The 72,089-nt window shown below is 35.9% G+C and overlaps 1 pseudogene; it reads left to right on the top strand.

Moving 5' to 3' along the window:
• The first annotated feature begins 34,976 nt into the window (after positions 1-34,976).
• Positions 34,977-35,070, top strand: LOC122098653 (annotated as a pseudogene).
• Positions 35,071-72,089: the final 37,019 nt, after the last annotated feature.

Here is a 72,089-nt window from a genome sequence, read left to right as displayed (position 1 = left end):
ATAGTTGGAACTCAAAAAATTAAACCCCCCAACAACAAATCCTCAAAGAAACAACTGCCCAATAAATAAGTGGGCAAAAGACATAAAGAGAAACTTCTCTTAAGAAGAAAGAAGGATGGCCAATAGACACATGAAGAAATGTTCAACATCCCTAGCCATAAAAGAAACGCAAATCAAAACAACATTGAGATAACACCTCACTTCAGTTAGAACGGCAAAAATCAAGAACTCTAACAACAACAGATGCTGGAGGGGATGTGGACAGACAGGAACCTTACTTCATTGTTGGTGGGAATATAAACTTGTTCAACCACTTTGGAAAGCAGTATGGAGGTTCCTCAAAAGACTTCACATGGAACTCCCTTATGACCCAGCAATCCCACTTTTGGGCACTTACCCAAATGTTTACAAACAAGACCACACTAAAGCTACCAGCACAACTATGTTTATTGCAGCATTATTTACCATAGCTAAGATATGGAACCAACCCAGATGCCCCTCAGTAGATGAATGGATAAAGAAAATGTGGTATTTACACACAATGAAATTCTATGCCTCCATCAGAAAGAATGACATTGCCCCACTTGTTAGGAAATGAAAAGAATTGGAAAAATTATATTAAGTGAAGTAAGCCAGGCCCAAAGAAACATAGGTCCCATGGTTTCCCTTATTTGCAATATCTAATATATATATGAGTCAAGCGGAAAGGTCAGATAATGAGATGTCAGGAAAATGAAACCTTAGATATGTATTTTAATGTGTTTTTCTTTCATGTATGTGTTTCTAACGCATTTATAAGATTATCTCTTTGTTGCTTTGTATGTCCCTCCCCCACAGTATAACCCCTGCTTTCTCTATATTTGATGTCAGTATAACTTGTGGAGGAGATGGGGAAAAACCAGTTGTTTAAGGATACAGGTGGACCTGTTGCAACAATGAGAAGTACAAGTTGTCATGTCCAAAACGAGCTTTACAATGTCGGTGCGGGGTCCAGGGGGAAGGGGGAGGAAAGAGAAGGATTGGGATTAGGGGGGAGGGGGGAGGCTGGGAAGGGATGTGAAGGGTAAACAAAGGAGGAGGCTGCAATGCCTGGTAAGAAATGTACGCATTATCCTGCCCCTGTAATTGTAACCCCTCTGTACAGTATGTTCACAAATAAAATAAAATTAAATTAAAAAAAAAGAAATTAAAAAAAAAAGAAAATGTGGGAGAGAAGATATAAGATGAATAGCAGAATAGCTAACTATTGAAGAATTCATAAACAATTACCAAAACTATACAGGAGAGCTGGGGTACAGCTCAGTTGTAAAACTAGACTAATGCATACAAAGCCATGGGTTCAATTTCCAATAAGGCCTAATAATAAGTTAATAAATAGTAGTAATACAATAGTTACTTGGAATAAATACTTTCATATTAGGCCTGAGTCCTCAAACAGTAAACAAAATGCTCTCAATTCTTGTACCCAAATGACATGAAACTACAAGAATGAAGAGGAAATAGTTTCCTTTTCTATCCTTTCATGTCCTTTTCTGTTTTCTTCTTTTCTTTTTTCTTTGGCACTACTGGTTCTTGAAGTTGCTAAGTCTCTAACCACTTTAGATTATTTTTCAAGCCAAGCCTCTCTTGAGCAATGATCTCTTACCTATGACTTCCACAAATGTGAGATAACAGGGAAATAACACTATATCTAGCTTACTTCGGTTTTGTCATTTCCCACGAATTTTTTTTTGTCAAAACTGGCCCTGATATCAGTCTTCTAAATCTCTGCTTTCTAATTATCAAGGTATATTTCATCTCAAGCTTGGATCCAGACTATTTTTCAATGTAAACCTTCAATATTGACTTCAGTTTTCTAGATATCATTAAATTCTTTTGAGGTTAGTATGGATCTTTATGAAGTTATAAGAAGAACACAGAAATATCCCTGTAATATTTTTTCCTGTTTCTTTAAGTATTTATAGTATGACATCACAAGTAGGACATTAATATTTCATTAGTACCTTATGCAGACTTCAGTTATTTTAATTACTTTGTGCACATATTCAGTCCAATATAATTTTATCAACTTTATATGAATATACCATATTTACAGATACGTTTCTTTACCAAAAATGTGTCTATCTCATGCTTCCCTTTTATAATGAAACCCACTACTTCTCTTTGTCCCATCCCAAACCTGTTTCATCCTGGCAACCAACGCAATTTTTTTCTCCGACTTCTAGATCATGCAGTAAATACACTTTTAAACTTGCCTTCAAATATATGATAGAATATTCTCAGTTATTGTATGCCTTAATATTGTATTCACTCAAGTTGCCTTTTGGTTCTGTCATTAGAGAATGTAGCACAATTTGTTTCCCGTTTACCTGAAAAAAGTCTGAATTGATTTCCATTTCTTTGACTAGAGGATGTAATGCTGCTATAAACCTCTGTGTTTTGGCCTTTGGGTGAATGTTACATTTTATTTCTATGGGACAAAGCCTGAAGAACTCAATCCCAGGCCTATACTGTGGGTGCTTGCATACAGTCCTATACTGTGGGTGCTTGCATATTTTCATATTCTAGGAACCTATCACAATGTTTTTAGAAGTGGCTTTCCCATTTGACATTCCTGCCTGCATCCAGTTTCTCTGTTTCTTTATAGCATTTAGTATGGTCATTATTGTATTATGTGAAGTAATTCTCATACATGTTTTATGATGTCATTTTAGACTTAATGTGCATTTATTTGATGATTGATGATGATTTTCTTGTGCTTATTTTTCACAAGATGTATTTTGTTGGTTTCTAATTGATTTTTTAACATTACGTTTTAAGAGTTCTATGTAGAGTCTAGATTTGAGGCATTCTTCAGTTATCGTATTCGCAAATACTTTATCCGTGATAATGGATACCCTACATCATCATCATCATCATCATCATCATCATCATCATCATCATCATCATCATCATCATTGCTGTTAGTATCACTACTATTACTTTTGTACATGTATGTATGGTCCTTGAGCTTGAACACAGGGTCCCTGAGATTTGTTGCATTTGTTAACAATTTACCATTTGAGCCATACCTCACTTCTGCTTTTTTGCTGATTAATCAGAGATAAGATTCTCAGGAACTTTATTTTGTGGGCTGCCTTCAAACGGCAATACTCAAATCACAGCCTCCCAAGTAGGTAGGGTGTGATAAATGAGCCTTCTGCTCCCAAATTCTATATTCTATTCACTACTTGTAAATAAGCTTTCATAGACCAAATTATTTTACATTTTTCTTGAGTTATAGTATATCAAGTTTTCATTTCCTATAATTTTAATGTCTAAGTTAAGGATGCTTCCTCTCCAAAATTGTCAAGACATCTTTCTTTGCTTTACATTTACAATCTTTTTGTTTTATATGCCATGTTTTAATCCTGCTTGAAGTTAATATTTGAATAAATTAAGTTTATTTTTTAATTCTCCCCAATACTGTCTAACCTATTACCTCTTATTAAAGAGAATATCATTCCACAAATATTTGGTTTTACACTCTTATGAAATATTACTTGATAATAATTATGTGGATCTAATCGGGTGCTTTACAGACCCGTAGAACTGTGTAATCTTTCCAATACAAACATAAAAATTATGCACTAACAGCTTTAATATTGGACAGAGAAATACATTCCAGTTTATATGCCTTTGTCAATGAGACAGAGTGCTTTACCGGTGTTTCTAAAAATTGTCATAAACTTTTAAATATTAATGCCAATGAAAAACTTAACCTTCCTGAATAAGTTATAAAAAAATTCAAATACATATTTCTGTAATAATATACAACCAATGGGAAGATCACATCATACCTAGACTTGCATACATATAGAGATATTGAAAATATAAACAACAATCAGATATCCCTGCACAACTACTATGTAGAAATTGGAATCCTCATACATTGGTGCTCAGCACTTAAAGTGATATCGTCAGTTTGTTAAACATACTGACAATTTTTAAGGTATTACACATAGAGTTGCATCTATGATCCAGCATTTTCAATCATAATTTTATATACAAAATATATTTCAAATTATGTCAAATGAGACACATGTACAAGAATATACATAGCAAAACCTTTTATAATAACATATATTAAAATATTGAAATTCCCATTTAGGACGTTATACAATTATACATATGCATACAAAACAATATTCTCTATCCATGAAAAAAAATTACATGGACTTACTTACTTGGGAAGCACTAATATTGCATGCGAGAAATGGATAAAATAAATTACATTCTCTAATTATGTGACCTTTTTAACATTGGCATATCTGTATTGGTAGACTATGAAGTAATGGTTGGTCAAGGTTGAAATGATGACAGGAAGTGACTACTAATAAATATTTGAGTATTTTGAAAAGCAGTGACGAAAAACTATTCTAGAACTGAAGGTGATGTTCATAATCAAACTCTTTGATATTCTATGAATCATTGTACTTTATCAAAGAATTACAGGGTGAATTGGCATTAACCTTAGGAAAAATTTTATAATAGTAGTGGGTAAATCTGAGTGATAATTTAGAATTTAAAAATCACAGAATTCGGGGCTGGGAAGGTGGCTCAGTGGTAGAGTGCTTCCCTTGCATGCATGAGGCCCTGGGTTCAATTCCTCAGCACCACATAAAGAGAAAAAGGCGGAAATGGCGCTATGGCTCAAGGGGTAGAGTCCTAGCCTTGAGTTGAAGATCTGAGGGACAGTGACCAGGCCCAGAATTTAGGCCCCATGACCGGCAAAAAAAAAAAAATCACAGAATTCTGTAATCAATAAGTTTAGTATGTTGATGAATCAGATTATCAATAAAATATTATCTGTGACATATCCTCTTAGTGACTATATATGACATTACTAGTCAGTGAATATTCTACAAAATGATGAAAATTGAGGGATGATATAGGATTGAGAGGAATGAGGGATAATGAACCTCAAGGTGCATTGTATTAGACATGAAATGTGGCTTAGTGATAGACTGTTTGTCTTGCATGTGTAAAGCCCTGGGCTTAATTCCTCAGTACTACATAAACAAAACAATCTGGAATTGGAACTATGACACTTCATAGAGAGCTAGCATGAGGAAAAGAGACTCAAGAACATTGCCAAGACCCTGAGTTAAAATCTCAGGACTAGCCAAAAATAAAACTGATGCATTGTACTAAGCCAGGCACTAGAGGCTCACGCCTGTTGTCCTAGATACTCAGGAGGCTGAGGATTGAGGTTTGAAGCCAGCCCTGGCAGAAGAGTCAGTAAGATTCTAATCTCCAATTAAATCTCAGAAAAATCTAAAAGTGCTGTTGTGCCTCAAGTGATAGAGTCCTAGCGTTCATCCAAAGAAGCTCAGGAACAGCTCCCAGACACAAATTTCAAACCTCAGGAAAGAAAGAAGAAAACTCACTAAACACTATACATTAACTGCTTTGTCAAACAGAAATTTACATACAACTACTTAAAGTTAAATAAAACATATGATTAGAATAAAATGCCAATCATTTTGGGAACAAGACATAGATAGAAATGAAAGGTAGAATTGTTTACAGGAGACAAAGTAAATTTTATATCATACAGTTTGAGTTGAGTTGAAATTTGTTCTTCAGTCTTCTTACATCATTTATGAAATTGACAATACTGCCAGTTATGGGTCAATTTCCTTGAAGAACTGATTGTATTCTTCTGTCTTTTCATAAGAAACCATGGAGGTGATTTTTTTTGCCTCTTTTTTTAAATTGTGAAAGTACCTTATAGAGGGGTAACAATTACATGGGCAAGGTAATGAGTTCATATCTTATCAAGCGTTGTTGCCTGCTCCTTTGTTTCCCCTTCTCAGCCCTTCCAGTCTCTCCCCACCCCACCACCAGCCAAAGTTGTACATTTTGTTTTTCGACATAAAGTCTTGTACATCTCATTGCTGGAATGGGTCCAGCAAATGCTTTAGAAACAAATGCATGAAAGAAAAAATAATTAAATACATATCTTAGGGTTCATTTCCCTAACATCAACTTATCTGACCTTTTCTGCTTTACTCAGACATATAATAGTTATAGCAAATAAGGGAAAGCAAGCGACCTATGTTTCTTTGGGCCTGGTTTACTTCACTTAATTTAATTTTTTCCGGTCTTTTCAGTTCCTAACAAATGGGGCAATGTCATTCTTTCTGATGGAGGCATAGAATTCCATTGTGTCTATATACCACATTTTCTTGATCCATTCATTTACTGCGTGATATCTGGGTTGGTTCCATATTTTAGATATGGTAAATAATGCTGCAATAAACATAGTTGTGCTGATAGCTTTGTTTGTGATCATTTGGGTAAAAGTGGGACTGCTTGGTCATAGGGGAGCTGTATGTGGAGTGTTTTGAGGAACCTCCATACTACTTTCCCAACAATCTAGTAAAGTTCCCTTCTATCCACATCTCTTCCAGAATCTGTTGTTACTACAATACTTGAATATGGACATTATCAATGTGATGAGGTGGAATCTCAATTGTGTATTGATTTGCATTTCTTTTATGGCTAGGGAGGTTGAGTATTTCTTCATGTGTTTATTGGCCATCCTTCTTTCCTCTTCAGAGAATTTTCACTTTAAGTCTTTAGCTCACTTATGTATTTAGGATTTGTTGTTGGGGGATTTAATTTCTTGAGTTCCAGGTATATTTCCGATATGAGACTCTTGTCCGTTTTATGCTAGTGAAGATCTTCTCCAAATCCGTGACCTTTCTATTGATCTTGCTAGCTTTATCCTTTGCCATGCAGAAGCTCTGCAATTTCATGCAATCCCATTTGTCCAAACTTTCCTTGATTTGTTTTGTTTCTGGGTCTCTATTAAGGAAATTTCTGCCTGGGCCAACGTGACCTAGGGTACCTCCTATTCCATCCTGTACTGCTTTCAGGGTGTCTGCTTTTACTCTGAGTTCTTTGATCCATTTGGAGTTGATTCTTGTGCAGGGTGATATATAAAGATCTAGATTTAGTTTTCTACAAGCGATTAACCAATTTAGCCAGTACCCTTTACTGAAGAGGCTGTCTTCCTTCCATTCTATTTTTTTAGCTCCCTTATTGAAGATTATGTGGCTATCGGTCTGTAGGTTCATTTCTGGGTTTTAAATTCTATTCCATTGGTCCTGCCGTCTGTTCTTGTGCCAGTACCAAGCTATATTGATTACCATGGCTTTGTAGTAGAGTTTGAATTTTGGTATTGATATTCTTCCAGCACTGTTCTTTCTTTTAAGGATCATTTTTGATATTTGGGTTCTTTTATTGTTCCATATGAATTTTAGGATTGCCTCTTGTATTTCCTTGAAGAATCACGTCGGAATACTGATATGTATTACACTGAATTTGTAGATAGCCTTGGGAAGTATTGACATTTTCATGATGTTGATCCTTCCAATCCAGGAGCATGGGAGGTTTTTCTGCATCCTAAGTTCTCTTTTGATTTCCTTTTTCAAGCTTTTAATGTTTTCATCATACAGGTCCCTCAATTCTTGGGTTAAGTTAATTCATAGGTATTTTTTGTGGGGTTATTACGAATGGTGTTGCCTTCCAGAATTCACCCATGTTATTCTCATTGTTGTCATACAGAAAAGCCATTAATTATTGAGGGTTAATTTTATACCCTGCTACCTTGCCAAATTTTGAATCAGCTTCAGTAACTTGGGAGTGGAGTCTGTGGGATTCTTTAAATAGAAAATCATTTCATCTGCAAAGAGGGAGAGTTTTATTTCATCTTTCCCCATTTGGATCCCTTTGATGTTTATATGTTGTCTTATTGCTGTGGCTAGGCATTCTAATACTAAATTGAAGAGAAGTGGAGAAAGTGGACATCCTTGTCTCAATCCTGAGTTAAGAGGAAATGGCTTTAGTTTTTCAACATTAATTATAATACTGGCTGTAGGTTTGTCATATACAGGAATGTTCCCTGGATTCCTAATTTTTCTAGAACCTTCATCATAAAGGGTTTTTTGGATCTTGTCAAATGATTTTTCTGCATATATTGAGATAAACATGGGGTTTTAATCCTTGCTCTTTGTTGATGCGCTGAGTCATATTAATTGATTTGAGTATATTGAACCAGATTTCAATCCCTGAAATGAATATTGTTTGATTGCATTGTATGATTTTTTGGATCAATGTTGAAATCGATTGGCCAAAATTTTGTTGAGAAGTTTTGCATCAATGTTCATCAAAGAAATGGGTCTATAGATTTCTTTTTTGGATGAGTCCTTACCTGGTTATGTGATGAGGGTTATGATGGATTCATAGAAGAGTTGTGTAGTGACCATTCTCTTTCAATTTCATTGAAGAGTTGAAGGACTATTGGTGTGAGCTCTGCTTTGAAGGCCTTGTAGAATTCTGCTGTAAAACCACCTGGTCCTGGGCTTTTCTTAGATGGGAGGTGTCTTATTCCACTTTCTATTTCAATGCTTGGTATGAGTCTGTTAAGTTGGTTTAACTCATCTTGGTTTAGTTTGGGCATGTCAGTATTTGCTAGGAAAAGGTCCATTTCTGTCAAGTTCTCAAACTTATTAGCATAAAGTTTTGAGAAGTATTCCCTTATAATATTCTGAATCTTGGTTGTTTCTATGGTGATGTTTCCATTCTCATCTCTGAGTTTATTTACTTGGGTGTGTTCTCTTCTTTTTCTGATAAGATTTGCTAAGAGCCTGTCAATATTGTTAATTTTTTCGAAGAACAAACTCTTTGTTTTGTTGATTCTATTATTTTTCAAAACTCTAATTCGTTTAATTCTGATGTAACTTTAATTCTTTCCATGTACTGGATTGATGTTTATCTTTTTACTCTGTTTCAAGGAGGTTCAGATATCTCATTAAATTGTTGGTTTCAGATCTCTCCAATTTGTTGGTGTAGGAACTCAGAGCTATAAACTTGCCTCTAAGTACTGTCTTTGCTGTTTCCCTGAGGAGCTGGTAATTGTCTGTTCATTTTTGTTGAAAATCATGAATATTTGAATTTCCTTTCTAATCTCTTCCATGACCCACTGATGTTTCAACAGTGTGTTGTTTAGCCTTCATGTGTTACAGGACTTTCTTTGGTGGCTTTTGGAGTTGAGTTCTAATTTTATTCCATTGTGGTCTGAGAGAATCAAAGGTAAAACTACAATGTTTCTGAATTTGTACAACTTTGCTTTGTGACCTAAAATGTGGTCTATTTTGGAAAATGTCCCATCTGCTTCTTAGGAAAACGCGTATTCTGATGGTGCTGGGTGAAATATTTGGTAGATGTCTGTTAAATCTAGTTGATCCATGCAGTTGTTTAGATCTGCAGTTTCTCTATTGAGTTTTTGCCGAGTTGATCTATCTAGTGCGCATTGTGGTATGTTAAAATCCCAAACAATTAAAGTTTTTGGATCTATGTGAGCTTTGAGGGAAAGTGGTGTTTCTTGGATAAATCTGAGTGCTGTGTTGTTTGGTGAATAGATGTTTAGATATGTAATATCCTCCTGAAAAGAGATCCCTTAATTAGTATGTAGCAACCTGCTTTATCTCTTCTCAATAATTTTAATTTGAAGTCTATTTTATCTGATATTAGGATTGCATCTCCAGCCTGTTTAAGGGGGCCGTTTGATTGGTAGATTTTGTTCCAGCCTTTCACATTGAAAATGTGTTTGTTTTTATGAGCAAGATGTGACTCCTGAAGGCAGCAGATAGAAGGATCTTGCTTTTTAATCCAACTATATAGTCTATGTCGCTCGATTGGATAGTTAATTAGGACTGAGAGGTATTTGGAAGTTCTTCCCATGTTATCCTTCTTTTGGGGGGCTGTGGCAACTGGTTCTTCCTGAGGTTCTTGGATTCTCAGTTTGGGTGCTGTGTCTTGGCTTTAATTGAGGTCTTGTTGATTTTCTATTTGTAGGACATCATTAGGTATCTTTTGTAGGGCTGGTTTGGTGGAGAAATATTGTTTGTTTTTCTTTGCTATGGGAGGTTTTTACTTGACCTTTGGTTATGAAGGGGTTTTTAGCTGGGAACAGTATTCTTGGTTGGTAATTATTTGTCTTTAGGGAATGGCATACATCATTCCAGGCACTTGCTTTAATTGTATCTGCTGAGAAATCTGAGATGATTCTAATTAGTTTTCCTTTATAAGTGATTGATCTTTTCTCCTTGACAGCTTTAAGCTTCTTTTCCTTGGTCTGAATTGATACTGTGCAGATTATAATGTGACAGTGGCATGTCCTGTTGTGGTCTGGTCTGTTTGGGGTTCTAAAACCTCCTGATATCTGAATAGGCCTATCTTTTTGCATGTTTGGGAAGTTCTCTGCTAGGATCCTGAAACAAATTTCCTAGACCATTAACTTCTGTTTCTAGGTGCTGCTCTACACACATTTTCTCAGATTAGGCCTTCTGATGGTGTCTTCCACATGTTGAATAGATATATCATATTTCTTGGATTTGTCTTAGGTAATTGTATGTTCTTTCTCTATAACACCTAGGCTGTCTTCAATACCCGAGATTCCATCTACTGCATGGTCTATCGTACTGTCAAGACCTTCTTCTTTGTGTTTTATTTCTTTTCCTTCTAATTGGTCGGCTTTGATGGCTTCAAATTTTTTGTTGGAGCTTTGTTTTAGGTCTTGGATTAACTTTTTACTTTCTTAATTTGGTGTTCAGTGCTTATTCTCAAATCACTTAGTTGATTGGTGATGGGTTCCTTGGACTCCCATTCCTTCTGGTGGTCTCCATTAATCATTCCTTTTGTGGTCTCCTAGAATTCTTTCAGCTGTCTGTTTATGGATTCAATGAATGCCTGTATTGATCTTTCTCTATTCTCATCCCACTCTCACAATTCCTGTATTACTCTTTGATTAGCATCCTCGTGTTCATGTAATTCCTGTAGTTCTCTTTGACTGTTCTCAGCCTGCACACACAATTTCTGTATTTCTCTTTGACTCTCCTCAACCTGCTCATGCAATTCCTGTATCAATCTTTGAGTAGCTTCTTCATGCTCACCAGATTCCAGTATTAATTTTTGGTTTGCCTGTCTCTCCCTATCACACTCACACTGAGTTCTTTGCAGGTTTTCAATCTTTTCATTCACCATGTTTACCAGTAGTGTTTGCAGAGATTTTTAGGAACTCTACTCTGGATTATTTATTAACTATTTTGTCAACTGATTATCATGAGTGGGAGTTCAGGTACCTGGACTTACCATTTTTCATGTTTTTTTTCCGGCCTCTTCTGCATATTTGGTATGAAAGTAACACCAATTTTGTGCTAGAACACCATTTTAAGGCAAGCATCAACCAAAGTACTGTAGTAGCACAGTCAAAAGGCTGCAGATACAATCTAGTTCATCAGATAAAATCTATTCAATATCAAACAACTATCGATTAATGGGCTAAGAACAGCAAAGCAGAATTTGGCAGAAATTATTAGGTTTAAGGAGAAATGTGGGGAAAAATAGGATTAGAGGGATGTGGACAGGTAAAAGGAGAGTGAATTTAACCAAGTCCTAATCTCATAGAGGACAATGGATTGGACAGAATGATAGGACAGAGATTAAAAAAAAAAGAAAAAATGAAAAAAAATTAAAAAAGTGAAACACTTAACAAGTATGTGTTTAAATACGATATTGAGAGAAGAAAAGGATAGGATGTGAGAAAGGCAGGGATAGAAAGGAGACATGAAAACCTAAAAAATATAAATTCTCAAAATTAGTTTCCTTAAAATTATATAGGTATAAATAGGTAATATTGCTATTAAAGAATTTAAGACAAAGAGGTTGTGAATTAAGTAATAAATTTCTCGATTAAGAGTGTACACAATGGTGGATAAAGTCTAATTATCAAAGATGGTTAAATATCTGGGGATTATCAAACAGTAATTAAGTCTTGCAAAAAAAAAGAGAAAGAAAGAAAGGAATAAAAAAAGGACAAAAAAGTCAGCAGTGATAACAAAAAAAGCACACCCACATACACACCTAAAATTAAAATTATGAGAGGAAAAAGATAAATAGAAAATAATTTATAAAAAATGTTATATATTCTTTAATTTTTTCGGGGGTGTGTAGAATGGGAAGATCCTGTATCTCCCTTGTGTCTGTAACCAGTCTCTTGAAGTCTCTGGTCAGCTTGTGGTGTTTGGTTTTCCTGTGGCTTGATTGGTTTTTTAAGTCAGTTTGTTTGAGCAGGCAGAAAAATTCTCTGCAGTCCCCAGGATTTTGTGAACCACCTCCCAGGCTAGTTCAGTGGGAGGGCGATCTGCTTTGAGTATCACAAGAGTGAGATGGCTGTTTCCTTTAGTTTTGAGATGCTGTAATGAGGCTAGGTTCTGGGAGAGGGTTGAGGCTTTTCAGCAAACAGTAGCTTTTAACTGAGGAGATAGCTCCTGAGATTCTCACAGAGCCCAGCCTGGAGCCATTCTCACGGTTTATGTTTACTGAATTTCACTTGATTGTCTAGGCTGCATTAGCGCAGACCCTGGCTCTGTTTACCTAGTGAGGAAAGTCAATCCTCCAGGGCTGGGCTTCCATGCCTAGGCTGGTTGACTTTCCCTTGGGTGGAGGTGAGCCTGGCAGGTCAGGTCAGGTTCCTGTGACCTCCTAAATGATTCTTGTTTTCTTCCAATGCCTGAGTTGGAGATAGCTGTTCAAATAGGCCTTTGGCAGGATCAAAGATGGATATCTCTGATGGTGGTGGTGGGGAGGGGATGCCTTCCCTCCTGTGCTCCCTGGGAAAGAGTGAGGATGTCAGGGTTCTACTACCACCAGAGTATTGGTCCTTGGAACGTCTCTGGTCTGTGATCTACAAGATGAAGATATCTGCTCCTTGTAATTTCTTATTGGTGTTGAGCAGAATCTGCTTGCCCACTGTGTCTGGCTCCTTTGTCCCATAACTCTCTGTGTTGTAGTTATGGTGGCTATAACCACTGGCCCTGCTGCCATAGCCGCCACAACCGTGGCTGCCAGCACATGCTTAGATCTGTCTCCTTGACTGGATTTTCCCTCTCTGGTGAAACTCTCTGTACTGTGATGGCACACTTGGTGTGATTCTGTAGTCTAGGACTATTTACTTGAACACTAAACTTGCTTTCTATGCCAGAGCTTGTTTAGTCTCCAGCTTCTCATCTGCCATCTTCCTCTGAACACATTTTTTGCTTCTTATTGATGTATATCTGATATTTTAAAGTAGATTTGTCCAAATATAATATTAATTTAATCAATCTTTATATTAGGACAATGTTGATCAGATTTATTTCCAGTAAATCTTATCCCTTATAATAAATGAGAGCATGCGTGTCAGTCTCCTATTAATATGACAAAATACTTTATAAAATTAACTTAAAAGGAGGAAAGATTAATATTGGCTTCTGATTTTATACATTTCAATTTACATTTCTTATCCTCATTGTTTTGGGTTGGTGGTGGTACAATACCTGATATCTGGAACATGTGATGTAGTATGTGTATTTATGGAAGCCATGAAGTAAAGAAGAGGAGGTAAAGGATTGGGAAAGGGAGAAAGAGTAGGAGGGGAAGAAGGAGAGGGAGAAAGAAAAGTAGAAGGAGACAGAGAAGTAAAAGAAGGAAGAGGAAGAAATGACTTTGATCTTAACACCATCTTTGATCACAAGTTCTTAGTGACCTAATCACTACGACTATGCCCACTTGAAAGGGTTCATCTCTTTATGGCAACATAGTGAAATCTAATTATTAATCCCAATCCTTTATGATTTCAGATTTAATTTCTAGAGTGGGGGGGTAGATCTTTCTATACAATTGCAATAACATCTATTCCTAAATATTAGAGATACTATTTGGCATAGAGGTGGTTTGGTTATACCATTGCTGGAGAGATGAATGAAATATTTTGAGTGCAAATACATTTTATTTAACAGATAAGGAAGCATCAAGAGGTTTCACTTTGTGACCTTCCAAAATGACTATTTCATATAACTCATAATTCTTTTTGAATTTTTCATAATGTTATGGCATTTCCATTCAAGTATTTGTCATCTATAGTAAGGTTCTTTCTTTCTAGTTGAAGGAAAAATTAATACTATCACAATCTTTTGATTATTCTATAGTGAGTAGGTATAATATTAATTTCCTACCATTGAAAAATAAGTTATCTTCAAGTCTATAGGAATAATTGGATAAGTGATGGAATATCTTGTTTTAGTTATCTTATAATGAGATTGATTCAATTTCTAAAAATCACTGTTGACATAAAATACATAAAATTCAGTGTTTCTCTGAAATGACTTGGTAATCAAACCTCAGAAATACATGACCATTAACTAAGATTTTTATATACTCAAAAAATGTATGGGGCTGGGAAGGTGGCTCAGTGGTAGAGCGCTTGCCTTGTATGCATAAGGCCCTCGGTTTGATTCCTCAGCACCACATAAGCAAAAATAAAAAAGCTGGAAGTGGCACTGTGGCTCAAATGTTAGAGCACTAGCCTTGAGCTGAAGAGCTGAGGAACAGCACCCAGACACAGCGTTCAGGCCCCATGACCAGACACCTTCCCCCCAAAAAATGTATGAATCTACATTTTTATGTCAAAAAAGTTTATGTTTAATAGAAGAGCAAATCATGTGACCACAGTAGATAATATTTACTTTAATGAAAAATTGCCTGACAGAGCATTCAGCCTGACAGAGCCTATTGCTTTTAGCTTACATGAGAAATTTGATTAACAATCCCTTTTTTGCTTTTGAATAATAGATTATTTCAATTTGTCCAAAGATTCTGTCATTTAAACCTTTGAGTTTATAATTTTTCATAAAAATGAAAACTACTTTTCACATTGCAGGTTCAAGTTTAATAACTAAATAAATATTTAAGTGTTAATTTGTTAAATTGAGCCTCTAGAATTCAAATAATATGACATTTATTTTATTCTTAGATATATTAATCCTGTGCTAAATATGAGTGTCTCAAGCATGTAATCCTCACTACTCAGTAAGCAGGGGTGCAAAGCCAGCCTTGGCAAGAAAGTTTGTGAGACACATCTCAATTAAACACACACACAGCACAAGACACACACACACACACACACACACACACACACACACACACACACACACACACACACACCGCACACAAAGCCAGAAGTGGAATTGTGGCTCAAACGATAGAGCAATATACTTGAGGGAAAAAAAAAAAATAACGAAAGGATAGGTCTTGAATTAAAATCACAAGAAAAACATACACACACACATACAATATTAAGTCTAAATGTTTATTTTGGTTTGAAGAAATAAACAATATCATGAAAAGTAATATTTGTTACATATTTTGCAACGTTGTGAAGTTTTTAGTACAATTTGTCTTAAGATACAACATAGGTTATTAAAATTAATACTAATTTAGTTAATATTTATAACTACTCATAACACCTTGGAGTACAACATTGGCATTTTTTCCATAGCCATAATAGATATTCTGAGTAAAAGAAAGAGAGGAAGAGTGGAAGAAAAAAGAAAGAAACAAAGAAAGATAGAAAGAAAGGAAGGAGAGAAAAAAAGAGAGAGGAAGGGATGGAGGGAAGGAAGGAAGGAAGGAAGGAAGGAAGGAAGGAAGGAAGGAAGGAAGGAAGGAATGAAGGAAGGAAGGAAGAAGGGAAGGAAGGAAGGAAGGGAAGGAGGGAGGGAAAACGGAAGGGACAAAACCATTTAATTTATAAAATATGTTTAGCCCAACAAAAACTTCATGTAATGAATCCTTTAGTAAAGTCAAGTTTGCAATTTTGACTTCTTTGCATGTTCTCCATGCATGAATGAAACCAACAAATGAACTATCATAAATACCCTGCTGAATCAGTTTGCATCTGTAGTAATATGTATGCAAATCTTATTCTCATTTTCTATACATCATCCAATAAATATTTGCAAACATTTTACACTTAGGTATAAATATTCTAAAAATTGATTAAACCAAAGGATGTCAATATATTCTATAATGTGAATACAAGGATTTATCCTGCTATTAATATTACAGTCTTAATGTTATATTAATTATCAAAATTTTATTATGTATTTTATCAGAGAAATTAGCATGTTCTGATATTGGTGTCTGTGTGAGTCCTAATAGCAGGAAGTAATTAAAATCAAAGGAGATCTGTATTTTTTGGCTCAAATGAATATTTCTGAAAGCAATTATTTCATCGGAGATTGTTCAAATACATCAGAAGGTCCTTAAAAAGGCTGTGACACATTTACATGATTACTTATGATGTGATTCAAGAGCCACTAAACAATCATATTTCACTTTGCTATCACTATAATTATTCCCATTGTAAGAAGAATCATTCACATAAGTCACATGATATAAGTTTGTCCTTAAGTTATTATCTTCTATGAAATAATATCCAAATGATACTCTACATTGAGTTAAAGCAAAAGTTGCAAAGTGTATTGGACTATGTAACTCCTTCCAGAAACACATGTTGAAATTCTATTCCCCCTTCTGGTTATATTAGCATCAACTTTCCAGAGATGACACTACAATAATGATCCTGATGAAAGAAGCCCAATATAATTATTCTGCCATGTGAAAGTCCAGCAATTAGATTATAATGAACCAGAAAGTGGACCCCCATAAGATAAGAATTTGTTTGAACAACCATTTTTATAATCAATATTCAAGCTTCTAGCATATAGGTAATTATACTCCTGTTGTTTTTAAGCCACTTACTTTGAAGTATTCTCTTATAAAAGCCCAATGGCTGACAGGAGGCAAAGTAATTTTTAGTTAATATCACAAATGCTGATAAAAAAAATTCATAAAATTTTATTATTTGAATTTTATTCTCCAAGTCTACAGGTTAAAAATATTTTTAAATGGGAATTGAATTGATGTTCAACTCTATTCAACTGTCATAATTAATTTTTGAATATTTTTATTATCTTTAAGTAGTTGTACATTCACTGAAACAGTTTGTGGATACAGTGCATCTTGATCACTGTCACCTCTTTCAACATTCTAATCCACCCCTCCCAACCAACCCCAATCCTTATGTATCTCAATATTAGGATATGGAATTACTTGCCATTTAACAAACCAATATATGTGTACAATGCATCTGGAATTGTGTTACCACTTCAACATCTCCCATTTCACACTACCCTTTCCTTTGTATATTTCAATTCTGGGAAGTATACAATGGATTCTTGCCTGTATTCTATCCTTTTAAACTTCAATTTCCTACCCCTCCCATAATGCCCCCTACTGTCCTCTCTTGCAGTACATATTTACTGGTAATTATTTTGTTGAACTGTGACTTAGTCTTTTAAGAGAATTTTGGAATTTTCACTCTCCATGGACTATGACACTTCAGATAATTCATTTGCATTTCATCCAGTGTGTTTACTTTTACATTTATAGGCAGCTTCTATCTACCACAAATGAGGAAAATCATACATCTAAGTTTCTCTTAGTGGGCTTTATTTCACTTAATATTATTAATAATTGTTTCATTTTCCTTAAAGATGGTGAAATATTATTCTTTCGGATGGATGAAGAGAATTCCATTATGCATGCATATATATGTGTTTATCTACATGTATATATGTATGTATATATATAAACACATATATACACACATATCCACTTGTAAATGGGGATCAATAACAATATTAGATATATATAATATATATATATACATATATAATTCTTGATCTCTTTTTACAATGAGAGGCATCGGGGCTGCTCCCTTATGTTGGCTAGAGAAAATAATGCAACAATCACCATGATTTTGATGGTAGCTTCAGTTTGGCCTTGGTTCTGCTCCATTGTATAAATGCCCATAAGTGGAATTGCTGAATCATAGGTAGCTCTCTATTCAGTTCTCTGAGCAATTTCCATAGTGTTTTCCATAGGGGTTGAACAAGATTACATACCCAACAACAGGTTAATAGAGTTTCCTTTGGGCCACATCTATCAATAACTGTGATTGTTCATTTTTTCATAATGACATTGGAACAGGGGTTAGATGAATCTCAGTGTTGTTTGGATTTGCCTTTCTTTTATGGAGAGAGATGTGTCTATTTGTCATTCTTACTTCTTCCTCTAAGAAGTTATCTTTAAGCATTTATCCCATATATTAATTGAGTTCTTGTTTATTTGAGGGTTTATTTTTGTTGGGTTTAACTTTTTGATCTCTAAATATGGGTTAATTATGAAACCAATTGTCTGATGCTTAGCTAGTAAAAATCTTCTTCCATTCTGTTCTCTTTCTATATAGCCTGCTAACTTTTTCCTTTGCCATGAAGAACCTCTTCAGTATGATGCAATTCTATTCACACAGAAAGAATGATATTACACCATTCATAAGGAAATGGAAACATTTGGACCAAACTTATATTAAGTGAAGGAAGACAGACTCAAAGAATTATAAGTTGCCTGATTTTCCTCATTTGCTGTATTACAATGTGTCTCTAACTCTAAAAGTAAAAACACTTGGATGGTAAAAGAGAAAACATTACACTTACACATGATAAATTATAAGGGATTCTAAACATTTATACAGTGAGGTAAAAGGAGGATGTCCTTTGGAGAAGATCACCAAGGCTAAATAGCTATATGAATGTCATCATATAAAATAATGTTCATCAAAATAATCTCCAAGAAATGACAATGAGAGTTTTTTTTATTATTTTGCTTTTTCCTTTTGTGTTCTGATGCTGTATTTTTATATTTCTGCACCTTTTGTCTCATATGTAAGTTTGGAAAGCGCAAGGGTGAACACAGAAATGGTGAGACACAGGGTTAAAAAAATACAGCAGTGCTACTCAATAGACACTACATTGTAAATGAACTATACAACTTATGGGGGAGGGAGGTTGAAAGGGAAAAACTGAGAGGATATGAGGGAAGAAGTGAGACTTTTCAAAAAGAAATGTGTTCATTATTTGACTTATGTAATGATAACACTTCTGTACATGACCTTTACAAATTAAAAATGGACCTCATAAACAGGTCAGAGGAGGTATACTAATATTAGATAAAATATGCTTTAAATTGAAAGTGGTATGAAAGTAAAAAGAGACAAAGATCGATATTAAATATTCATAAAGAAAACTCTCCATCAGAGGTATATAACAATTTTAATTATCAATACCATGAATCCTAGAGCTCCCAAATTCATCAGATAAATACTACTTACCCTAAAAACATGCATACATCCAAATACATTGTTTGTTGCTTCAACACATCATTCTTACCTCTGGACAGGCCACCCAGGTAAAAACTTAGCAAAAAACTTCAGAGCTAAATAACTGCATTGACAAGCTATACCTAACAGATATCTACAGACTATTTCACCTAACAGCTTCACAATACATATTCCTCTCAGCAGCCCATGGAACATTTTCCAAAATAGATCATATCTTAGATCACAAGGAAAAATCTTGGAAAATTCAAAAATAAAAATGAAATTACTCTTCGTATCTTCTCAAACCATATGGGACCAAATTAGATCTTGGCATCAAGAGGCATCACAGAAAATTTTGAAACTCACAGACTGAATAACACATTGCTAAATCATTATTGAGTCACTGAAGAGATATGGAGGGAAGTTGCAACGTTTATGGAATTCAGTGGAAGTGAACATACAAAATACTACCACCTCTGGGACACAACAACATAGGCAATAATCAGCGGAAAATTAATGTCTTTGAGGATGTATATCAACAAATTAGAACAATCTTGAATCAGCACTAAGGATGTGGCACTAGGTCCTTGAAAAACAGGAACAAACCAAACCAAAAACTGGTAAACAGAAATAATACAAATTAGATTAAAAAATAAATGAATTACAGTCTTAAAAAAAGTAAATTATAATTGACATTTATCTACTAGTTGCTCACATATTTGCCCAATGAATGTCAACCTAGCTATTTTCAGAGATAGACTCAACCAGCTAAAACCAGTGAACAAAACAAATATCTAGGATTCTAAGAAACCACATTTTTTTTGCCTTTTTAAAATAAATGTACTCTGTTGTTCTTGTTAAGGTGATTTATAGATGGGTTACAATTACATGAGTCAGGTAAAGAGTACATTTCCTTTTGTGAAATGTCTTCAGTTCGCTCATGTTTTCCCTGTCCTACCTTCCTGTTGCCACCCATGTGTTAAATAGTTCACTTTCATCAATGTTCAATGAACTCCATTGCTACAATTTTCAGCTCTTTTCCCTAAAGCTCTGTGCCCACCCCTCACCTTCCTGAAGATATACAATGAATATACCAGACATAAGGTAAAGTAGAGAGAATCATCACAAAGTATAAACAAACATAAAACAAAGAGTTTTCTGTTCCCATATCTCATAGTTTGTTTGCATATGTATATCTTGTGATACAAATATAATTGTTTTTTATCATAAAGTTAATTCAGGGATTAAGGTGTGATAACATAATTTTGCTTTCTATTTAATAATGCTTTTTATATTAATATGAAAGTTGTAAGTAACACAATTCAAGTCCTAGTTAAATTTAAAGGCTTAGATTTAAAGTTAAATTTTCAAAATGCCTAATATTCCATTTTGGCAACCAAAATGAAAAACAGGTATGTTTTATCCTCAAGAATATCATTATTTCATATATAAAAAATAAAGTATATGTAATATTAATTCAGTGGAAATAAGGAATCAAATACTTATGCAATGCATCAATTCCATAGATTATGAAATTTATTGATAAAATTAATAAAAATTGTTTTAATTAGATTACTTAAGACATGAAACAAGTGATAATTTTCTTTTCTAGGTGAAGTTGATATAGAAATTAGAGTTTTGTGTGCTTGATACCTGTCAATTTACACACATGATTGGCTCATCTCTATGTTATTTGAAGATAACTGAGAACAAGACTAGAATAAAAAAATCACGCAAATGCTTAGTTGTATTTTGTGACTAAATATCTCTTTATTTTATTTGAAAAATCTGGTAAATTTATTTAAGTCACATCAACAACAATGAGAAATAAACAGCCTCTAGCTCCTTAAAAGACAATAAGAAAAAAAGGAAACAACAGGAAAAAAAATGAACCTCATTTTGCACGTGGTCTTTGTATATTTTATTGCTTTATAATTGTGGATTATGTGACTATCCCATGAATTTGGGCTCAAATCATAAGAGCTATTGGAAGAAAATTTCAAAATGTAGAGCAGCTAACACAGATGTGCAGTTGTTTGTAGGTTTCACTACAGTCGCAGCTGGACAACAATTGTACAAAGGAAATAATTCACTGTTTTGCAGGCAAGAATGTGATGAAAAGCATACTTTTATCTTATTAGATGAAATAAGAAGACCACACTTTAAAAGCTGACTAAATGATCAGCCTTTTGAATAACAGTGCCATTTTTGGGGGGTCCAGTTGTGGGGCCCGAGCTCTGGGCCTGGGCGCTGTCCCTCAGCTCTTCAGCTCAAGGCTAGTGTTCTACCAGTTGAGCCATATCGCCAATTCCGGCTTTTTTTCTTTTTTCTTTTGTGGTGCTGAGGAATCGAACCCAGGGCCTCATGCTTGCAAGGCAGGCACTCTACAACTGAGACCCCTTCCCAGCCCCAACAGTGCCATTTTTAAGGCACTCTAGATAATTCAAGTCCTGCATCCCTCCACAAACTTTAATGCCATTCACAAATCATTGCTGAAGGGAATTTCCAGTTTTATTTGATATTTCAAATTGCTTAGGAGTAACAGAAACAATAATTCAAGTTGTTGAGAAAATTTACTTTAGAATAAGCAAACAAATCAGATTCAGTTCCATAGCATAACCTTTATGAAAAATGAATTAAGGAATATAGCATGTCCTTTGTAATTTAATATTTGACTTTAGGGCAAAATGTCAGAAACAGACTCTGCAAGAAGGAAACAGGAGTCTTTGTTAAGATATATTAAAGATTACCTACAGACAGGTAATTTTACCTACATTTTCTATTATATGATACCTTATTTTTGTCTGCTAATCAGACAGATTCAAAAATATTTTTAATTATGATATGAAAAATGCATCATCATGAATAAATGAAATCAGGGAGTAGATGGCTCAAGAGCTGGTTGGTTCTGTGAAGTCTTTTCATTATTTTGAATTATCTGGTGTTTTTGTATTGTGGAATTATGAATATATTTTATGTCTGGGCGGGAAGATTGATTATTAGATCATTGTCTGATACCCAATGTCAGGAACCTAACCTGAGTGAAAGTGGTTAATGTGTGTGTGTGTGTTTGTGTGTGTGTGTGTGCCTGCCAGTCTGTATTTAGAAGGAAGTGTCTTGTTTCTCTCAGGGTATATACTTAATTATATTAGTTTTAGTACATTAATGACAGCAGATAAAAGTAAATAACATTATTGAGACACATGTTTATATTCTTTTGATTGCATTAACAAACTAAAAATTTATGTTCGGGGTCTGAGTTTTGTAGAAGGTCAGCTGAAAGTATAAACATTTGGTATCTTGAGAAAGATATCAATGACGACCATTTCAGTATAGAACAATTTTGAACAACACTTGCAAGGATATGTATTCCCATATGAAAATGAAACATTTATTGATTTTTCCATAGCTACACTATTTTGAAATTTGTAGGAAAAGAAGTTATATTATGGAAACATAAAAGTAATGTAATTATTTATTGCATACAATTTTACATTTTAGTTTCGTCAAGTCAAAATACCATTTAATTCTACTGTATAGGAAGGAAAACTCTAAATATTATAGTTTGTGTGATAATTCATATTGGGAAACTTTGTTTGTATCAATGTTTATTTCTTTTGTTTCTGCTTTCCTATTCATAATTCTGTTTCTCATAGTAGTTTTCTAAGGACTTTTTCTTTCTTCCATTTTTGGGCTTGAACATAACTCATGCTCAGTTTGCTAACAGTAGTCAGTCTACCATTTGAACCATGCCACACCCCAGTAATTTTTGTAGTTAATTGGAGATATAACCTCATGAACTTTCCTACCAGACAGAAAACCATTATCCCCCAAATCTCATCCTTCTTAATCACTAGCATTATAGAGATGAGTTATGGACCCCAACAGTCAATGGCTTTTCATGTCTTATAGAATACACATGTTTGATAATAATTGTAATAATAAACTACCACAGCTTGAGTGCATTAACACTGTAAATGCGTTTCCTCAGAGTTGGTGGAACTAAAACTCCAAGATCAGAGCTTGTTTCTTCTGAGTCCTCTTTCCTTTGCATATTCAAGACCTTCTGCTTCTCTTGGAGGAGACTTCAACTTAAATGCTACCATTGAGATTCTGTTTCCATATGCAGTCACTTTCTAAGACAATAGGTTTTTTATCTTTAGTATGATTTCAGTGGGACAATATCCAACACATAGCATATTACTTAATGGATGAAAGAAAATCTCTATTAGGAAATAATTTGTTTTTGGCATGGAAGTTCTGGTTATACTTTTTAAAAATAGCAAAAAAGTAAAGGCTTTATTAGAGCTTGTTAAAAGAGCATGAAATCTTTACCTTAGATATACCAAATTCTTACCCTGGCACACACTTAAATTTCTAGGGGAACTGGAAGATTGAACCCAAAACCCTTTACTTTTGAAACAGCATCTCTACTACTACCATATCTGAAGATTATAATTGGATTTCTTATTTTGAGGCAGTATCACTATGCCTGGGCATGCTTGGACTGTGGTCCTCCTAACACAAACATAAAACATTGCACCCAGCAAATGGTTAGAGTATCTGAAATTTCTTTTTGTGTTTGGGCTTGCCTGAGATGGAATTCTCTAATCTCTGGTTTCCAAGTAGGTAATATTATAGGTTTGAGCAACTTTATCCAGTAAAAGTATACAATTTCAAAATATCTTGATATTGCCTATATTTGTGCTTAATATATATAGCTAACCATAATTTTCTCCCTCTTTTGTTTAGTACTCTGATTTGAAAACATTGACTTTCTTGACATACATGGCTTAGTTTTGGTTGGAATCCCATCACAATAAAAAATATCCCCCAAAAGTTTATGTCAAAAATCATGGAAAAGAAGACTTCAAGTTGGAAAAAAACACTGATCCTTAAGTTATAAATGCAGTATATTTATAGTGTTCCTCAATGCTTGCTTAAGTATGAGGAGGAAGGCAGAAATGTGAAAGATGTCAGGTCTCTGTAGAAATTCTGTAGTTGTCCCTTCCTGTTATCTTCCTTCATTAAAGCTTGCTCTATTAAAACGCTCTGGGTGTATATTGGTTGGACTGATTGGTAATTTCTCCAGGAAATGAAGCTGATTTTAGTTGTCTGATGGTGTGGTAAATAAATGAATGATCAGAATGAACACAAATCTTGCCACAGAATGAGCTGACCAGCTTTAATTGCTGAACAGCAAAACAAAGCAAAGTTTCAATTCTGATGATCCACATTGGAACATATATATAGATACTTATACATATACTTATAAATATACATATACATACATACTTGAACAATTAAATATCCAGTAGAGTGTAGAAAAAGTTGGTGTGACAAGTATTAAAGTATATCAAACTGTTTGCAGGAAATGTACATTAAAATAGAAATAGTTTAGCATAGATTTTGCATAGATTTTGTAAAGAATGAAAATTCTTCATTATATACTTTACAAATATCCTTAGTATGTTTTAAGTTTTTTTTTTTTTATTGTGAAAATACCGTACAGAGGGGTTACAATTACATAGGCAAGGAAATGAGTACATTTCTTTTTTTTTGGGGGGGTGGGGGGGTCCAGTCGTTGGGCCTGAACTCTGGGCCTGGGTGCTGTCCCTCAGCTCTTCAGCTCAAGGCTAGCGCTCTACCACTTGAGCCACAGCTCCATTTCTGGCTTTTTCCTTTTTGTTTATGTGGTGCTGAGGAATCGAACCCAGGGCCTCATGCATGCAAGGCAAGCGCTTTACCTCTGAGCCACCTTCCCAGCCCCATAATGAGTACATTTCTTATCAAGCATTGTTACCTACTCCTTTGTTTCCCCTTACCATCCCTGTCCATCTTCCACTCACGAACCTCCCCCAAAACCCAAGCCAAAATTGTTAAGTTCGTTTTTCTACATAACATCTTGTTCCTCTCATTGATGCAGTAGGTCCACTTATATCCCTATTTAAACAATTTGGTTTTTCCCTTCCCCTCCACAAATTATACCAACATCAAATACAGTGAAAACAGGGGTAATTTTTATATTGCAGTAACAACACCTATATAATGCTGAAAATTGGAATTACACAAAATATGCAACATGGCTAGGCACTGGTAGTTCAAGGATGTAATCTGAGCTAGTTAAGAGGCTGAGATCTGAATATCATAGTTCAAAGCCAATCTGAGTAAAAGTTCATTAGATTCTTATCTCCAATTAATCACCAGGGCAAATAGAATTCCAGTTCAGATTTTATGTCGAGCACTGGCCTAGAACACGAAAACACCATCCATGCCCTGAGTTTAAGCCCTGGGATCAACAGAAACTAGAACATAAAATAAAACATTAAGTTAGATATGTTATAATGAAGCACAATTTAATATACTCTACATTGTTAGAAAGACTAGACTTGTGTTAGCTTTATAACCTACCATAATAAGTGATATTGTCTATTTATTAAACAAAATTTTACTCAGATTTACAAGTTTGAAGGTTTCAGTGTATGTTTAGTTGGTTTTATTGCTTTGGGGCATGTGACAAGACAATATCAAGGCGGGGAGTATGTCAAAGAGAAAAATTTTGACTTAGAATGATTAAAAGATGAAAGAAGAAAGTAGATGAGAGTCTTTGTTCTCATAGATTTCACACTGAAGAACTTAATCTCCAGAAGAACTGTTCAGGTACTCTCCAGCGTCTGGGAAGAAATAGAAAGTCATTTTTCTTTAACACATAGGTCTTTCTGGGGCATTCTAAATTCAAATGGCAACATCTTCACCAATGGTAATGACATGTCCAGGGATGGAAGCAACTAGATATTTCTATAAATTCTAATTAGATCTCAGGGGACTAAATATTTTATGGAATTCCTATTAAAACATTTTCTTGCAGACGGAGTGGGTCTTTATACTACAAATGTGTGTATCTGTGTATATGTGTGTGTTTGAAAAAAAACTAATATAACAATGTAGCAGATAAAAGTATTTCATATGGCCTGCCATTTTTCTTCTCAAACCATGAAAGTCTGCCACAATTCCCAATCAAATCCTATCCAAGATTCAAACATTAAAGCTGTCCCAAAAGTTTTACCTGCCAACCTTAATACATCCACCCTGTTTAAGGTGGCCATGGTATAGGAAAACGTTTAGTCTTCCAATTACGTTGTCACCAAAGAAACAACATACAATATTTCTTTTAAAAATACCTAGATTGTAGAATACTTTAGCCAGAAAATTGAAGGAATAAACTTTATGGGATTTAATTTAAATATTACTCACTTAGATGAATGTCCTATATCCACAACTCAGAGCTCTATTAAACTACATAATTGCAAAACTCGTCTATTACCACCTGTTGAATTTCTTTTTAAAGTGTTTTTTAAATGACAAGGATGAAGAAATTTAAATGGGTTAATATTACCCAGTATTACTTTAATTTTTGATTAATAGTTAAAACAAACTGACAGACTATTAGTCCATCAAGATTTACAGAGTAAGTTTTGGCTTATATTTTCATTTGTTCCTCTTTTTTGGGGTGTGATATAATTTGTTTTTTCAAAAAGGCAATTTGGTCTTCACCATTACCCACAAAATTTATGCTGTCATAGAATCAGAGAGTTTTTGTGATTAATTTAAGACAATAGTAGGCTCATTTTATGCCAACACAAAATATAAAATCCAATGACATTTTCACTGAACAAACACTCATAAAAAATCATGAAATAATAAAGTAAAACTCCATGCCAATTTTTTTTGTCAGTCATGGGGCTTGAACACTGGCCCTGGGCACTGTCGCTCAGCTCTTCAGCTCAAGGCTAGCACTGTACCACTTGAGCCACAGTGCCTTTTCTGGTTTTTAGAACGTTTATTGGAGATAAGAGTCTCACAGACTTTTCTGTCCATATAACTTTCAACCACTATCCTCAGATCTCAGAGTCCTGAGTAGATAGGATTACAGGCATGAGGCACCAAAGCCCAGATCCAAGTCAATTTTAAAAAAGCAAGCTTATTGAAAATTCTGGCTTTTTCCAATAAACAATCTTATTTTTCAGCATTAATTTATAACTATGAGTTATTTTTAGATGGAACTGGGATTTTTAATAGATTCAAATGTAATTTTTACTATTACTAAATATCTCACAAAATCCACTATCATTAATTTTGCACAAAGTCAATTATTGCATACTATCTTACACAGTATTATTACATTCTATATTGCATATAGGGTGAAGTGAAAATAGTTTGGACATTTTCATTTAAATTATTAAGTGCTATTTTAACATTATAAATTCACAACTGTGTTTTTAAACTAAGGGAGAAAAGATTTTAGTCTTAAAATCTAATATGAATGTGCAGTGTGTCCCAATTAAACCAAAAATTCTGAGTTCATACAGGCAAAATTATTTTCTTTTCACCAAAGACTTTGAAGTAATATCATTGGAAATAGTGAGGCAAAAGGAGGAAGAATTCAACTCACATCCAACAATGTCTCTGTTATTTTGCTACTCCTCCACTAAGACATGCCCATTGCCAGTTGTCATAAAAATTCAAGTGTCTCTCTTAGAATTCTATTTGAAAAAGTTCTAAATCACTGATTCTATTTGTACTTTCTCTTATATGAAACAAAATAAACACAAATAAACACAAAACAATTGAAATAAAATGCACATATACGTTGCAGTCACCACAGCTGGAAAAAAACCAAGAAAGTGGAACTCCCCCAGGAACTAAAACATGTTATGTACAGTTTTTTTTAAGTACAAAAACCTCAAATACATGTTAATTTGAGTAGAGCTATAAGGATAACTGTTTCTCAGAAATAAGGTTCGGTTAATTTGTAATTAAATTCATCTGGTTGAACCTAATACAGCAAATCCCTTGAATGGATCAAATTGTTGAAAACAAATGTAACTGTATATGAAGTAAGATCTGCACATATTTAAAAGAAAAAATGCTACAGTATTAAATCACAAAAATCATGACATACTTAAAATATTCATAAATGCAATAATAAGTCCAATAGTATCCATATTGAAAACTAAATACCACTGATTTAACAAGGACAAAATATTCAAGTAATAGAATCTGAGCAGTTTACATGAGTTTACCTAATTTAAAACTACTCTAAATTACACTGTTTGTAGAAGACTGAACATGGGTTATCTAAAAGAAAACATCAGCACATTATATAAATGAAATTAAAAATCTCATGAAAATAGAGAATAGTAGCTTCTGGAAAATACAATTTTAACAAATGGTGTTCAAAATATTTCTACTTCTGTCAAAATTGCATACCTATTTAGTGAGATTGAGAAAAGACTCAAGATACTCTAGCTGATTTGAAAGTTTGGCAAAGTAGCAGGATACAACTATAACATTATTATGGATGTTGGCTCTGGCATGGAATTCATTTACTCTTTGATCTGACAAATGAATATATGAAAGAACAGAACTTCTCCAACTAAATATCAAGACCTAACTAAACATATAATCAGAAAAGTCATCATGCAGGCCATATTGCAAGCTGGATAAAAAAAAATCAGTCATACTGATTCTGTATTTATTGTAAATGTTGATTTTTTCACGAATTATTTCCTTTAGCTTGCATTTTTAAAACATTGTGTTAAGTGTATACTGTTAACTAATTTTGGATTCTTTCTTCAATTTAGTTCTGAGTATAATGTCTCACTTCAGTTCCTAACCCATGAAATGATGTTGATTACAAAACAAATGCTCATAATAACTGTTTATAATACACAGAATCTCATTAACTTGACACCAGTAAGCATAGGTTAACATTTTGATATCATGGTCTCATGACTAATGAGGCCAATCTGCATGAGTATACTTGTACCTAGTTTCCTCAGCCTAAATTTAGCCACTTTTAAAAAGTGTAACCCTTATCAGAGATTAAACCTGAGTGTAAAGCCTAAGGAAAATGATAAGGTAAGAATTTAGCTTTTCTGCATTCACTGTATTTGATGTCGGTATAATTTGTGGAGGGGAAGGGGAAAAACAAATCGTTTAAATATGGATACAGGTGGACCCATTGCAACAATGAGATGTACAAGTCATTATGTCGAAAACAAACTTTACAACTTTGGTTTAGGGGGGCAGGTGGGAGCAGGGAGGATTGGGCTGGGGGGCCGAGGGGAGAATGGGAAGGGATGGGAAGGGGAAACAAAGGAGGAGGCTACAATGCTTGATAAGAAATGTACTCATTATCTTGCCCATGTAATTGTAAACCCTCTGTACAGTATTTTCACAATAAAAATAATTTAAAAAATAATTTAGCTATTCTGAATATAAAAAGTAAACAAAATGAAGCATAAAGTAAATCACTGGTTTAAAGTCCAACTATTTCTCCAAAACATTCTAAACATTTCCTTACAATGTGTATTCTTCTCAAGAAGGGAATGGGTAATGTGAGAAGAGGACTAATCAAGAATTGTCTTCAAATATACATAATTTGGATTTACCACTTTATTTCACTATAAGCATTTTTGATTTTTAAAAACCTGTTTGAATAATTGATTTCCAGATCAGATATAATATATCCTAGTTGCATACACCAAACTACATTCTGAAAATGGCTTATAGCAATTAAGTAAGAAAACATATTAAATAAATAGCAAAAGTATATACCAATAGAGATAATATTTTGAAGAATACATTGAAAATATTCTAATATAATAATTACGTTGACTGAACAATTTCAAATTTACAGTAATTAACTAGAATACTTTAATTCTTTTTTTTTTTTTAATTTTTATTTTATTTTATTTGAGAAAATACTGTACAGAGGGGTTACAATTACATGGGCAGGATAATGCATACATTTCTTACCAAGCATTGCAGCCTCCTCCTTTGTTTACCCTTCACCTCCCTTCCCAGCCTCCATCCTCCCTCCCACCCAATCATACCCCTCCACCCCCCCCCCCCCACCGACATTGTAAAGCTGGTTTTGACATGACATTTTGTACTTCTCATTGTTGCAACAGGTCCACCTGAATCCTTAAACGACTTGTTTGTCCCCATCTCCTCCACAGGTTATACTGACATCAAATATAGTGAAAGCGGGGGTTACACTGTGGGGGAGGGACATACAAAGCAACAAAGAAATAATCTTATAAATGCGTTAGAAACACATGCATGAAAGAAACAAAAACATTAAAATACATATTTGAGGTTTCGTTTTCCTAACATCACATTATCTGACTTTTTCCGCTTGACTCATACCTATACTAGATATTGCAAATAAGGGAAACCATGGGACCTGTGTTTCTTTGGGCCTGGCTTACTTCACTTAATATAATTTTTTCCAAGCCTTTCCATTTCCTAACAAATGGGGAAATGTCATTCTTTCTGATGGAGGCATAGAATTCCATTGTGTATATATACCACATCTTCTTGATCCAGAATACTTTAATTCTAATTGAACAAGATTGTCTTTCTAAAGGAGCAAAATATATTTCTCCTTTTACTTCGTCAAGTAATTAACTGAAAAAAGATATTAACATATGAATCTATAACAACTGGAATGAATTTTTGTCTTTTTATTAGAAATTTTAATTTTACAAAGTATTTTTAATTGTGTTATGCACATATGTCCACTTAGTGTAGCTTGTTAAATTTTATTCCTTTTATTAATTTCATTACCCTATTTTTATACTTAAATTTATTATGTGATGATACTAAGCTATAAAGTATTTGAACATATTTACTCCAAACTATTTCTCTTCATCTCCTCGTTCACTATATTCCGAACTGAATAAGTTACATCTTTTTTTGTGTGAAAATACTGTACAAAAGGGTTACAATTACATGGCCGAGATAATGAGTACATATCTTTTTGGGGGGAGCCTGTACGGTCGGGGGACCTGAACTCTGGGCCTGGGTGCTGTTCCTCAGCTCTTCAGCTCAAGGCTAACGCTCTAGCACTTGAGCCCCAGCCCCATTTCCAGCTTTTTTTCTTTTTGCATATGTGGTGCTGAGGAATTGAACCCAGGGCCTCATGTATGCACGGCAAGTGCTCTACCTCTGAGCCACCATCCCAGCACCAATGAGTACATTTTTTTAATGTGATATATTTTTTGTTGTTGTTGTGAAAATACTGTACAGAGGGGTGACAATTACATGGGCAAGATAATGAGTACATTTCTTATCAAGCTTTGTAGCCTCCTCATTTATTTCCCCTTTACATTTCTTCCCATCCTTCCTTCGCCTCCTCCCACAATACTCCCTGGTCCCCCTCCCCCTGCAACAAAGTTGTAAAGGTTCGTTTTCGACATAATGACTTGTACATCTCATTGTTGCAATGGGTCTAACTTGTATCCATATTTAAACAATTTGTTTTTCCCCTTCCCCTCCACAAATTATACTGACATCAAATACAGTGAAAGCAGGGGTTATACTGTGGGAGAGGGACATACATAGCAACAAAGAAATAATCTTATCAATGTGTTAGAAACAATCGCATGAAAGAAAAGAAAACATTTCAATACATATCTTAGGGTTCATTTCCCTAACATCAAATTATCTGAACTTTTCTTCTTGACTCAGACATATACTAGATATTGCATATAAGGGAAACCATGGGACCTATGTTTCTTTGGGCCTGGCTTAGTTCACTTAATATAATTTTTTCCAAGCCTTTTCATTTCCTAACAAATTGGGCAATGTTATTCTTTCTGATAGAGGCATAGAATTCCATTGGGTATACATACCACATTTTCTTGATCCATTCATTTACTGAGGGGCATCTGGGTTGGTTCCATATCTTAGCTATGGTAAATAATGTTGCAATAAACATAGTTGTGCTGGTAGCTTTAGTGTGGTATTGTTTCTAAACATTTGGGTAAATGCCCAAAAGTGGGATTGCTGGATCATAGGGGAGCTCTATGTGGAGTCTTTTGAGGAACCTCCATACTGCTTTCCAAAGTGGTTGAACAAGTTTATACTCCCACCAACAATGCAGTAAGGTTCCCTTCTGCCCACATCCACTCCAGCATCTGTTGTTTAATTAGAGTTCTTGAATTTAGCCATTCTAACTGGAGTGAGCTGGTATCCCAATGGTGTTTTGATTTGCATTACTTTTATGCTAGGGAGGTTGAGAATTTCTTCATGTGTCTATTGGCCATCCTTCTTTCCCCTTCAGAGAAGTTTCTCCTTAAGTCTCTAGCCCACTTATTTACTGGGCAGTTGTTTCTTTGAAGATTTGTTGTTGGGGGATTTAATTTTTTGAATTCCAGGTATAATTTAGATATGAAACCTTTGTCCATTTTATGACTAGCGAAGATCTTCTCCCAATCTGTGGACTTTCTATTGATCTTGCTAGCTATGTCCTTTGCAATACAGAAGCTCTTTAATTTCATGCAATCCTATTTGTCCAACCCTTCTTTGATGTGTTGTGTTTCTGGGTCTCTATTAAGAAAATTTCGGCCTGTGCCAAAGAGACCTATGGTTTCTTCTATTCCATCATGTACCGTTTTCAGAGTGTGTGCTTTCACTCCGAGGTCTTTGATCCATTTGGAGTTGATTCCGGTGCAGGGTGATATATAAGGTTCTCGATTTAGTGTTCTACAAGGAGTTAACCAACTTTGCCATTTACTGAAGAGGCTCTCTTTCTTCCATTCTATTTTTTTAGCTCCCTTATCAAAGATTAGATGACTATTGGTCTGTAGGTTCATTTCTGGGTTTTCTATTCTATTCCATTGGTCCTAAGGTCTATTCTTTGCAGGTACCAAGCTCTTTTGATCACTATGGCTTTGTAGTTGAGTTTGAAATTCGGTATTGATATTCCCCCAGCACTGTTCTTTCTGTTGAGCATCGTTTTTGCTATTTGGTGTCTTTTATTGTTCCTTATGGATTTTTGGATAGCCACTTCAATTTCTTTGAAGAATGAGGTTGGAATATTGATAGGTATCACATTGAATTTGTAGATAGCCTTGGGAATTATTCCCATTTTCACGATATTGATCTACCTAATACAGGAGCATGGGAGATTTTGCCACTTTCTAAGTTCTGTTTTGATTTCCTTTTTCAAGCTTTTAAAGTTTTCAGCATAAAGGTCCTTCACTTCTTTGGTTATGTTAATTCCTAGGTACTTTATTATTTGTGGGGTTATTACGAATGGTGTTGCTTTCCTAATTTCAGCCACACTTTTCTCATTGTTGGCATACAGAAAAGCCATGGAGTTTTGAGGGTTACTTTTGTACCGTGCTAGTTTGCCAAAGTTTTGAATCAACTTGAGTAATTTGGGAGTGCAATCTCTGGGATTCTTTAAATACAAGACCATGTCATCTGCAAAGAGGGAGAGTTTTACTCCTTCTTTCCCTAGTTGGATTCCCTGTATGTTTGCTTCTTTGTTATCACTGTAGCTAGGCATTCTAATCCTAGATTGAAGAGAAGTGGAGACAGTGGACATTCCGTGTCTTGGTCCTGACTTAAAACGAAATGGCTTTAGTTTTTCACCATTGAGTATAATACTGGCTGTAAGTTTGTTATATACAGCCTTTATTGTATTGAGGAATATTCCATGGATTCCTAATTTTTCCAGAACCTTCATCATAAAGGGCTGTTGGATCTTGTCAAATGCTTTTTCTGAATCTATTGAGACAACCATGTGGTTCTTATCCTTGCTCTTGCTGATGTGATGAATTATATTAATTGATTTGTTTATATTGAACCAGTTTTGCATCCCTGAAATGAATCCTGTTTGATTCGATGAATTGTTGAACTCAATTTGCCAAAATTTTGTTGAGAAGTTTTGCATCAATGTTCATCAAAGAAATGGGTGTATAGTTCTTTTTCTTTGATGAGCCCCTGACTGGTTTTGGGATGAGGGTTATGATGGTTTCATAGAATGTGTTCGGTAGTGAACTTTCTCTTTCAATTTCATTGAAAAGTTGGAGGAGTATTGGTGTGAGCTCTGCTTTGAAGGGCTTGTTGAATTCTGCTGTAAAACCCTCTGGTCGTGGGCTTTTCTTAGATGGGAGGTCTCTTATTGCTGTATTTCAATGCTTGATATGGGCCTGTTAAGATGGTTTAACTCATCTTGGTTTAGTTTGGGCCTGTCAATATTTCTGCCACCTTTTCAAACTTATTAGCATATAGTTTTGAGAAGTATTCCCTTATAATATTTTGAATCTTGGTTGTTTCTGTGGTGATATTTCCATTCGCATCTCTGAGTTTATTTATTTGGGTGTGTTCTCTTCTTTTTCTGATAAGATTTGCTAAGGGTCTGTCAATTTTGTTAATTTTTTCGAAGAAGCAACTCTGTTTTGTTGATTTTTTTGTATTTTTTTTGTGGAGTCTAATTCATTTAATTCTGATTTAATTTTAACTATTTCTTTTTGTCTACTGGATTGGGGTTTATCTTGCAGCTCTTTTTAAAGGATGCTCAGTTGTCTCATTAAATTGTTGGTTTCAGGTCTCTCCAATATGTTGATGTAGGAACTCAAAGCTATAAACTTGCCCTTGCGTACTGCCTTTGCTGTGTCCCAGAGGAGCTGGTAATTTGTGTGTTCATGTTTGTGGAATATCATGAACATTTGAATTTCCTTTCTAATCTTTTCTTTGACCCACTTGTGATTCAGCAGTGTCTTTTTCAGCCTCCATATGTTACCAGACTTTCTTAGGTGGCTTTTGGTGTTGAGTTCTAATTTTATTCCCTTGTGGTCTGAGAGAATGCAAGGTATAAGTTCAATTTTTCAGAATTTGGACAAGTTTGCTTTGTGGCCTAAAATGTGGTCTATTTTGGAATATGTTCCATGTGCTGCTGAGAAAAAGTATATTCTGATGGTGCTGGGTGAAATATGCAGCAGGTGTCTGTTAAATCCTATTGATCTATGCAGTTGTTTAAATCTGCAGTTTCTCTGTTGAGAAGAACAGCATGGCCCCTGCGCAAGGATGACATGCAAATTCGTGAAGCGTTCCAAATTTTTACAACAAATGCTAGAGGGATTGTGGCCAGAAGGGAACCCTACTGCATTCTTGGTGGGAGTGTAAACTTGTTCAACCACTTGGAAAGCAGTATGGAAGTTTCTCAAAAGATTCCAAATACAGCTCCCCTATGACCCAGAAATCCCACTTTTGGGCATTCACCCAAATGATTACAAACAAAACCATACTAAAACTACCAGCACAACTATGTTTATTGCAGCATTATTTACCATAGGTAAGATATATAACCAACCCTGATGCTCCTAAGTAGATGAATATATCAAGAAAACGTTGTCTGTGTGTGTGTGTGTGTGTGTGTGTGTGTGTGAATTCTATCGTCCATCAGAATGAATGACATCACCCAATTTGTTATGAAATGGAAAAACTTAGAAAAAATTATATGAACTGAAGTAAGCCACGTCCAAAGAAACATAGGTCCATGGTATCCCTTATTTGCAATAAGTAAATCTATGTCTGTGATAAGCAGAAATGGTCAAAAGCTATATGCATATGAGTAGATAAGGTGATGTTAAGCTAAATGAACCTCAAGATAGGAACACAAGTGTTTTTTTTCTTGCTGTTGTTTTTAATGCATTTATAATGTATGATGTTATTTTTTTTTGTTTTTTTATATGGTCCTCCCACACAGCATAACCCCTGTTTTCACAGTATTTGATGTTGTTGCGCCTGCATCTTGTATATACCCTTCTCTAATTTGGGGAGGGAAAGGGAAAAAAACAAAATGCTTAAATAGAGATTCACGTTGACACATTGTAACAATGACATGCACAAGGCACTATGTTGAAAAACGAACTTTACAATTTAGACGGGGTTAGGGTAGAGGGGTGGGGGACGTGAGGAGTGTACTTGTGGAAGTAGAAGGGAAGGGATGGTGGGGGAAAAACAAAGAGGAGCTAACAATTTTTGATAAGAAATGTACTCATTACCTAGCTCATGTAACTGTAAACCCTCTGTAAAGTATTTTACAATAAAAAACGTTTAAAACTGTTCTGAGATAGAATAGTTTATTTCTATTATTTTACCCATATAATAATGTTAACAAAGAAATTAATACAAATCACTGACCTGAAGATATTTTGAATAAGTATGTGTGTGTGTGTGCACACGTGCACGGGAGTGCATGTGCATGCCTGTTTGTTGGAGTGCTCAGTTTGAACTCAGGGCTTCAAGGTCTCGCTAGGCCTTTCTTCTCTAGATTGGTGAGCTAGTATAAGAGCTACATCTCCATTCCTAGCCCTTTTCTAGTTCATTTATATTTTAAAAAATAATTTTATGAATTATTTTTTGCCCTGATTGGTTTCCAACACTTATCCAAAGATCTCAAGCTCCTCAGTAGATATGCCGAGTGGGCAGGATTACAGGTGTGACCAACCAGAACAAGGCTTTAAGAATAATTTTTAAAGTAGAAGAAACTACTTCACGGAGTCCGCTTTTATCATTTCCTACTTTTAAAGCATTTTGGAGTGATTATATGTGAATTTATTTCGTTTTCGGATTCTTACAAGACAGGAAGTGATGATATTTAAAAGTTTAAGTACTTTTTTAAAAGGATACTAGAACTGTGGGACAGAAAAAATTGGGCTCTCTTTGGACCTCAATTTATAATCTCAGTCTGTGCATGATAACACAATGTCACCAATACAGTCTGTGTTGAAGACAAAATGTGGTAGAAAGCAATTACCATGTGTTGGGTCTTCGTCCGTCTTTGGATGGACGGGGTCCTAGGAAAGGTAAGTGCAAAGTGCTGCTGCTTGCCCCTTTCCCAGCCTCCCTTATCCCAGGAGACAATCAGACGCAGCGGGGGAGTCAAACCAAGCAGGAACTCCTTTATTAACAGGGAGCATCCCCTTTTTAAAGCAAAACACTGTGTGGGAGGGGAGGAAATGGAACCAACCAATCACTGAAAGGCCATACCTTATCATGCACCTAAGCTTCCATGAGTTGTTTACACACTGAACCTAAACAAATCCAGCTCTGCCCACTCAACTTCCTCTCAGGGCCATCTTTGCTACCTGTGTTCCACACAGATTTCCCCACACCATGGGCAATAATTGTTATGCTATTAGTTATTGGACAATATGAATATTGAATTGAGAGTATAAGAGAATGGAGAGATTTTACCTACCATTTTTGTATTGCTGAAAGGTTTGTGGAAACGTTGACTCATTTCCTCCCTCCTGTGTGTTTTTAGGCCATCCACTTAGTTCCTTTAATTACAATTTTCTCAACACTAAAATGGGAATAACATTAGCATTATAGTAAACATTTTCTTAAAAACTAAGAGACATAAAACTGGTGAAATAATTAACATAAACTTCTATGAATGAGGTTTCAGCTTAGCCAGCAGAATTTTTGTTGTTGTTGTTGGTTGTGGGGCTTGAAGTCTGGGCTTGGGCACTGTCCCTCAGCTCTTCACTTCAAGGCTAGCACTCTACCACTTGAGCCACAGCACCATTTCCAGTTTTCTAGTGTTTTTTTTTTTTTTTTTTTTTTTGGAGATAAGAGTCTCACAGGCTTTCATGCCCAGGCTGGCTTTGAACTGCAATCCTCAAATTTCAGCCTCCTCAGTAGCTAGGATTATAGGTATGAGCCACAAGCGCCGGCTAACAGTTGTTTTGTAATACTAAACAGAATGTGATATATATTACAGAAATCATTACATGTAATGAGAAACCAGAAATAATGTTATCCATTGACTATGTTTGCTTCCAAAGAAGCCAGGTGGATAACTTCTCATGCTGTAAATCAAACTGGTTATCTTATGTCTTGATAGTGTAAAAATATCAAGGACAGAATAATGAAGGAATGTTGTAGACTGAGGTGAAGTCCATATGAAAATGTGCAAAACTGATAAAACATAAAAGTAACTGAGCAGTATATTGTGTTTTACATCATTTAAGTTAAATTGCAAAGATAGGGAAGACCTAGAAGAATGAATTCTCTTTTTGATATTCTATCGGTCCTTAGCAGGATGAACTCTTTCCTCATTCTAGTAGAGGCATCATCAGATAAGGGAAACTGTATATTTTGGTTGCTTCCTTCAATTTATTCTTCAGTTTGAAATCTGAATTACATGAGACCAGGAAAATTAGACACGCAGGCTTTGGAAAGAGCAATCAGCATAAAATAAATAATATATATATAGCCTTATAAAAGGTCTAACTAAATTGAGTTATATAGTCTCAAGCATAAACACAAAATGATTTAAGCAATGTCATGTTATTAAATATTGAAAAATATTAGGAGTTGCTCATTTTGTCTTTCTACTACCTTGAATTAATTATTGATTTTCTATATAGAGATTACTGATGAGATTAACAAGGAATTTGATTAAAAATGGACAAAAGTTCTAAATAGACATGTTTTCCAAATAGCCCTGAAAATCACCAGTGGGTTTAAAAAGTTGTGTTTAATAACACTTCTATACTAGCTTAATGCTTTCTGAACAGAAGTCATTAGACAAATGCAATTCAAAATTAGTATGATACTACTTCATAACTATTATAATTCTTATCAAAAAAAATCAAAGGAACTTGGTGTGGTGGTAAAGGCTTGTAATTCCAAGCATTTGGGAGGTTGGAGTAAGAGGATTTGAGTCTAAGGCCAATCTGGGGTATTCCACATAGTAAAAATATGTTCTTTTAAAAACCTCAAAATGTAATAAAGTTGGTGAGAGTGTGGAGAAAAGGAACTTTTCTACACTCTTTGTCAAAATACAGGGTAGTATTCTCGTTGTAGAAAGTAGTATACATTTTTCTAAAGAAATGCAAAGTTGAAATACCATCTGCCCCACCAATAACATGATTATTTCTTTCTGGGTAACTCATAAATATATCTGTAGTTCATTGTTATTCATATTATTCACAACAGGCAAGATATAAATCGAAGGTAAGTGTTCAACTACAGATTAATAAAGCAACTTTGGTGCATGCACAAATATAGTTTTCTGTTTCATCCTTAAATTAGCAAGAGACTTCTCCCATTATCCACAACTTACAATGACCTGAAGAAAAATGTTGTTTTCTGATCTTTATAAAACCACACACACACACACACACACACAACCTAAACAACAGAGAAATTTTTCAAAAAGTAAAGCAAACTGCAATTGCTGGGACATTTAGGTCACAATATAGATGATAGTAGATATATAGGATGACCAAGTATAGAGTTGTAATGTACAACATGAGCATACAGGGGACAAGACTGGACTTACATAGGAATGAAGCTAAATAAATAGGAATTGTTCTTTATTTTAGGTTGCTCTTTTAGTTTTTCTTCCTTCAGTAATGGATCAGATGAACATAATTCTTTAAATATACCTGCCTGTTTTCAGAAACAATAACAAAAATATAGCAATGATGTATGCTCAACATAAAAAAATGTCAAATTAAAATACATGAGATTATCCTTGATATGAACTAATTATTTAAAAATAAGGGAACCCATGGGACTTATGTCTCTTTAAGTCTGGCTTACTTCACTTAATGTGATTTTTCCAAGATCTTCCATTATCTTACAAATGCTGTGGTATCATTATTTCTGATGGAAGCATAGTATTCCATGTGTATGTATGGGTGCATGTGTGTGTGTTACATTTTCATGAGCCATTCATCTACTGAGGGGCAACTGGGTTGATTCCATCTATGTGTGTGTGTGTTACATTTTCTTGAGCCATTCATCTACTGAGGGGCAAATTGATTGATTCCATCTTAGCTATGGTAAATAACACAGTGATAAACATAATTGTGCTGGTAACTTTAGTGTGGCCTTATTTGTGGTCACTTGAGTAAATGCCCAGAAGTGTGATTACTGGGTAATAGGGGAGCATTATTGTGTACATCAAGGATAATCTTAGTAGATGAACAGAATAGCTCAATTGCTATGTACATATGACCATATAAGGTGATTCCAAGTGAAATGAACTCAAAGACAGGAATTTTACTATAACATAGGAAGTAATAAACTACCATAGAGATTTTTCAGCCTCATGTCAGTCACTGAAAAGGGAAAACAAAATGCACAATCAGTAAACCAATTGAGAAAAAATAGAAAACTAAACAATTAAGGTGGAGAGATGACTTGGACCAAGAATAACAGATGACACAACTAGGAAACAAATAAAGCAGGTAGGTTTAAAAAGAATTACCCACAATTCTATTAAATATTTTTATATCAAAATTTGTTAGAACTATACTTCAAATCACAGTTTAATAGTGTATAATTTTAATAATAGGATACTTATTATTGAATTCTTAATATTGAATGTTTAATATATAATTTTAGTAGCTATAGAAAAGAAGAAAGTGAAACTAATTTTAATGATATATTTCATGAATTGTAAAATTGAGAAGCATTAGAATTTAAACAAATGATATATCATTATTGTTTCATGTCTGTGAATTAATGTATTAAAGCAACGTGTATTTTACACTTAACACTCATCTTAACATCAAATAATACATTATTGCACATGATTCTTGGTATGAGCTGGAAGGATTCATCACTATGGTAAAATTTGCACCACACTACATGAGGGTATGACTCATCTCATCAAGCTTAAATTCTAGAAATTTGATTTCTACATGCATGTTACCTGTCTAGGTGGCATCTATAAAATTATATACTATTATATACATGAGGAGTATTTCAGATGATACATAAAAGTCATATTCTTTAATTAAATTTTTATTATTTTGTACCAAATAAATACTTATAGAGAGACTGAATTTCTGAGTAGATGATAGTGTATGTGTGCCAGATTATACATATTGAGGCTTATTTTATATTCTTGACAGTTGCATTTAATTTTGCATAAGGGGTTAAGTGTATTATATTGGATATATGAAACTAAACTGAATATTTATTCCATTAATCCTATGAAACTTGTCTAATCCCAATATAAATTACCCATGTGTTTGAAGCAATGAAAACAACAACAGATATAAGCAAGATAAATCAGTCTGTAGTAGACAAGTACTTTCACCTTTATTTTAATAGTTAGTCCTCTTATACACTACAGAATATTCTTAGGAAAATGTATTCCAGGCTGTCCACAACTGCAGAATATTACGGTTTGATCTTTCATAAGAGAAGGAAGGAAGGGGAAGCTTCTTTCCAAAATTTTGCTCCCAAGGATGTGATCTGTTTTATGGAGGTGAGTTAGAAATGAACATTTTTCACAGTCAACCTTGAGAAGCCATCTTGATAGACCATTTCTGTAAGTGGTTACAGAGGATTATTCCTGGATTTCCAAGGATGCCAGATTGCCTCATTTTGAGACAATTAAAAGAGGAATATTGTCAGCAGATCATTGGGGACCAGAGAAGCTAATACATCGAAGAGTAATCCTAGACCTCTAAAAATCAAACAAACAAACAAAAAACTCCGGTAAGCACTGCCAGTCAAGGCTGCTATCACAGCCTGCATGAAATCAGGCGAAAAACAGAAGTTGAGAGTAATTTAGGTGATAAATAAGATATTTTTGATGAGGCAGACTGAAATGAGACTCCAGAGAGAGGGTCATAAAGACTGATCACAGAGATTAAAATTGGTCACACAAAGATTGGAAAATAGTATTCCTTGTAGAACAAATAAATCATAGAAGTCCTGTGCATGTAAGAACAAGATAGCAGACCACATTCCAGAAATGCACTTTTTCTTAGACAGCAGCTTAATGAATTGTCAATGGAAATCTTTGAATTCTTAAATATTTGACCACATGTGGAAGAAGGCCAATTGCTGAAGAGAAAGAAAATATCACTCTGTTAGGAGGTCCAATATCACATTAGGAAGTAATAAAGGACAGATTTGTAATAAAAGGAGAAAGCAATTATTCCAAATGAGGTTTTCATTTGTTTTGATGTAAATGTTCTTGATTTAGGGGCTAGCAATTACTATATAATTGATCCAGTCCCTGAAATGAGTTGATATTGACTGCAGTATTCCCACATGAAAGAAAGTTTACAAATGTCTGATGAAATGAGTCAAGAATGAAGTGTTCTAATAGCGATATCTGAGGTTTAGACACAAGCGAAGAGGTGGATTTTTTTTTTTATAAAATTCCCCCATTTTTAGACTGGTGCCAGTGGCTCACAGCTGTAATCCGAGCTACTCAGGAAGCCGAGATCTGAGGACTGCTGTTCAAAGCCAGCCTGGGCAGGAAAGTCCCGGAGACTCATCTCCAATTAACCACCGGAAAACCAGAAGTGGTACTGTAGTTCAAGAAGTAGAGCACTCACCTTGAGTTGAAGAGCTCAGAGACAGTGGCTAAGCATAGACTTCAAGCCCCTTGACCAACAACAACAACAACAACAAAAATCTTATTTTGGACTGCCTACAGCTTTGCCTAGCATTCAACAAAGAAGCCCGTTCATCACCCACTACTTTCAAGTCCTATCCTAGCTGCTGCGAATACAATGATTTGGTATCTTATGTCAAAAGGTTCATAGTTGGGGAAACAAATACCAGCAGTGGTAACTTTTTTTCCAGTCCTTGAACTCTGGGCCTGGACCCTGAACATTGTTATACTGGTAGCTTTCATGTGAGCTTGTTTATTATTTATTGGATTACTTTCCGTGACAGGAATTATGAGGACATAAGGGAAATCTATGTTTAGTCTTTTGAGAAAAGTCCATACAGCATTCCTGAGTGGTTGAACAAGTTTAATTTCCCTCCAACAGTGTAATAGATTTCCCATTTGGCTACATCCCTGACAGCATTCGCTATTGTCAGTTTTCTTGATAATGGCCATTCTATCTGGGAAGATGTAGATTCTGTCTTGCACTTGTAGATTTGTAGGCACCTTCTACCTACCATAAATGAATAAATTTATGAAACCATATTGCTCTGAGTGTGCATTCCTTTCTCTTTTCTCTTAGTATAATTTTCCTAAACCTTATGAGATGTTGTGATGTTAATACATGTGGTTACAGTGACAGTTCGGGCTGTCCAGTGGTATCTTGAATTGTCTCTGATTATGGATGTGGCTGTCTCCAATGTATACTTCTGTTCCTGCTTTTTCCCATATGGACCTTATTTTCCACACTGCAGCTGTGCTTTTGAATATATTGGCCAACACAGTCACAGCAGTCACCTGCCTGGCTGGGTAACTTTTCATAGATTTCTGTTTTCTTGTGAAGACAGTATAAAATCTTCTTTTGAATTGTATATCTATATATAATTATAGCTGACTTGGTGTGACCCTTTAGAAGTGGAGTACCTGCTAGGACTCTAAATCTCTATTAGGGAAAGTAACGGTAATTTCCTGTTTTTATTCTGCCATTGTTTTTCCTATTCGTCAGATTTATTTTATATATTGTTGATTGTTTCACATAATTTAGGATTTGTGATGTTTGTATCAGGTTATTTTTGTTTTTTGTTTGCGTTACTTTGAAATAATGATTTCAGGCTTGTATGAAGAGACAGTAATAATATGAAATTTATTTTATTACATTGAAAGAAAGATAGCAGACATTTTAACCTATTTGTTTGCTACAAGTAAATTAATATTAAACAAAGCTAATTAAAGTAATTACTTATTTACTCTTCAGAGGATGAAGATAGAATTCTTGGATATCTTGGAGGAAAAACTTTAGACTCATTACAACTGACGCCTTACATTGAAATTACTGGCTAAACTTTCTTCTTCAGAAAGGCAAAAGCTCCATTTCTTTCATGTTAGTATTATAAAATCATAATAACTGCAGGTTGAATTGTTTTCCTCTGCTAATTTCAATTGCATTCTTCATCCATTAGGTATCTAGGGTTTTGAATGACCAATTCCTTAAAATACCTATATTGCTTATATTGTGATGTAAATCTCAGTAATATTAATATGAATTTAACTTTGAGTCTCATCTTGAGCTACATGCAGTATCAAGCAAGAAACCTGACTATTTTACTCTTTTCTGTTTAATCAATAAATCCATTCTCTTTAGAAATATGTTCTGATCTTTTATATTGATGCAGTAAACATCATGTATTTCTAGTACATTTAATGAAATAAATATAAAGTTTAGAACAGGAAGAAACCACACATCATTTTAAAGTCAATCCTTGGGGACTAATTTATATATAAAAATAAAAAAAGTGCAATGCACATGTTTATACATAGATAATCTAATGGTTAAGTCAATTAGACACAAGAACTACCACATCAAGTCTCACTATATTTAAAGCCACCAAAATATTAGTGTTTATGACTATCACTCATTTTTAGAAAATGACAAGTCACAACAAAGTTTATATTATATTTCAAATTTAAAAAATGAAAATGACACCCAGATTTGCTGTCAAGATCCTCTTTCCTGTAAGACAATTTATTCAGCAGAGAAAAAAAAGTAAGGGTTTGTCACATAGAATGATAGATGTAGAAGCAGATTGTCTTTTCTTAAGATGATAAGTATATGCAAATCATGTGATTTATTCAAAGATACTAAAAAAATTCAAGAGAGGATTAGTGATCAGAAGTGATAGGTAAAAGAGTATGTTGGAAGATGGCAGAGGAGAAGCTGGAGGATAAACAAGCTCTAGCATAGAAAGGAGTTTTAGTGTTCTAGTGAACAGTCCCAAGCCAGAAAATCACACCAAGTGTGCCATCACAGGATAGAGAGTTAGGCCAGAGAGGGAAAATCCAGGCAAGGAGACAGATCTGAATACTTGCCAGCAGCCTCGGCTGCAGCAGTGGCAGCGGTGGCCATAGCCGACATACCTGCAACAGAGAGTCCCGGAGGAAGGCACCAGATGCGGTGGACAAGCAGATTCTACTCAACACCAGCAAGAACTGACAAGGAGCAGAAATTTTCATCCTGTAGGTCGCTGATCAGAGATGACCCAGGAACTGACTCTGGCTTGAGTAGAAGCCTGACATCCTCACTCTTTCTCAGGGAGCATAGGAGGGAAGGTCACCCCTTCCCCCCACTAGGGGGATCTCCATCTTTGATACTGACAAACGCCTGGCAGAGCAGCTAGCCCCAACTCAGGCCTTGGAAGAAAACACGAGTCATTTAGCAGGTCACATGACCCTAATCTGACCTGCCAGGTTCAGCTCCACCCAGGGAAATGTCACCCAGCCCAGGCCAAGCAAGCTCCGCCAGCCCCAGCAGTGGATTTCTTCACTGAGTAAACAGAGCCAGAGGCTGCCCCTCCCTATAGCTTTTTTGACAATCAATTGAAATTCAGTAAACATAAACCCTGAGAATGGCTCCAGGCTTGGCTCCAGAAGCTAGCTCCTCAGGGAAAAGCGGCTGTTTGCTGAAATGCCTCAACTCTACCCAGAACCTAGCCTCGCCACAGCTAGAGGAAACAGCCATCTTCCTCTTTTGTAATACTCAAAGCAGATTTCCCTCCCATTGAACTAGCTTGGGAGGGGGAACATAAAATCCTGGGTAAAGCAGAGCATTTTTCTGCCTGCTCAAACAAACTGACTTAAGAAACCAACCAAGCTATAGGAAAATCAAACACCACAAACAGACCAGAGACTCCAACAAGAGACTGGTTACATACACAAGGGAGATACAGGATCTTCCCATCCCCCCCCAAAAAAATCAAAGCATACTTTTTTTGTACCTTTTATAAAAAAATTTTTTCTAAATTTTTTTTAATTTTTAATTTTTAACTTTAATCTTTTTTGTTTTATATTAAATTGATTTTCTTCCTCTTATAATTTTTATTTTAGGGGTATATGGGTGTGTCCTTTTTTTCTTTTTTTAAACTTTTTTTGTTTAGCTCTACTGACTTTTTGATCCTTTTTCCTTTCCTTCTCATTCTTTTCACTTTATCTTCTATTTCATTCTTCTTTGCGTGATATAATTGCTGTTCTGCTCATCAGATATACCCGTAGCCAATTATTACACCTTAGCCCCAATTGTGTAAAAACTCAATCCAGAAATTTATTATTCAGTTTAAAACCTCTTAGACTTAAATTCCTTAATAGCAGTACTACCTCTTTATAAATATATAATATTTTTATTTTTAAGTTTTTCACATCTCCTTTCTATCCCTTCCATTTCTTATTCTATCCACGTTCTTTTGTGAATATTACGTTTTCAAATTTGCATAATTTTTAAGTGTTGCATTTTTAATTATTGTTTTTCTATTTTTTCTTCTTTTTTTCTTTCTCTTTCTTTTTTTCTCTCTCTCTACTTTCATCCTATCCAACCTATTTCCTACTTTGAGATTAGGACTTAGTTTAGTTAACTCTCCCTCTGCCTTTTCACATCCCTCTATTCCTATTTTTACCCACATCTCTCCCTAAACCTAATAATTTCTGTTTGCCAAATTCTTCTTTGCGGTTAGTAGCACATTAATACATAGTTGTTTGATGTTGAATAGCTATATCTGTTGAACTAGATTGTATCTGCAGACTTTTGACTGTGCAACTACAGATTTGGTTGATGCTTGCCTTAAAATAGTGTTTTAGCACAAAACTGGTGTTACTTTCATCCAAAATGGGCAGGGCAAGCCAGAAAAACACAAGAAAAATGGCACGTCCATATATCTCAACTTCACTCATGATAATCAGGGACAGAACAGATAATGAATAATCCATTGGAGAGTTCCCAAAAAGCTCTACAACCACTACTGGTAAAAAGGGTAAATGAAAAGATTGAAAACATGCAAAGGACTCTGTATGATAGTGATAGGGAGAGAGGAGGCCAAACAAAGGTCAAAAAAGAAATACCATGAGTGTGAGGAAGCTACGCAAAGATTGATACAAGAATGACATGAGCAGGCTGATAAAATTCAAAGAGAAATAAAGGAATGGCCTGAGCAGGCTGAGATCAGTCAAAGAGTAAGTCAGGAATGGCATGAGCAGGCTGAGAACACTCAAAGAGTACTACACGAATTGCGTGAACATGAGGAAGCTAATCAAAGAGTAATGCAGGAATTGAGAGAACGGGATAAAATGCAGGAAGATCACTAAAGACATTCATGGAATCCTTAAACAGAGAGCTGAAAGAACTCAGGGAGACCACAAAGGGAATGCTGAATGGATCCAAACAGAAGGAATGGAATGGGAGTCCAAGGAAACCATAACCAATCAACCTAAGTGATTTGAGAATAAACACTGAACACCAAATTAAGAAAGTAAAGAAGTTTAGATCTTGTATGAAAAAGATTAAAACAAAGCTCCAACAAAGAATTGGAAGCCATCAAACCTGACCAACTAGAAAGAAAAGAAATAAAAACAAAGTAGAAACTCTTGATAGTAGGTTAGACCATGTAGAAGATTAAATTTCAGGGATTGAAGACAGCCTAGATACTATAGAGAAAGAACATACAACTATCCAAGACATATACAAGAAATAAGACAGATCTATTCAACACTTGGAAGACACCATCAGAATGCCAAATCTGAGGATAATGGGTGTAGAGGAACACGTAGAGATAGAAGTTAATGGTCTAGAAAATTTGTTTAACAGGACACTAGCAGACAACTTCCCAAACAGCAAAAAGAAGGCCTATTCAGATTCAAGAAGCTTTTAGATCTCCAAATAGACCAGACCAAAATAGGACATCCTACCGTCACATTACAATCCACACAGTATCAATTCAGACCAAGGAAAACATCCTTAAAGCTGTCAAGGAGAAAAGATCAATCACCGATAAAGGGAAACCAATTAGAATCACCTCAGATTTCTCAGCAGAGACAATCAAAGCAAGAAGAGCCTGGAATGATGTATGCTATGCCCTAAAAACAAGCAACTATCAACCAAGAATTCTGTACCCAGCTAAACACTCTTTCATAACCAAAGGTCAAATAAAAACCTTCCATAGCAAAGAAAAACAAACAATATTTCTCCACCAAACCAGCCCTACAAAAGATTAATAAAGATGTCCTATACATAGAAAACCAACAAGAAATGGAAAAACTTGGAAAAAATTATATTAAGTGAAGTAAGCCGGGCCCAAAGAAACATAGGTCCCATGCTTTCCCTTATTTGCAATATCTAGTATATGTATGAGTCAAGCGGAAAAGGTCAGATAATGTGAAGAAAATGAACCCTTAGATATGTATTTTAATGTTGTTTCTTTCATGCATTTGTTTCTAATGCATTCATAAGATTATCTCTTTGCAGCTTTGTATGTCCCTTCTGCAAAGTATAACTCCTGCTTTCACTATATTTGATGTCAGTATAACTTGTAGAGGAGATGGGGAAAAACAAGTCATTTAAGGATACAGGTGGACCTGTTGCAACAATGAGAAATACAAGTGGTCATGTCGAAAATGAGCTTTACAATGTTGGTGCAGGGGGGGGGCAAGGCGGGGAGGATTGTGGGGGGGGTGGGGGGGGAGGCTGGGAAGGGATGTGAAGGGTAAACAAAGGAGGAGGCTGCAATGCTTGATAAGAAATGTACGCATTAATCTGCCCATGTAATTGTAACTCCTCTCTACAGTGTGTTCACAAAAAATAAAAAGAAAAAAGAAAACCAACAAGACCAAAATAAAGGCCAAGAAACCCCACCCAAATTGAGAATCCAAGGAAAAACCCAGGTGTTGCAGCCCCCAAGATGGATAAAATGGCTGGAACTCCCAAAAAACTCTCAGTCCTATCTCTCAATATTAACGGACTTAACTCTCTAATTAAGCAACATAGACTGTCTACTTGGATGAAAAAGCAAGATTTTTCTATCTGCTGCCTTCAGGAGTCACATCATGCCCATAAAAAAAAAACAAACACATTTTCAATGTGTAAAGCTGGAATAAAATCTACAAAGCAAAGGGCCCCCATAAGCAGGCTGGAGTTGCAATCCTAATATCAGATAAAATAGACTTCAAATTAAAAGAGAAGAGATAAAGAAGGACCCTACATACTAATTAAAGGATCTCTCCTTCAGGAGGATTTTACAATTCTAAATATCTATTCACTAACGAAAGGAGCACCCAAATTTATCCAAGAAACACTACTTTCCCTCAAATCGCACTTAGATCCAAAGACATTAATTGTTAGGGACTTTAACACACCACTTTCCCCACTAGATAGATGAACTCAGCAAAAACTCAACAGAGAAACCGTAGATGTAAACAACTGCATAATTCAACTAGATTTAACAGACATCTACTTCTTATTTCTCCCAGCAGCATCAGAACAAACGTTTATCTCAGCACTACATGGAACATTTTCCAAAATAGACCACATTTTAGGTCACAAAACCAACTTGTCCAAATTCAGAAACATTGAATTTATACCTTGCATTCTCTCAGACTCAACACCAAAAGCCACCAAAGAAAATCCGGTAACACATGGAGGCTGAACAACACACTGCTGAATCAAGAGTGGGTCATAGAAGAGATTAGAAAAGAAATTCAAATGTTCATTATATTCAACAAAAATTAGCACACAAATCACCAGCTCCTCTGGGACACAGCAAAGGCAGTACTCAGGGGCAAGTTTATAGCTCTGAGTTCTTACATCAACAAATTGGACAGATCTGAAACCAACAATTTAATGAGACATCTGAGCCTCTTTGAAAAAGAACAGCAAGATAAACTCCAATCCAGTAGACGGAAAGAAATAATTAAAATTAAATCAGAATTAAATGAATTAGAATCCCCCCCCCAAAAAAAAAAACATGGAAAGAATCAACAAAACGAAGAGATGTTTCTATGAAAAAATTACCAAAATTGACAGACCCTTAGCAAACCTTATCAGAAAAAGAAGAGAACACACCTAAATAAATAAACTAAGAGATGAGAATGGAAATATCACTATAGAAACAACCAAGATGCAGAACATTATAAGGGAATACTTCTCAAAACGTTACACTAATAAGTTTGAGAACTTGGCAGAAATGAACCTTTTCCTAGCAAATATTGGCATGCCGAATAAACCAAGATGAGTTAAACCATCTTAACAGGCCCATATCAAGCATTGAAATCGAAATAGCAATAAGAGACCTTCCAACTAAGAAAAGCCTAGACCAGATGGTTTTACAGCAGAATTCAACAAGCCCTTCAAAGCAAAGCTCACACCAATACTCCTCCAACTCTTCAATGAAATTGAAAGAGAAAGTTCATTACCTACCTCATTCAATGAAGCCATCAAAACCCTCATCACAAAAGCAGGCAGGGACTCATCAAAGAAAGAGAACTATAGACCCATTTCTTTGATGAACATTGATGCAAAACTTCTCAACAAAATTTTGGCCAATTGACTTCAACAATTCATCCAATAAATCATACACGAAGATCAGACAGGATGCATTTCAGGGATGCAAAGCTGGTTCAATATATGCAAATCAATTAATATAATTCATCACATCAACAGGAGCAAGGATAAGAACCACATGGTGACCTCAATAGATGCAGAAAAAGTATTTGACAAGATCCAACAGCCCTTTATGATGAAGGTTCTGGAAAAATTAGGAATCCATGGAACATTCCTCAATACAATAAAGGCTGTATATGACAAACTTACAGCCAGCATTATACTTAATGGTGAAAAACTAAAGACATTTCCTCTTATTTCAGGAATGAGAAAAGGATGTCTTCTCTTCAACCTAGTATTAATTGCCTAGCTACAGCAGTAAGACAATATGCAAACGTAAAGGGGATTTAATAGGGAAAGAAGAAGTAAAACTCTCCCTCTTTGCAGATGACAGGATCTTGTATTTAAAGAATCCCATAGACTCCACTCCCAAAATACTCAAGCTGATTCAAAACTTTGGCCAAGTATCAGGGTATAAAATTAACCCTCAATAATCAGTTGCTTTTCTATATGCCAAAAATGAGAAAAGTGTGGCTGAAATTAGGAAAGCAACTCCATTCATAATAGGCCCACAAAAAAAAATACCTGCGAATTAACTTAACAAAAGAGGTGAAGGACCTCTCTGATGAAAACTTTAAAAACTTGAAAAAGGAAATCAAAACAGAACTTAGAAAGTGGCAAAAAAAAAAAAAAAAAAAAAAAAAAAAAAACTCCCAAGCTCCTGAATTGGAAATATCAACATCGTGAAATGGCAAAACTGCCAAAGGCTATCTACAAATTCCATGAGATTGCTATCAACATTCCAACCTCATTCTTCAAGGAAATAGAAGAGGCAATCCAAAAATTGATATAGAACAATAAAAGATCCTGAATAGCAAAAACGATTCTTAACAGAAAGAACAGTCTTGGAGGAATATCAATACCAAATTTCAAGCTCTTCTATAATGACATAGTAATCATAACAGTTTGGTACTGACACAATAACAGACCTCAGGACCAATGGATAAAATTGAAAACCCAGAAATGAACATAGAGACCTACATCCAACTAATCTTCCATAATGGAGCTAAAAAACAGAACAGAAGAAAGACAGGTTCTTTAGTAAATGCTGCTGACAAAATTGATTAACTACTTGTAGAAAACTAAAGCTAGATCCTTATATATCACCCTGCACCAGAATCATCTGCAAATGGATCAAAGAATTTAGAGTCAAAGCAGACATTCTGAAAACATTACAGGACGGAATAGGAGAATACCCAGGTCTCCATGGCACAGGCCAAAATTTTCTTAATAGAGACCCAGAAACACAACAAATCAAAGAAAGGTTGGATAAATGGGATTACATGAAATTGCAGAGCTTCTGCATGGCAAAAGACATAGCTAGCAATATCAATAGAAATCCCATGGATTGGGTGAAGATCTTCATTAGTCATACAATGGACAAGGGTCTCATGTCTGAAATATACTTGGATCTCAAAAAATTAAACCCCCCAACAACGAATCTTCAAAGAAACAACTGCCTAATATATAAGTGGGCTGAAGAATTAAAGAGAAACTTCTCTGAAGAGGAAAGAAGGATCGCCTATAGACACATGATGAAATGCTCAACCTCTCTAGCCATAAAAAAAATGCAAATAAAAACATCATTGAGATTCTCACCTCACCCCAGTTAGAATGTCTATAATCAAGAACTCTACTAACAACAGATGCCAGAGGGGATGTGGACAGAAGGGAACCTTACTGCATTGTTGGTGGGAATGTAAACTTGTTCAACCACTTTGGAAATAGTATGGAGGATTCTCAAAAGATTCCACATCGATCTCCCCTATTATCCAGCAATCCCACCTGTGGGCATTTACCCAAATGTTCACAAGCAAGACCACGCTAAAGCTACTATGTTTAATGCAGCATTATTTACTATAGCTAAGATATGGAACCAACCCAGATGCCCCTCAGTAGATGAAAGGATCTAGAAAATGTTATATATATACACAATGGAACTCTATGCCTCCATCAGAAAGAATGACATTGCCCCATTTGTTAGGAAATGGAAAGGCTTGGAAAAATTTATATTAAGTAAAGTAAGCCAGGCCCAAAGAAAGACAGGTCCCATGGTTTCCCTTATTTGCAGTATCTATATATGTCTGAGTCAAGCAGAAAATGTCAGATAAGTTGATGTTCGGGAAATGAACAGTAAGATATGTATTCAAATGTTTTTTTTTCTTTCATGCGATTGTTTGTAACACATTGATAAGATTATTTCTATGTTGCTATGTATGTCCCTCCCCCATGGCATAACCCTTGCTTTCACTGTATTTGATGTTGGTATAATTTGAGGATGGTAAGGGAAAAAAATTGTTTAAATAGGGATACGGGTGGACCCATTGCAATAATGAGACGTACAAGTCTTTATGTCGAATATGACCTTTGGAACTTTGGTGGGGGGGTAGGAGGATTGGGGGGACAGGAGGGATGTGTTGAGAAGGGGAACCAAAGGAGGAGGCTACAAGCTTGAAAAGAAATGTACTCATTATCTTTCCCATGTAATTGTAACCCCTCTGTACAGTCTTTTTACAATAAAAAAAAGAAGTGATAGGTAAGCAAAGTAACTGGAAAACTGTATATGTAAATTGAGATTTCACTATAGGATGAGAAGTTTACAATAAATGAGCCTATAAAAGATGATTTTATATCTCTAATACACAATCAGTATTCTACATTTTCCCACATACTCTTGTTCTCTTACTTCAGTTCCTGATCAGTATTCTTCTACTTTCATGATGTCAATTCCTATTAATACAATACGGCAGGTTTTTTTTTTTTGTTTGTTTCTAGATCAAATACATTTTAATATTTTGGAATGGTAGTATGAATTCATGTATTTTGCCTTGAATGTCAAGTTTGACGATACTTTATTCAGGGTACTGTTAATTGGCTTGAAGCATCCAGGAATATATTATGAATACTTAGACACACAGTATACTAAGCGTAAGGGTCTTGATTTCAGAGAAAAATGCAGGCCCAAGCAAGATCCTGAAGAAAAGAAAAACCAATATAGCAAACATCAATCAACTATCATTACAAAGGAATTGAACTGATCTCTGATGTGTCTGGGTGACAGCTCTGTGTGTGTGTGTGTGTGTGTGTGTGTGTGTGAGAGAGAGAGAGAGAGAGAGAGAGAGAGAGAGAGAGAGAGAGAGAGAGAGAGAGAGAGAGAGAGAGAGAGAGAGACTCTGTGTGAGTAGAGAGAGAGAATTTTAGTGTGGCTTCCATATTTACAGCCCATAGAGCATTACTTGTTAGGGTCAAAGTGCCCATACCAGAGCTCTGATACAACTGTCATCAATTTTTACTGTGAAAAACACTCGCTTAATCTCTACTTAAAAAGAGAAAAATTAACTACCATCTTATATGATTGTTTTAACAATTAATTGGTATAGTGAAGGCCAAAGGGAGGAACTGCAGATTAATAAAATATCTTTCCTCTCTCCTGAATATTACCCAGCAATAGCTGTGATTTCAGGAGTCGCCTGCTATGTATTCACAGCTGCATAGTTAATATGCTAAATAATATGAAACATATGATAGAGAAATAGATCAGCCAGTAAGCACAAAGGACTAGTGATGAGACCAAACTTTAGAGCAGGTGTGCCACATAATTTAGGAATGTAATTCCTTCATATGAACTTCAGATTTTGTGGATTTCCCTGTGTGATTAAAAGGTTAGAAAGTACTGTAGAAATGAGAATTCCTGTTCAGTCAAGTAAAAAGTGCTCATCATCCCATCCTCACTTTATAAATTTCTATTTCATAAAGACTCTCTTTTACAGTGCTTTCATTTAATATACTTCAGCACCTCACCCTCCCCTGTGGGAAAAAGGAAAAATGATAATTTTGTTTGAGTATTATCTTACATAATTTAGTGTGTACAGGCATGATTGTATGATTACAGAATTTATTATTAAGTGTAAATAGGAATCATGTCACAGCTAAAAATATAATTAAAATCACATAACAAGACTAGAAGTCACAGCATTTTGTTCATAAAAACATAGATTAGTTGCAGAATTTCTATTTTGAGATAAATTTTATATTGAAGTATAATGCACTTTACCTAAACGTTGAAACATTTTATTAAAAAATATATTTCTTAGAGATATTTTGCTGCATTATTTCAAGAAAAATATGGTCTCAAAGTAATCATTTTTCTTATTATTTTCCTGTTTCATGTGATTAAGTTCCAAATTAGAAATCCAGATATATGATTTGATTTAATTTAACCAAAAATGATGTCGAGTATAAGGACCTTCTACTCTCTACATTCTTCACATTAAGATCATCAAATATGGTGATTTGGAAATAATTAGTTTCTGTGTAAACTATGTTAATAGTATTTACAAAGTGATTGAAATGTTTTAAAAGTAGTATTTATTTCAGTTTAATTGCTCCGAAGAGTCAATGAATGATATAATCAAAGGCTAAAAATGATGAGATTTAAAATTTAGAATTCAGGAAATGTCTTTGAACACACTGTTTACTGGATTATTCACAACAACCTCATGAGATAACATATTAATGAAGCAAAAATCACAGAGTTTACACATTTACGAATAGAAAACCATGTCATTCTGAATATGAAGAGTACATAACAAACATAGAAAATTTAGCATTTAAATACCTGAATAAACTAATACATTTAATTGCAGGGATAGTACTTCTTCTGAAAGGAGATAAAATTTTATTTATTTTGAAAACTAAACCTAAGTATTCATTTGAATAAAAGAAAATGTTTAAAACATCACTCATTCAAGAAACAAGATGTACAGTTAGTTGTTTTTCATACCAATTATGTCCTCTAAACTTACTAGAAAAACTAGATTAGTAAACCTAAATTATTGCTTTGTAGAGACATAGAAATTTAGTTTCGTAAAGTCATGACTATTTTTTCTCAAACAATTACTAAATAACTGATTTATATTTTTTATCATGGAATCTTATTTCTTATTTTTATTGATTAAGTTAAATAATTGACCAATAACAATATAAATTATGCATGAACAAAGTTGATCTAACACAAGTATTTTATTCACAAGACATATCATGGCTCTCTTAAAGAACTCTAGAAGGCAGTGTGTTATTTACTTATTAATTTTTAGTTTTTTTGTTAATGGTTATTAATTGACAAAGTGGCAGTTTCATTATGCTCTTTCCAAAATATATTTAAAGCATTTGATTATACTCCTTCTTTCCTTCTCATTATTCCTTCCTCCAAAGATCTTCTGTTGTTCACATAAAATGACATTTTTACATATGCACATATAATCTAATTCGGAAGATGTAAGGTGAACTGCAACTTAATTCAAGATGTACAATGGATTAACAGGATGAATAAAAACTTCAATATTTTTTGTTAACTTTTGAATTGAGCTATCATTATTATTATGATTAGGGTTAGGATCCCAGGCAGAATTAGTATTAGGGTTAGAGAAAAAAAGAAAATTTAGGTTCAACACAAGATGACCCATTGCAACAATAATACTCACAACATACTATATTGAAAATGAACTTTACATCATGAGGAGGGAGGAGGGAGGGAGATGGGAGAGGGAAGGGATAGTGGGAGAACAACAAAGAAGAGCGTAACAATGTTCAACTAGAAATGTACTCATTACCTTACACATGTAATTGTAATTCCTCTGTAAGACTCTTTACAATAAAATAAAATTTTAAAAATCATGGAACATAAAACCTGACAGGAAATAGAAAATCACTAAAAACTTTAGGTTCAAAATGCAAGTATAATTTACACCTACATGCCTAGCAAGAGTTAGGATAAATGTGAACTAGAGGGTGGTATTAAAATTATGATTCATCTATCTGTAGGTTTATTATTAGGAAAGGTGTTCCAGTTAGAGCTGGGGTTAGGATCAGAAAAAGATACAAGATATTGTGTAAAACTGCAACATATTTTAACAAACACATTGGATCTGAGGAATTTATATGAAGCCCAAAGTATAATCAAAACCTATTAGCAACAATGTATGAATTAGCAAATATTTATGGTTTAGAATATGCACAATGAATTAAATCCTGAATCAAAAGTCTTTGCTGGGGTTGCTACTTAAAACCAAATCAGAAATAGAGTGTCACTGAAATTAAGTCTAGACTGGAGGCCTGTAGCAAGCATCAGAGCATCTGCTTAGTGTGAGTTTAACCCCCAGGACCATGAAGAAGAATAGAAGAAAGTGAAAGTGTAGGAGAAAGAGGAAAGGAAATGAGGAGGAAGGGGTAAGAGAGGAGGAAGGACATAGCAGGAGGGAGACGAACAGGGAACAAGGAGAAAAAAGAGGGAAGGAGGGAAGGAAGAGGAAAACAGGATCCTGGGGAAGAGGAGCAGGAGAGGAGACAGGAGGAGGAAGATAAATGCAATATAACAGAAAGAATTGTAAGCGATCTGCATTTGCATGGCAGGATTATTTTCTAATCAGAGAGAGAGAGCTAGCACAGTGACAATATGGGTGATACCTGTTGCTCTGTCATTTTATTCTCTTTCTTCAGTGAGGAGTTCAGAAGAAATCCTGAGTTTAGAGTTTTACAGATACACTTCAGGTTTTCTTTTTCATGAATCTAACATGGGAAGAACTAAATGCAAATTCCCTTAATTAACAAAAAATAGACACTATATTTATTTGTATTACTGTGCATGAAGAAATCCTAGCAATTTCTGGTTAATTCAGAAGGCCCCATGCAAAAATATAGGACAAGAGGAAAGAAAACTGTTTTTAAAGTATAATAGGTTATCATTGATGAAAAGATTTAGTGGACATTTTTTCTTTTTATATTTTATTTTTTCTTTTTTTATTTTATTTTATATTTTGTTTTATTTTATTTTTTTGTGAACATACTGTACAGAGGGGTCACAATTACATGGGCAGGATAATGCGTACATTTCTTATCAAGTATTGCAGCCTCCTCCTTTGTTTACCTTTACATCGCTTCCCAGTCTCCTACCCACCCACCCACCCAATCTTCCCCCCTTCCCCCCCCCCCCACACCAACTTTGTAAAGCTCGTTTTCGACATGACAACTTGAACTTCTCATTGTTGCAACAGGTCCACCTGTATCCTTAAACGACTTGTTTTTCCCCATCTCTTCCACAAGTTATACTAACATCAAATATAGTGAAAGCAGAGGTTACACTGTGGGGGAGAGACACACAAAGCAAAAAAGAAATAATCTTATAAATGTGTTGGAAACAAATGCATGAAAGAAAAAACATTAAAATACATATCTAAGGGTTCATTTTCCTAACATCACGTTATCTGACCTTTTCTGCTTGACTCATACATATACTAGATATTGCAAATAAGGGAAACCATAGGACCTATGTTTCTTTGGGCCTGGCTTACTTCACTTAATATAATTTTTTCCAAGTTTTTCCATTTCCTAACAAATGGGCCAATGTCATTCTTTCTGATGGAGGCATAGAATTCCATTGTGTATATATACCACATTTTCTTGATCCATTTATCTACTGAGGGGCATCTGGGTTGGTTCCAAATCTTAGCTATGGGAAATAGTGCTGCAATAAACATAGTTGTGCTGGTAGCTTTAGTGTCGTCTTGTTTCTAAACATTTGGGTAAATGCCCAAAAGTGGGATTGCTGGGTCATTGGGGAGCTCTATGTGAAGTCTTTTCAGGAACCTCCATACTGCTTCCCAAAGTGGTTGAACAAGTTTACATTCCCACCAACAATGAAGTAAGGTTCCCTTCTGTCCACATCCCCTGCAGCATCTGTTGTTGTTAGAGTTCTTGATTTTTGCCATTCTAACTGGAGAGAGGTGGTATCTCAATGTTGTTTTGATTTGCATTTCCTTTATGGGTAGGGATGTTGAGCATTTCTTCATGTGTCTATTGGCCATCCTTCTTTCTTCTTCAGAGAAGTATCTCTTTAAGCCTTTAGCCCACTTATTTATTGGGCAGTTGTTTCTTTGAGGATTTGTTGTTGGGGATTTAATTTTTTGAGTTCCAAATATTTTTTAGATATGAGACCTTTGTCTGTTGTATGGCTAGTGAAGATCTTCTCCCAATCCGTGGGCTTTCTATTGATCTTGCTAGCTATGTCCTTTGCCATGCAGTAGCTCTGCAATTTCATGCAATCCCGTTTGTCCAACCTTTCTTTGATTTGTTTTGTTTCCGGGTCTCTATTCAGAAAATTTCGGCCTGAGCCAAGGAGACCTAGGGTTTCTCCTATTCCATCCTGTAATGTTTTCAGAGTGTCTGCTTTGACTTCGAGGTCTTTGATCCATTTGGAGTTGATTCTGGTGCAGGGTGATATATTAGGATCTAGCTTTAGTTTTCTACAAGTAGTTAACCAATTTTTCCATTTCCATTTACTGAAGAGGCTGTCTTTCTTCCATTCTATTGTTTTAGCTCCCATATCGAAGATTATATGGCTATAGGTCTGTAGGTTCATTTCTGGGTTTTCAATTCTATTCCATTGGTCCTGAGGTCTGTTCTTATGCCAATACCAAGCTGTTTCTGATTACTATGGCTTTATAGTAGTGTTTGAAATTTGGTATTGATATTCCTCCAGCAGTGTTCTTTCCATTGAGGAGCATTTTTGCTATTCAGGGTCTTTTATTGTTCCATAAGCAGAGCTCACACCAATACTCCTCCAACTCTAGAATGAAATTGAAAGAGAGTGTTCACTACCGAACACATTCTATGAAGCCATCTGAACCCTCATCCCAAAACCAGGCAGGGTCTCATCAAAGGAAGAGAACTATAGACCCATTTCTTTCATGAACATTGATGCAAAACTTCTGAACAAAATTTTGGCCAATCGACTTCAACAATTCATCCAAAAAATCATATATCACGATCAAACAGGATTCATTTCAGGGATGCAAAGCTGGTTCAATATATGCAAATCAATTAATATTATACATCACATCAACAGGAGCAAGGATAAGAACCACATGGTTATCTCAATAGATGCAGAAAAAGCATTCGACAAGATCCAAGACCCCTTTATGATGAAAGTTTTGGAAAAATTAGGAATCCATGGAACATTCTTCAATACAATAAAGGCTGTATATGACAAACCTACAGCCAGCATTATACTTAATGGTAAAAACTAAAGCCATTTCCTCTTAACTCAGGAACAAGACAAGGATGTCCTCTCTCTCCACTTCTCTTCAATCTAGTATTAGAATGCCTAGCTACAGCAATAAGACAGGATGCTGACATAAAGTGGATCCAAATACGGAAAGAATAAATAAAACTCTCCCTCTTTGTAGATGATATGATGTTGTATTTAAAGAATCCCATAGACTCCACTCCCAAATTACTCAAGCTGATTCAAAACTTTGGCAAAGTAGCAGGGTATAAAATTAACCCCCCAAACTCAATAGCTTTTCTGTATGCCAACAATGAGAAAAGTTTGCCTGAAATTAGGAAAGCAACTCCATTTGTAATAGCCCCACAAAAAATAAAATACCTAGGAATTAACTTAACCAAAGAAGTGAAGGACTTCTATGATGAAAACTTTAAAATCTTGAAAAAGAAAATTAAAACAGATCTTAGAAAATGGCAAAAGCTCCCATGCTCCTGGAATGAAAAGGTTAACATCGTGAAAATGGCAATACTTCCCAAGGCTATCTACAAATTCAACGTGATACCTATGAAAATTCCATCCTCATTCTTCAAGGAAATAGAAGACGCAATCCAAAAATTCATATGGAACAATAAAAGACCCCGAATAGCATTTTTTCATTTTTTTTTTGCCTCTTGTTCAGTGCTGCAGCAAGGCTGTGCCCTAGAACCTTTTCCAAGTCACCACTTCAACCCCCATTTCTGTAGTCCCTGTGGGTGTGGATGTGGGTACCACATCCCTTGTGGTGGATGTGCAGTGAGGGGAAGTGTGTGCATGCTCCCCAGCATTGCCATTTGAGCCCCGCCCACCCTACCCACCTCTCTTCCCAGTCTCAGTTGCTCTATTTCACCCAGGAGCTGGCAGCCAAGGGGCTGGATTTGAGTCCATTGCTGCCCTCTCCTCCTCCAACTATGCTGGTATTGGTCTGCAGTGGTCCAGAGTGTGAGTGCCATCCTAGGGAGACTCCGTTCTAAGGTCATTGCCTGGGGTGTGGAGTGGGGGACACCATATTTGTACCTGCACAGCCCATGGGTGAAGGATGGCTGTGTGTGCAGTCCATCCCCTTGGGGCCAAGTAGCCCAGCCTTGGTTGGCATCAGCCTTTAAGGATTTCTGGTGACTAGAGCTATGTGCTGGCCCCTCTGCCAGCAGTCTTGTGACAGATGTGGCAGCTCAGCACCCTGGAGCCGCTTCAACATCCCTGAGGACCTCTATATTTTGGTCCCTGTGGACACGGGTACAAGGCCATCCTTGCATATGCCCATCAGTGCCAGAGGAGCCTGGACTTGCAGTGCACCAGCTGCAGCACTGGGGGCCTGAAGCCCCTTTGGCTTTGCTGTGTACCCTCCTCTGTTATCCTTTTGGTCCACATGGGTCCAGTTCTGGGTGCCATTCCGGGGATGCTCTATTAGGAGGCAAATTTCAAACTTTACTAAAAAGCCATAGTGATAAGACCATCTTGGTACTGGCAAAAGAACAGACCTGACAACAATGGAAAAGGATTGAAGACTCAGAAATGAACCCACTGGCTTATAGCCCCCTAACCTTTGAAAAGGGAGCTAAAAAAATGGAATGGAAGAAAGACAGCATTTTCAGTAAATGTTGTTGGCAAAATTGGTTAAACACCTGTAGAAAACTAAAGCTAGATCCATATATATATATATGTGTGCGTGTGTGTGTGTGTGTGTGTGTGTGTGTGTGTGTGTGTGTACATATATATCACACAGAACGAGAATCACCACAAAATGGATCAATGACCTCAAAATTAAAGCAGAAACAGTGAAAATATTACATGAAGGAATAGGAGAAACTCTAGAGCTCTTAGCACAGTCCAAAATTTTCTTAATAGAGAACCAGAAACAAAACAAATTAAAGAAATGTCGGGCAAATGGGATTGCATGAAACATCAGAGCTTCTGAAAGGCAAAGGTCATAACTAGCTAGATCAATAGAAAGCCCACGTACTGAGAGAAGATGTTCATGAGTCATAAAATGGACAAAGTCTTATATCTGAACATAGTTTCCTACCCGTCTTTCATTTAAAAATGAAAACAGATTTTCTCTCAAAATGCCTATGAGGAAATAAATTTGAGAGGGGAAAAAAAGGCTGTTTTCTCATAAGATCAAAATGTGCTAATTTTATATGCATGTTTTATGCGCTCAAAATATAATTAAGTAACTCAATATCTAGAAACAATTGTCCAGAGCTAAGAGTTAAGTTTCTTGGGAGGTAGAGGCAGGGTGTTTGTGAGCTTTATCCAAAGGGAGGGAAGAAAGTTAAAATTCATAAATTACTTTGTAGAATAAAAGTGGTAATAAAAACTGAGAGTCACAATAAACTTCTCTGCTATTCAGGGTCTTTTATTGTTCTGTATGAATTTTTGGATTGCTTCTTCTATTTCATTGAAGAGTGACATTGGGATATTGATAGGTATTACATTGAATTTGGATATAGCCTTTGGCAGAATTGCCATTTTCATGATGTTAATCCTCCCAATCCAGGAGAATGGGAAGTTTCCCACTTCCATAGCTCTGCTTTAATTTTCTTTTTCAGGTTTTTAAAATTCCCATCATAGAGGTCCTTCACCTCTTAAGTTAACTCCTAGTTATTTTATTTTTTGTGCTGCTAGTAAAAAGGGGTTGCTTTCCTAATTTCAGCTGCACTCTTATCGTTATTGGAATGCAGGAAAGCCATTGATTTCTGAAGGTTAATTTTATACTCTGCTAGTTTGCCAAAATTTCTGATCAGCTCAAGTAACTTGGGAATGGAGTCCATGGCTTTCATTAAATACAAAACCAACTCATCTTCAAAGAGGGAGAGTTTTCTTCATTTTTGCTATTTGGATCCCCTTTAAGATTGCATCTTATAGACACAGATAGCATTCTAATACTAAGTTGAAGAGGACTGGAGAGAGCAGGCATCCTTATCTCATTCCTGAATTTATAAGAAATGGGTTTAACTTCTCACCATTAAATATAATGCTGGCTGTAGGTTTGTCAATCCTTAGCAGAAAGAACAGCACTGGAGCAATATCAGTTCCAAATTTCAAACTTTACTAAAAAGCCATAGTGATAAGAACAGCTTGGAACTGGCACAAGAACAGACCTGAGGACAATGGAATAGGATTGAAGACTCAGAAACGAACCCACTGGCTTATAGCCCCCAATCTTTGACAAGGGAGCTAAAAAAAAATGGAGTGGAAGAAAAACAGCCTTTTCAGTAAATGGTGTTGGTAAAATTGGTTAAACACCTGTAGACAACTAAATCTAGATCCATATATATGTATATATATACATATATATATATACATACATATATATATATACATACATATATATCACACTGCACGAGAATCAACACCGAATGGATCACTGACCTCAAAATTAAAGCAGAGAGAGTGAAAATATTACATGAAGGAATAGGAGAAACTCTAGAGCTCTTTAGCATAGTCCAAAATTTTCTTAATAGAGAACCAGAAACAAAAAAAATTAAAGAAAGGTTGGAAAAATATGATTGTATGAAACAGCAGAGCTTCTGAAAAGTAAAGGTCATAACTAGCTAGATCAATAGAAATCCCACGTACTGGGAGAAGATGTTCATGTGCCATAAAACGGACAAAGTCTTATATCTGAAATATACTTAGAACTCAAAAAATTAAATCCCCCAACAACAAATCCTCAAAGAAACAACTGCCTGATAACTAAGTGGGCTAAAGACTTAAAGAGGAAGGTACTTCTTTGAAGAGGAAATAGAAATATTCATTAGACACATGAAGAAATGCTCAACTTTTCTAGTAATAAAAGAACTGCAAATCAAAACATTGAGATTGCACCTCACTCCAGTTATAATGGCTATAATCAAGAAATGTGTTAACGACAAATGCTGGAGGGGATGTGGCTAAAAGGGAACCCTACTGCTTTGTTGCTGGGAGTGTAAACTTGTTAAACCACTTTGGAAAGCACTATGGAAGTTCTTCAAAAGACTCCACATAGAGCTCCTCTATGACCCAGCAATCCAACTTTTGGGCATTTACCCAAATGATCACAAACAAGGCCATACCAAAGCTACCAGCCCAACAATGTTTATTATTCACCATAGCTATGATATGGAACTCACCTCAATGCACCTCAGTAGATGAATGGATCAAGAAAATGTGGTATACACACGCGCGTTTGCGTGTGCACGAGCCCACACACACACATACACACACACACACACACAAAATGGAATTCTATCCCTCCATCAGAAAGAATGACACTGCCCCATTTGTTAGGAAATGGAAAGACTTGGTAAAAATTTTATTAAGTGAAGTAAGCCAGACCCATAGAAACATACCTTGTTTTTCCCTTGTTTGCATGTCTAGGACAAGCAGAGAAGATCAATGGGTAGATACATATGATCATATAAGACGATGTTAAGTGAAATGTACCCCAAGTCAGAGACCCAAGTGTTTTTGCTTTTGTTTTTAATTTACTCATAATGTACTATGTGATTGGCTTGTTGGTTCATTTCCTCACGATATAACCCCTGTTTTCACTGTATTTGATTCCAGTGTTCTGCATCGTATATACAGTTTTTGTAATTTGGGGAGTGGAAGCGATATAGCAGAAAGCTTAAATGGGGATGCAGTTTGACCCATTGTGACGATGAGATGTACAGGACACTATGTGGAAAAATGAATTTACAAAGTCAGGCAGGGGTCGAGGAGGGAAAAGTTGGAGATTTGGGGAGGGAAAGGATTGTAGGGTTGGGGCTGGGAAGATGGCTCAATGGTAGAGTGCTTGCCTTGCATGCCTGAGGCCCAGGGTTTGATTCCTCAGCACCACATAAGCAAAAAGACAAAAGCCGGAGGTAGCGCTGTGGCTCAACTGATAGAGCGCTAGCCTTGAGCTGAAGAGCTGAGGGACAGCGCCCAGGCCCAGAGTTCAGGCCCCACGATCGGACCAAAAAAGAAAGGATGGTAGGGGAAAAATGAAGGAGGAGGAACAATGCTCGATAGGAAATGTACTCATTAACAACTCATGTAACTATAAGCCCTCTGTACAGTATTTTTACAATAAAAAAATAGAAAAACACCTCTGCCTGATGTAGATTTCCACTGCTGCCCTCAGCATTGCATTTTCTGCCTTTTCTGGATGTGGTTAGGTCCACCTGCACAGTGGATCAGTAGTCTTCAAGGCATCTTGGTCCTGAAGTGCGACATGGATAATCCAGTGGTGGTTGGAACCAGGCCAAGGACAGTACAAAACCACTTCCAGGGCATAGCTTCTTTATTACCCACGCAACTAGGATTTCTAGCAGAATTTCTCTGAATTTGACTCCAGAAAATAATAACTGAACCAAAAGGAAAGGTCACCACACACTTCTCTCCTTCCCCCATTCCTTCCTTTCTCCCTCCTTGGGAAAGTAGAAAATAATTTTGCAGGTTTTGGCAAACATACAAATTGCCAACGACCTCCCCTGCTAAACTCGGTTTCAAGTCACTAAGTCATGTAAACAGATAGTACTGCACTTATTATTCTGGACAATAATTTCAGGTTGTTTGATGTTTTAATTTTGTTGTTGTTGTTGTTGTTTGTAGGGGGTCCTGAACTCTGGGTCTGGGCACTGTGCCTGAACTCTTCAGCTCAAGGCTAGAGAACTATCACTTGAGCCACAGCGCCACTTCCAGGTTTTCTACTTATGTGGTGCTGAGGAATTGAACCCAGGACCTCATGCATGCAAGACAAGCACTCTACCACTGAGTCCCCTTCCCAGCCCTAATGCTTTAATTCTTTAAAATTTCTTTTTGTCAGTCGTGGGGCTTGAAGTCAGGACTGGTGTATTAACATATCCCTAGTTCTTCAGCTCAAGGTGAGCCTTCTACCAATTGAGCCACAGTGCCACTTCCTGTTTGGAGATAAGTCTCTCACAGACTTTCCTGCCAGGGTTTGCTTTGAACCGTGAATTTTTAAATCACATTTCTTCTAGGTGTTTATTGGTACATTACAGTTTTTCTGGAATTTAAAGTTTTCTGTAAACCTTTGTCTTCAAGTAATCCAACAGCATTAAACATTACATTTAGAAGCTGTCCTGTAGCCCATCCCTTTTGAAATTATTATGTTAAGATGAAATTCTTATTCTTGGGCTGGGAAGGTGGCTCAGTGGTAGAGCGCTTGCCTTGCATGCCTGAGGCCCTGGGTTCGATTCCCCAGCACCACATAAGCAAAAAGACAAAAGCCGGAAGTGGTGCTATGGCAATTGGTAGAGTGCTAGCCTTGAGCTGAAGAGCTGAGGGGCAGCGCCCAGGCCCAGATTTCAGTCCCCATGACCGGACTCCCCCCCCCCCACAAAAAAGAAATTCTTATTCTTTGTATAAACAACCCATTAAAGTCCAATTGGAAATATGCTAATTTCGGCAGCCTTGAGTCACCTTCCTCTTTTTTTTCCCCTCCAGTATCTGCATTTTGGGACTACATTAATACCAGCTATTTTGCAAAGGCTTAATAAGAAGTTGCAAGATCCAATCTTACATACCAAATTAATACAATTAATATATGTGTAAGTGAAGTGAAAGACAGTGATCAGAGACCTATGGTGCCTCCAATCAGCCAGCTGCACACTGTGACACCTTTGATTCGGCTGGGCCAGGCCCACAGTTGTCTTCCCCTTGTTGGGGATGGGGATGGTGGCTGTGTGGGGAGGGAGGAGGCCTCATGGGAGGCCAAGCAGGGGTTGGTGCTGGGAGCAGTGCAGCAAGTATGGGAGGCCCTGGCAGAGGCTTTGAAGGGAAGAAGGAGGCAGTAGGCCAGCAGCTCAGGCAGCATCAGCCCTAAAGGCAGTTGGGATCTGGGGAGTGTCTGTGAGGTTCAGAATTTGAGTTGAATCTCCTGGGGCCTGGTTGCCTGGTGAGGAGAGGAAGGAGTCTCAAATCCCACCCAAACAGACAATGAGAAATGAGACAACCAGTGCCTAAAGAATTTCAAGAACAAAGGCAGGGACTTATAGGTAAACTCTGGGGGCAGGGAGGGCAGCAGCACTGGGGCTATGGTTGTCATGCCCTGTGGACGCCCTTGGAAGTGAGTGAGGACCCGCTCCACTGTGGGCTAGGCCTCTCTCTCGCCTTGAAGTAGGTACCAGGAATTGCCAGCACAGCCTTAGCCCATGGAGCTGGCCTGTTTTGGGTGCTGCAGACCGGACAGCTGCTAGGAGGCTATGAGCAGGAGGGCAGAAAAGTATGGCTGGTAGGGGCTGCTCCAGCCCAGCCAGGCCCAGGGCCACTGGGGAAGTTCCAGCTCTGGATCAGGACCAGACATTGCTCCCCAGACAATTAGGGCCTCTGGGGACCTGCAGAGTGGCCGTCACGTGCGGGTTGTGATCTTCCTTAGCATGGCTGAGGAGTCTCCATGGAGAGGCGCATTAGTTCCTGTGCCTCTCCCATCTTCTGGATTCCTGCTCTCCTCCTGCCATGTCCAACTACAGGAGTCAACTTCTCCAAGCCACTGAGAGGCCTTCCCAGAGTTGCTCACAGGGCTTTCCAGGCTGCTTTACCACACATGTAGGCTCACAGGGTGCCATCCTCCAGGCAAAGCTTACCCCCATTTCAGCTTGACTACCCCTGCTTAGGGGACCATGAACTGCATTCTTACACAGAAAGCCAGGGGTACACAAGGCCATCCTGCAGGCTATGGCATCTTTTCCTTCCTCTTGCTCAGATGTAGGGCAGCTGTGGAGCCAACTGCAACATCACATTTGATTATCTAAAAGGAAGAGGATAAACGTGTCATTGTCCCAGATATAGCTGCCCCTGGGGTTCTCTGTGTACACTTGCCTTGTGTTGAGATAAGGATCTCCAAAGTCCTCTTGGAGCCAGTTCCGATGCGAGCACACAAGAGTCATTTATTGCAAGCTCGAGCCTGGACTCACATCTGTCACCACAGCAGTGGGTCAGAGTTGAGAGCCCCAACCCTTCAGTTAACAGGGATGTTTTTTTAGGGTATAGGGTTGAGGTAAGGGGTTCCTACCTTGGCAGTTACATGATTAGTTGACATTTAGTGACTGAATCTTGTAACAATCTTATTGGCTAGCGTGCACAGGCTAAGCAGTAAGCAACAAACTGTTAACTATCTTAAGAAACATCTGTAGCTTTATGTACCTTCCTGTCATCCGCTGATGGCTATTGCTAGGGAAGTTATGGGCAGAACATTATTGTGACATTTCACAGTTTTTACAGGAACCTGAGTTTTTACTTTCAGTAAAAGTCTTTATTTACAATGGGTACTTTCAGTAAAGGCCTTCACAATGGATACTTTCGGTAAAGGCCTTCAAAATGGAGTCTAAGTCCAGAATGCCTGTACTTTGGATAAGGCCTCTCACTAGGGGTGTGTGTGTGTGTGTGTGCGTGTGTGTGTTTGGTGTGAGAGAGTCAGACACAGCAGAGGTTTGGGGTAAAACACTCCTTCCCTTCAGCATTGAGTTTTGGTATCTAGTTTTGGTATCCTCCCCAATTTTGAGTTCTAAAGTTGTCCTTCTAAATACTTTTATCCGTTGATCTTCTTGATATTCAGATTCCTAAGGTCTGCTTGTGAACTTCAACATTTGCTTCATGAAGGTGTTGCATTTCTACTAACTTGTATGAAGCAATTTGCTCTCTTTAAGTGCAGTTTGTGCTGTGTTAGTGGTTTTACTTAGCTCAGACTGTTGTGGCCCAGGCTGTGACTATTAATTCTGAAATTAGTTTAGGCCAATATGAGATACTATCCTTTCAGTATATCTCGTGAAAGAAGTTCAGCATCTTTATTGGAATAATTTCCTGCTATAAATACAAACAAAAACATCCAGTGGTATAAATGTATAATCAGTTGTTTTTAGTTAATTGTACACCATTGTAATGAAAAAATCTTTTTACTGAAATGAGTATTTGGAATGGGAAAATATCAAATATTATAAAACTTAAAAATTGATCAAATACCAAAAGAAAAGACACTTATCAGGAATGAAGTACAAATGTAAGTGTTTAATGATTAAGTGAGATATTTGAGAGTCATATCCACATAGGAAATACATAGGAATAAAGAGGAAAGTCATTGAAATCCCATCTTTCACACCAGAATATCTATCACCACTCAGATAAATAAACTTCTGTATTTGGTTTTGTAGCATTATAAGCTAGTGCAAGCCATAGGGAAATCATAATGGAAGTTTACACAATACCAAAAAGACACGTTGATGACCTTTACCGCAACTAGATACATACTGAAGTAATATAAATTAACATGAACATCCATGTCCATGGCAGAAGCAACCAAGCTGTGTAATCAACCTATATGCACCAGAAAGAGGGAATAAAGAAAATGTGCTATTCATAGCTTAAATATGTTCTGTTATATAAGAGAAGTGAACGTTTCTACTGTATCATGGGTAAATATTTCTGGATATATACTTAATCTTAATTTCACTGGGTTTTTTGGCATTGTGTTTTTGCTTTAATGAGGGTCCTCCCTATTTATTTTCATAGCAGTTACAATAGGTTGAAGATATTGTATAATATGTGGATATTAGATCTAAAATTAAATATATCAACAGAACATACAGGACCATCATATATAGTTTGTAAGTTGCAATTTTAAGAAGGCAACCGTTGAGGAAAAAGACAATGTTAGAAGCTTAATAACAAATACACAGACATGGAAAAATACAAAAAATGTGCAAATAATTAGTGATAATAGTAACAAAACAAAATAGTAACAAAATGTTTTAAAAATGAAACTATTAAAATAATACTTAATATCATCAAATAAATATGCCATGGAAGAAAATTTACCATAGACATATATTTCCACATAATTTGTTTTACTTGATAACAAATGGATTAGAAGAAAATGTAATTACATGTCTGAAGATGATAACACTTTCAAGTGTCATTGACTGAATCCAGCAAAGGAAAGTAAAAGATGTAGAGAGTAAGAACAACCTGGATGAAGATACTCTGTAGAACTTTGTGAGGAAAGAAGGTGCTCAGTTTTTCTCATCAAAATAGAATTAGGACAGCTACCTTTTGACACAACAGTTGTAATGTAGAGTAGTCGAGTTACTGATTCATATAGTAATTTATTACTTTTATTCCCTAATCTTATGATGTAATTTCCAAATGATGTGAGTGATCCTAGATTTTCTGAGCCCTTCTTTCCCCCAATATTTCTAATTCCTCTCCCTGCCAATGATTCTTCTGCTACTCTCATTTCTACTTGTTTCTGAACTCAAATCCTGTAACCTTTTGGTTCATGAGAAAGAGCTGGAGAAATATGAGGATGCCTGGAGTCTGAGCTAACATACACTCCAGCTTCGAGGATCTGGTGAAGAACTTTCACCTGGGCCTTAGAATCAGATATTAATTGGCCTCTTTGGAATTGGAGAAACTCATTCCCTCAGACAGAATCTGTCATTCCTTGACTTTCTCTGAAAAGATTTGGTAGTAGGGCACAATTCAGAGAATGAGCTTTCCCAATGTCCGAAGGAACAGGTTCAAAACTAAAAGTGGCCTCAGTTCCCACAGGGCCAGTCAGAAGCCCAGAGATCACACTTTCACACTTTCTTCCTCATCAGGGACCTACTGGTAGGAATAGACTATGAGCAAAGTCTAAGATGGAGATTAAGTGAGACTGGGTCTAAGGAGGACACAAAAGAATTACCCTTTCTTTGACTAAAAGTAAGTTGTGTAGTGAAATATGACAACTTCCTTCATCTATGAAAATTCACTAGGTGAGTTTTCTCACTGCCACTTTGCAAGAGGTCAGTTTCTCCAAAGGAGAAGTTATTAAATGTTGTGACTGTCACTTTGCTCTCTAGGCTGTTGTCTCCATCACCCCTTCCCTTGCCAGGAATGAATTGCTTCTTTCAGGCACTCAACTATATGTCCTGACTCTTAGGCAGGAATACTATAGGTTATTATCTTGCTGACCTCTTGCATTTGAGGTAGAATAGACCCAGGCTCTGCTCATGCCAAGAGGTAGATGGAAGAGGTGAGTATAACCTCAGGTTTGTACTGAAGAACAATCATATTGAAAAAAATTTAAATGAAATTAACAGTTGAGTGATTTAGGGTTTATAGCCACAAAATTTAGGTAATTATTAGTAACAAATCTAGAATCATGGATTAGGAAGAGAACAGTGAATTTGTTTCAGGATACAATGGAAGAGACACACCATAGCCATAACAGGAGATGAGAGTTTGAAGGAACTATTGGCATGGGTGCATTTACTACCTTAAGAGCGACCTTGGATAGGAGGCTTTTAGAATAATATCTAAAAGAGAGGGACTCGCTGGGCACTGGTGGCTCACACCTGTAATCCTAGCTATCCAGGAGGCTGAGATCTAAGTATTATGCTTCAAAGCAAGGCAAGGCCGAAAAACCCAAAAGTAGTGCTGTGGCGCAAGTGGCAGAATATTATCCTTGAGCACAGGGACACTGCCTAGGACCTGAGTTCAAGCTTCAGGATCAGCAAAACAACAACAACAAAACAATAATGATAAAAGAAATAAAAGAAGGACTTAAAGATATGACATGAAATGATGATCGTGTGTAACTGTTTAGGGAACATAAAAGGAGACAAAATTTGGAGTAAAATGGTGCTTATTCATTACTAATCAAGGATGCAAAGCAAATGCCAAATTCCTCTTCTCAAAAATTTCCAAACTGGGCTGGGAAGGTGCCTCAGTGCTAGAGTGCTTGACTTGCATGCATGAGGCCCTCGGTTCGAATCTTCAGCACCACATACACAGAAAAAGCCAGAAATGGTATTATGGCTCGATTGGTAGAACACTAGCCTTGAGCGGAAGTGGTGAAGGACAGTGTCCAGGCCCAGAGTTCAGGCCTTTTGACAGGCCAAAATAAAAACAAACAAACAAACAAAAACTTCCAAACATCTTTTCTCATAATTGAGGAGCGCCTCCTTTTACAGGAATTCTCCTTATCTAGCTCAAGGTCATCAGAACTTCAGTAGATTTTCCTGTTGAGATGTAATGCACCTAACTCTACTGAACCTAATCATGACTAGGAAGGTATGGACATTGATACATTTGTTGTATTTTTTCTTATGAATATATAACACTGTCAGCTATTATATATAAAATATATTATAGCATACAATATATTATACATTATATATTAAATATATTATAACACAATATATTATATATTAACAGACTTCCTAATTTAGAGTTAGGAGCAAGCAATATATTGAAAGAAAAATACTTGAATCTCTGAGTAATTTCTCTTCCACAGGACAATACCAGGTTTCATTCTTATTACCCAAAGAGCAACATATAAAGCGATGCCCATGGATGTGGTTCTCTGTATTTTTTAAAGTGTGATCAGAATATACATATATATATATATGTATATAGATATACATATATACATATATATGTATATATACATATATATAATAAATATTGTTTTATAATAGTGAATGTGTAAAACTATAGCAACAGATAAATAAGTGAACACCTATGTGCACACACACTCAATCACTTTCAAGTGTAAGAATTTCTATGCTCCCTATCCACCTACACAGAGAGTACATGAGGTGCCCTTGAATTGTCCAGGAAGTTCTTTATCTGGCTAAAGTCGCTTCACATCCTTTGTTCTCTA

Source organism: Dipodomys spectabilis, unplaced genomic scaffold, assembly GCF_019054845.1.
Source record: "Dipodomys spectabilis isolate Male_0828 unplaced genomic scaffold, ASM1905484v1 ptg000483l, whole genome shotgun sequence".
Lineage (NCBI taxonomy): Eukaryota > Metazoa > Chordata > Mammalia > Rodentia > Heteromyidae > Dipodomys > Dipodomys spectabilis.
The sequence above is the reverse complement of the archived record's forward strand: the minus strand, read 5'-3'. Positions and strand labels throughout refer to the sequence as shown.